Source organism: Pelodiscus sinensis, chromosome 5, assembly GCF_052426305.1.
Source record: "Pelodiscus sinensis isolate ZL-2025 chromosome 5, ASM5242630v1, whole genome shotgun sequence".
Taxonomy (NCBI): Eukaryota; Metazoa; Chordata; order Testudines; family Trionychidae; genus Pelodiscus; species Pelodiscus sinensis.
In genome coordinates this window covers 47288951-47361039 of record NC_143056.1, presented here as the reverse complement: position 1 = coordinate 47361039, position 72089 = coordinate 47288951, and the positions used below count along the sequence as shown (strand labels likewise).

At 40.2% G+C, this 72089-nt stretch overlaps 1 protein-coding gene and 1 long non-coding RNA gene across 3 annotated transcripts; both read right to left on the bottom strand.

Annotated features, from left to right (window-relative positions):
* Positions 1-11667: 11667 nt before the first annotated feature.
* Positions 11668-36353, bottom strand: LOC142828974 (uncharacterized). Its single transcript, XR_012903164.2, has 3 exons — positions 36265-36353; positions 17397-17460; positions 11668-11995 (listed from the first exon to the last, which is right to left on the bottom strand). It is a non-coding gene; the product is annotated as an uncharacterized LOC142828974 (long non-coding RNA).
* A 9838-nt stretch (positions 36354-46191) lies between these two features.
* On the bottom strand, positions 46192-64369 carry MBIP (MAP3K12 binding inhibitory protein 1). 2 transcript variants are annotated; one of them, XM_075926923.2, is made up of 10 exons: positions 63988-64369; positions 58810-58926; positions 56913-57134; positions 56722-56818; positions 55200-55265; positions 52063-52215; positions 49594-49691; positions 47568-47623; positions 47263-47301; positions 46192-46730 (listed from the first exon to the last, which is right to left on the bottom strand). In XM_075926923.2, exons 1-10 carry the CDS (start codon positions 64111-64113, stop codon positions 46673-46675), a joined length of 1032 nt encoding a protein of 343 aa, XP_075783038.2. In that variant the 5' UTR covers positions 64114-64369; the 3' UTR covers positions 46192-46672. The 2 variants fall into 2 exon arrangements, with proteins under 2 accessions (XP_075783038.2, XP_075783039.2); XM_075926924.2 differs by lacking the exon at positions 47568-47623 and having other exon boundaries at positions 63988-64365.
* Between the last annotated feature and the right edge of the window lie 7720 nt (positions 64370-72089).

Sequence of the window (72089 nt, the reverse complement as noted above, 5' to 3'; positions counted from 1 at the left end):
CTGAATGTTCCTCTTCGTTTGACTGTTGGGATGCTCAACACAGTGCTGAAGCTGATATGTTTCTGTCTACTTGACTTGCTGATATTTAAGACTTGTGCTGACAATGCAAACTATTTCAGGAAGTTGGAGAAAAATGACTGACACACACATGTTTTATATACACTCAATCTGAACTTCTGCTGTTTAAAAAGGATCTACTAATTTTGGAGTTCAAATATTTCTTTAGAAAGGTTTCTAATATTTCTCCTATTAGGATGCTCTTTATATGGTCTTAAATATATAGGACCATCCAGGGACTTAAGTGTCCCCTAAAATGCTCAGCCCTTTTAACTAAAATGTTCTCTTCTATGGATTGAACTTTAGAAATGTCATCTCTTTCAAATGGGAAGATTGCAAAGCTTTATATCCGTCATTGTTCAGGATTCACAGGCTTTACTGTACAAGTAGCTTATTTGAAAAACATTCTTGTGCCTTGCCAGAGATGAGATCTCAGAAGGAGACTTGTCAATACAGTGAACAAGTGCATTGCTCTTTTAAAGCAAGGACGTGATATCCAGTCATTGCATAGGAAGTTGAAAATAGAGACAGAAAAGCCGTCAGCTAGCACTGCCTGTCTCTTTCTTGCAGTGGCAGTTTCAGAACGAACACTTGGAGTGTGAGGTGGTCTTGCTGTTCCTTGCTCCCTAACAAAAAGCTGTTTAGGCAGTTCCCTGATGATCCCTCACCCTTTCATTCTTCTTGCACTTCCCTTCCCCCCTTCATTTCCTAATTCCTACAGGCCTTTCTTCTAAAATCACGTCTGCTCTGCAAATGAAGTTATGAGTATAGCATGGGTAGTTATACCCAGCTAACTAGCACAGACAACAATAATGATGTAGATGTAGCAGCCTGGGCTTCTGCACAGGCTAGCAACCAGAGTACACTCTTGTCACAGCCAGCGTGTATAGTTAGCTAGAGCTACCCAGTGCTGAAGCCCATGCCACCACATACATACTGTTGTTACCTGTACCAGGTCTATGTCAGCTCCAGTTGCACCTTCACTTGTGCCGTCAATGTAGCTGAAGTGGCTGTATGCAGCGTACTCCTCTCTGGAAAGGGGAAAAGTGAGTGGCTATCTCTGAAATGAAAGCCAGTGCTTCCATGTAGACGGTCAGGCAGAAGCATCGTGCAGGCAATAGCAGTTGCCTTTCCTTTCCTCTCTCCCCAGAATTCCATCACCTCTATGCTTCTGAGTTTCCTTGGGACTAGAAGCAAGAGGCACATGATTGTCCCTGAATCCAACAGCCAATAGGTTTTTTTGGATTCCCCAATTAGGTATATTAACAATTAACTTTGATATTGGAAGGACTGCTACTCAGAATCAAAAAGGGGGGTCAAAATTAGAATGGTTTTTAAATACAGACAAGTTGAGAACATTGGATCTGATTTTAGGGATCTGAAGTCCGTGTGTATTATTTCTATAATCAATCTCTCTGCAAGTGCGGGTTATTATTAAGTTTGCACAATTCAGCTCTCAAAAGTCCGGAAATGCCTAAGTTGAGTTTGCGCACACAACGTTAACTCTGACCTTTTCTGGCTTCCAGGTTGATAGTTTTGCTATGTGATCACATACTATTTCTCAGATAACACAAGGTAATTCTACATAATAGTGTTCTATAGCTTTTCAATATAAATGTGCCCCATCTTGCAATAGTGTGTACTACTATGGACATACCAGAAACAGGCCATAGATTCATGTACAATGAATGAGGCAGGGATTCTTCTTGATAGTAATGAAGAGTAATATCCATTTGTATTTCATAAACAATATTAAGCATGCTCATTGATATAGTCCTTAAGGGCCAACCAAGAATGGGACCCATTGTGCAAGGCACTGTAGAAATGGAGAGCAAGGGTCTTTGCTCAGAAGAGCTTACAGTGTAAATAGACAAGACACCCACAGGGTGGGAGAAGGGGTCTAACACAAGCTGAATGAAAAATGCAATGGCAGCAATCATCATGTTAGTTTATAATTTTGGCGCGGTTACTTAGGACTAGGAGGAGGCTAAATGGAAAGGGAAGAGAAAGGGAGGGAGGAAAAAGAGGTAAGGGGGCTTCTGGGACCCCACACTTCCATCCCTATGCACCAGCCCAGAGTCTCCTACCTACACCCAAAATGCCTCATCCTCAGCTTCATCCCAGAACCCTCATTTGTAGCCCCACCTGGATCCTCAGCTAGAGCTCTCATGCCTCCTGCAGTCCAATGCTCTGCTCCAGTTGGGTGAAAGTGAGAGAGGGTGGAAGAGCGTGAAGGAGGGTGGGGGGATGAAGCAAGCACAGGCAGCATCTCTGAGAGGGGGTGTTGGGTTCTGGGTTTTGTATGATTTAGAAAGCTGGCAACTATACATTGGGTGTGGGGGAGGGAAGAGAGACCTATTTAAAACCTGTGTTGTATACAGAGGAGTCAGAATTAAATTTGGACATGTGAACTTAATTTCACCATTTCCACACTTTTAATTACTGAACATTGTATCTCAACACTTCAACACTTTTGTTTATGGGTCTGTCCTGACTTTTTAAAAGAAATAATTATACATAAAAGGCTAGATGCTACAAAAACTTACTGTCCCCTACACAGAGGCAGTTCTAGTCTATTGTAGGCCTGCCTTAAGGAGGAATACTTTAGGACCCTCTCTTAATTCAATCACCCCCTAAAAATACTAATTGCATTTTTTCCACAACCCCAAAAATATACCAACACATACTAGCTACTATATTTGTGGGAAAAAATCCCCAAAATACCATTTCTCCTCTTTAATGTGTACAATACAAAATCAGAGCCTCTGCTGGTTGGGGCTCTAAGTAATTGCTTAGTCTTCTTATGCCTAGTGTCTCCACAGCCACTATGTAGAGTCCCTAAAAAAAGAATCCCTTTCATGCAAAAATTAAATCATGCATAGCTTTTATTTTAGAAGTGTTGCATGTTGAATAGGGTGAGGAATCTTGTGGCACCCGGCCTTATTGACGGTACACCTTACAATGTAATGTATGCATTGAAAAAGGGAGAGCTTCACAGAAAAAAATTCTGTGTGGTACATTAATATACCGTATTTTCCGGTGTATAAGACGACTTTTTATACTAAAAAACATCCCCCAAAAATCGGGGGTCGTCTTATACGCTGGGTATAAACATACTGTAGCTTCGGCTACATACAGAACGTCCCTATTATTACCTTTTAGCCCGCTGGATGTGCCCTAATACAGTACTGTAGCTTCGGCTACATACAGAACGTCCCTGTGCTGATACTGTATGTACCGCGCTGAGCCAATCACGGCAAGCAGTGTCATCTATTAATGCATACAAAGCCTGCTCGGATTGGCTGAGTCAGAGAGGCGGGCTATTACAACCTTTGCCAATCCGAGCAGGCTTTGTATGAACATGATGAGGATTTTGAAGGATTTTAAGTACCGGTAAGTCAAAACCACTTTAATTAAAATTATTTAAATCAAATCTGATGTTATTAAATGGTGTTGCCTCGGAAGGGGGGGTAGTCTTATATGGCGAGTATAGGTCAAAACCTATGTTTTAACTGGAAAATTAGGGTGTCGTCTTATACGCCCAGTCGCCTTATACGCCGGAAAATACGGTATGCATATTGCAGTAGGCTCTGGAGCCCTTCCTCTTTCAATGCACAATTTACAGAGTATCCATTGAGCCATGCCTTGGGCTGACATGCATACTTTGTGAATAATGCATAGCCCAATGCTCAGCAAATGAGGTAGGACTCCTGCTCAATACAACATGTCTTCATGAGAAGAGTTGCCAAAAATGCTTTAAAATAAGTATGGATCTTTACAAGCACAGAGACAAAGTACAATTTTAAAGGCCCCTAATTCAGTCAAATCACAATGAGTTTTCATCACAGCATTCAAAGGAATTTCTGCTCACTGAGTATTTTCCTGCTCTGATTCCACCTTTTGAACACCAGCTGCTTTGGTGCTAGGGCTTTTAGAGTATTCTTGTGATTTTATTTTTTTTAAACATGGGAAAGGATTTGTTTTAATGCTGCTTAAAAGGAAAAACAAACGCATCTTGCTCATACTGCACTATAACAATCTTTAAGTGGAGACTAGACCTAGAAAACTTAGCTCCCAGAACGGAAATTGTAGAAAGCTATCAGGGGCTTAAGATGGAAGTCAAGTGGGATGGAAGCAACCTTATATGCAGGACCTTGTTCTATACAAGCACGCTGATGGGGAGGGTCAAAGAGTACGGTTGCCCCCCTGGGACCAGCAATTCAGCGATGACAGCCACAGCCCCAGTCCCTTAAAATCACCGCTGGTGTGCCACGCACCATGCTTCAGATGGTGCTGAGGTTGGGAGGAAAGGTGGCCCTGGCCCCACCTCTTCTGGGAACATGAAGCTGAGGAGCTCCCCACCTTGCCTAGGGGCCTGGTGAGTCTATTGGTTCACCTTACTGCTCAGATATCCCAAAATGACTTACAGTGAATTAGGTCTGGTTGTGGCAAGAGATACTGCAGCAGCCATTTTTGTCCCACAATAGTTTATATAGATATTATATTTTGTCAGTGTGTACTAGAAAACTGGCATAATTGGGATATAACACTTAAGGGTAAATTTTCAGCCTGGAGATCTAGTTGAAACAGCACGTGGTAGATCTGGAAGGCGCACAGATATGGTGATGAGTGTCATAGAAAAACCTGAAACTGAATAATGACTAAATGCCATAATATTGTGTTTAAAATGTGCTCCTGAAATTGGGTGCCATACTTGTAACCTCTCTGTCCTCATGCAAATCACAGAAGAAAAATGTCTGAGGCTGTAATGTATTGATTTTGCATGAAGATAGCTATAAGTTTCAGCAAAGAAGTGAGATGACACGGATAGGTCTACAACTATGCTTGGAAGGATAAGGTTTTTAGAAGTAAATTTTGATGTCACTATATGCACACAAATTGATGAAAAAATATTTTCATTGATAACAATAGAAATTTCAAGATGGCCCAAGTAAGAAAAATGCCGCTTGAGAACTCTACAGTTTAAAGATATCTTTTTTGTATATTTTGGCAATATATTAACAATTTGTTTTCTAATTGTTATAAAGCTTTTAACTTTGAATCTCAACATCTGCTGTCCTTAAGTAAGTGTGACACCTCACCCCATAATTTCCCACAATTGTGAAAATGTAAGTAGGTAAAAATTGGGAAAAGAACTTTAGAATAAACTTCCATATTACCTGTTTAAATCTGTAGAAAGAGAAATTTCCCAAGCCTACTTTAGACTGGATATTTTGAATTATATTTCTAGGTTTCTATACTGTACCCATTATTGTGACATGTGAGAACCTCTCTCAGTAATCTGGTTTTATTTCCTCTATTCAAATGTGTGTATGTGAGCTTTATGTGCATGTCTCAGTCCCATTCCTATTGGTTAACTGTAAAAATCTGTGTTTTTTCCCCCTTAAGTTCAAAGCCAGGTGCTGAGTTATACAACTCATCGATTTGCTTTGGCTGGTCTTTCTGTTCTCTGTAGAATGACTCATTTCCTGTATTTGAATAAGAGTCAAAATTTGATTATAAAATATTCTTTTTAATTGTAATTAGGATAGCTCTCAAAGCAGATATTTATAGACAGTAATACTGAACAGTCAAACTGCCTGCTAACATCTGAGTGGATGGTTCTATGAGCTAGAGTCTGATCTCCATTACAGCAGTATAAAGCCAGAGTAACTTCACAGCAGTCAATAGACTTTTTCCAGATTTATACCAGTATGCTTGAGATCAGAGTCTTTTATTTCCTGCTACAGTTGATGACATCACAAATAGAGATGAATCACTTCAGGCAAAATTTAAAAGGGCTCATTCCCTAAACTGAGCCTAAACCTCTTTGGATCAATTCTTTAAAAAAACTACATTCCCCAACTGTTGCCTTTTTTAAATCACCTAGGTTCTGTTTATCCCTTGATTTGGTCTCTAGTTTAATTTTGGTTGCATATCTGGGATGCTCCAAGATTACAGAAGAATTCAAAATAGGGGTACAAATAAAATATAGTAAATGTATATTTTGGGTTTTTTATTAGTTAAGTTAATATGATTTTCAATGACCACAGGAAGATAGGTCTCCTGAATAAGAGGTTCTATTCTGAAAAGTGACCACTGTCAGATGGTATCAAGGCCTTTCAAAAGTGCTTTGTAAAGCAGTGTGAAGGATTTGATTCCTATTATGTCACTGAGATTTGAGTCTGACTCCCGGTGTGCATCTTTGAAATGTATACCTTAATGTCATTAATTCAAATAGAAAATGTTAAACTGAATTAAATTCACAGAAGAAAGACATTATTAAAAGCTGCAGCACATTTAGAATTTCATTACCCTATTTTATTATTTCTTTCTTTTCTTTTTTTTTACTTGTGCTTCTTTCAGGACCTCTTTAAACATCATAAAGAAGCAAGAAAAGACACACAAAACCATTCTGTGCTTGGAGACTGATCCAGTACAGTATTAATAGCAAATGGTAAAATCCTTATTAGTTCTTGGAACAGCTAGTTCCAGATCCGACAGTGGCTGAGGCAATTCATGGTTTAGTCCTAATGAGCCCAGGATCTAATCCAAGAGGTGAATATAGCTGAACTGCTTGGTAACAGTGACCATAATTATATTAAATTTAACATCCCTCTAGTAGGCAGAAAAATGCCCAAAAAACCCCACCACAGTAGCATTTAGCTTCAAATGAGAGACTCGGCTGAAAATGAGAAATGGAAACAACCAAGAGTGAAATGCCTGCAAGCTGCATGGAAACCACTTAAAACCACAACAGAGTAGGGGTGTCTACTAAAAGGGACATGGGGGGCATCTGTCATGTGAGCAGCCCCTCCATGGAATCATCCCTAGATCAGGGGTGGGCCAGGACAACCCCCTCCTCTGACGTAGGGTTGCCAGATGGTATAACCAAAAATACTGAATACCCCTTCCCCCCAAAAAAACCACCAGGGGAAAAAATTCTGTTGAGAAAAAAAAGGGGGGGAGACCAAAGTTGTTGAGCAAAATAAATAAATAAATAAATAAATAAAAACCCAGTATAGCCCCTTTAAGAAATGCTTTTGAGGCTTTTTAGTCCTAACAGGCTGTCGGCGGCCATCTGCCATCTTGTCTTCCTGCTCTGGGAAGGCAGAACCACGTAAGCTAGATTATCAGATGACTTAAAAAAAAATACCAGACACACTTGATCTCAGATCGGGGGGAGGGGAGGTGGACCGGCCAGGAGGGGAGTGGGTTTGGCTGGGAGGAGGTCAGGGGGAGCGGGGCTGGCTGGGGAAGATGGAGGGAAGAGAACCAGCTGGTGGGAAGCAGGGCTGTCCGGGACGGGGTCGTGGGGAGCGGGGCTGGCCAGAGGAGGAGCAGGGGGAGAGAATCGGCTGGTGGGGAGCAGGGATGGCCCGGGCACACGCAGATCCCGGGGTGCTGCCTATCCTGCGCATGGTCCCGGTGGGGTACACAGGCAAATCCGGCTCCAGAGATTTCCATCCCATCCCCATCCCGTCCCCTTCCTCTGTACTGCGTAGTTGCATACTGCCTGGCTGGTAGTCACGCTCACGCAGTGCGAGTGTGTCTACCAACCAGGCAGTATGTAACTACATACTGATACGCATGATAATAAAACATATTTAATTAGAAAATACTGGACCTTTATGTGTCCAGTATTTTCTCAATTTGTTTCCTAGACCGATAGCTCAAATACCGGACTGTCCAGTTCAAAACCGGACACTGGCAACCCTACAGTAAACACCCTGGATTTTTGCCTTCTGGTTGGGAAAAAAAATCAGAAAATACCAGACATTTTAGGCCTGGGAGACTAGTCTGGGTCCCGCACCAACAGCGGGTGTTGGACCCCACCCCTGTGCTCACTGGCAGAGTGAATGGTTGGTGAAAGTAAATAGGAAAGTATTGTTTAGTCCTTCACATAACAGAAGGGTCCCCCAATTAAATTAATAAGCAGGTTAAAAACTAACATAAGGAAGTACTTTCTCATACAGTGCAGAGTCAACCTCTGTAACGCATTGCCTAGGGATGTTGTGAAGGCAAAATGTGTACCTGGGTTTAAAAAGGAATTAGATAAACTCATGGGGCTGTGTCTAGACTGGCCAGTTTTTCCGTAAAATCAGCCGCTTTTCTGGAAAAACTTGCCAGCTGTCTACACTGGCCGCTTGAATTTCCGCAAAAGCACTGACTTCCTACTGTAAGAAATCAGTGCTTCTTGCGGAAATACTATTCTGCTCCCGTTCAGGCAAAAGTCCCTTTTGCGCAAAGCTTTCGCGCAAAAGGGCCAGTGTAGACAGCTCAGATTTGTTTTCCGCAAAAAAGCCCTGATCGCGAAAATGGCGATCGGGGCTTTTTTGTGGAAAAGCGCATCTAGATTGGCACGGACGCTTTTCCGCAAAAAATGCTTTTGCGGAAAAGCGTACGTGCCCGTCTAGACGCTCTGTTCCGAAAATGCTTTTAACGGAATACTTTTCCATTAAAAGCATTTCTGGAAAATCATGCCAATCTAGACACAGCCATGGAGGATAGTTCCATGAATGGATCTTAGCCCCGCTGATCAGGATACAGTTCTGTGCTGTGTGTGGCCCTAAACATTTGACCTCCAGAAGTTTGGTCTGGACAACAGGCTGAATCACCTTCCCTGTTCTGTTCAATCCTTCTGAAGCATTTGGCCCTGGCCAATGTCCGAAGACAGGATCTAGATGGCCCATTGATGTAATCCACTCTAGCTATTTCTGATGATCTCTACAGGCAACATGGAACAAGTAAAATGCACATTTGCGGTGACTTTATAGCTCAGTGAAGTGTACTTTTTATCTCTACATCACTTGCCTGAAGCCATCTAGGTTGGAAATAAGTTAAAATCGTGAGCATTTGATTTATGTTCATTGGGCTGCAGTCAGTGTGTGAAGAACATAGATGGTCTATTTCCTAAGGTGCATGCTTCCATCTCTCAACAGCTTCCTTCCTGAATTACACCATTTAGCCGCATGGCAGCATCAGAGAAGCTGAGGACTGAATTAACCATAAAACTTGATTTCCCCTCAGTCTCTTATGCCTTAATGTCAGGACTGAAAAAAAAAAGACTGTTTGGTCCTTTCAAAGGCGAGAGCTAGGACTGATCCAAGGGAAGTAGTACTGATCTGTTGCCACGCTTGCAGAGGTACACGTTTGCTTTCTACACAGCCCACTTAGAGCTCAGATTGTATCTGGCTGCTCAAATGATTTCCAGAACAGTGATTTAGTGGCAAACTAAGTTTCCTGATTGCGCAGTGGGCTGAACACAGCAAGAGGTTGGATCTGAGACATGTTTAAAAGTTAGCTGCTCTGTCAAGATTTTCAGAAGCTCCCAGAGGGGCCTGCTTGTGCTCACCCTGGTTTACTGCCTAAAGCAAGTCATTAACTAGCAGAGGCAGATTGGACAACTGAGGCACGAGGCCCCAGATACTCAGTTGTAGTTCTATACACCACTGACCAGATGATCCTATTTATCTCACTCCTTTAAAAAGTCCCCCGCCACACAGGAGCAGGATATGAGAGAGAGAGGGCTGTGAAGAGGAGGGAGAGTATGTATGTTCTAATGAGCTTGAGGACTAGGCACAGTCTGGAAAAGGATCACAGATTAGCTACAACAGCATAGGAGGTAGTCTTGGAAGACTGTGGAAATGCTAGAAAATTAGGGAAAAGCTAATGTACCCATATTTTAAGAGTAAATGGAATGACCTGGGGCAATCACATATCTCTCTGACACCAGTCCCAGGCAAGACAATAGAGTAGCTCATATGGGACTTGATTAATGAAGAATTATGGGAGAATAATAATGCCAATCACTTGGAATTATGGACAATGGATCCTCTCACAGTAACTTGATATTTTTTTTAAATTAGCTCATCGGGTTAATTGATAAAGGTAATAACGTTGTAATATATTTTGAATTCTGTAAGGTCTTGGTACCACATGACACTGATTAAAAACAAGAAATATACACAATTAATATAGCACACGTTTAATGGATTAATGGATTAACTAATAGATAGGTCTCAAAATGTAATTGCAAATGGAGAATCATCATTGATGTGTGTGTTTTTTCCAGTGGGATTCCTTAGGGATTGGTTCTTAGTCTCATGGCTATTTAACATACTTATTAATGACCTAGAAGAAAATATAAAATCATCACTGAAAGTTTGCAGATAAGGCACAAATTGAGCTGGAAAATAATGAAGATAGGTTACTAATATAGAGCAATCTGGATTATTAAAGTGGGTGGAAGCAAACAAAATGCCTTTTAATATGACTAAACATAAATGTACACTTCTATACAGAGCTGTGCCATCCATAGGACAGTTTGGGGTGGCTACTTCATGACTCACGCATTGGAGGGTCATGTGGAGGCTGCCTTAAACGTTCTGTGGATGGAGTCCAGGGGTTTATCTGGGGGCCTGGAGTGGGGTTGTAGCAGGAGTTTCCCTACACCCACACTCACTGCAGTGGCGGGAACTGGCACAACCCCGCAGCCTGCTTCACCCTGCCCGGCTGCCCTCTCATAGCCTGTGGCACTCTGCTTCACGGCAGCAACAGGAAGCAGAGCTCTCTGGCCCCCGAGCCTTCCACTTCCTACTGCTGTGGTGAAGCGGAGTGCAGTGAGCTGGAAGAGGACAGGCTGGAGCGCAGGAGTGAGGCTTGGGAGAAGGGATGGCGCAGGGGCAGGGTGGGATTTTTCCACACCCGTGGCCCTGGGGGAGGGAACTAGTATCTCTGAAAAAGGTGGGGGATAACTAGCTGAACCTGGTCTTCCAGTGTGAGTGCGACACTCCCCAGGTACCTAGGTTTGTGAGGCACCTTACCACCACCAGCAATTAATGTGATGCAGCCTTGTTAGTGCATGCAGTGGATCAGCTCCCTTAATCACCAGTCTGAGGAAACTAACACTGCCTTCCAGACCTCTGCAGGCCTTACCCTCTCTGTACAGACTAGTGATAGGCACACACTACCCTCTGAATCATCGGTGCGTTCCTTCCAGCGGCCAGCCCTTTTTTCACTGAACACTCTCAGAGTTATCAGTGCCACTGTCCCCAGAGCAGTTCACAGCTTGTGAGAGGCAGCTCCCAGGACCACCCCTTTGTTTAATACAGGTTGAGCTTTCCTGGTCTGGCACCCTCAGGACCCGACTGGTTCCAAACCAGGGAATTTGCTTGACAAGAGGAGGTCAAAGCCAGCTCCTCCATTCCCAGCCAACAGGGCTCTGCTCCCCTGGCCCCCCTTGGGGCTCCGCTGTCAGCCCCCTGCCACTGGCCCCTGTGGCTCTGGGACTCTGCTACATCATTGGTCCACCAGAGTGCTAGCTAGCGGGGATGCTGCCCCCCCACCCCGCCCTCACCCCCGCTAGCCCACTGGGTGCCAGGGCTCCCTTCCCAGTGCCTGCCAAAGCAGTCCACTCTTCCCTAATTCTCCTAGCCCCAGCCCACTGATTTTCCCTTGTGAGTGTTCCACCCCCAGAGCACCCATGGGGTGACCAGTGATGCCAGACCACACAAGTCCTGATTACAGAGTTTCAACCTGTACCACATCACACGGACAAAGATGTAGTAAAAAGAAAGATATGTTTAACGTCAAAGATTTGAGATTCAAGTAACAGTAACTCCAATATTATCAGACACATATAAATCAAAATAACAACATGCTTTCTAAATTTTAACTAATGGGTCAGTATGCTGACGAAGTTTTGTCACCCACAGTTCTCCCCAGTGTTTTCAGCCCACCTTTGCTGAGACCCCTTTTGCATAAAACCACTCTCCTTTTCATTCCTCAGTGAAGGGTGCTTGGGTACTGTCTCTGTCCTCTGAAAGTGGTCAAACAAACTTTTCAGATGCACCTCCAGCAAAACTCTGCTTTTTTTTCTCTCTTTCAGTTCCTCTCTCGGAAATTCTTAGAACTTGTCATTTACATTCCGTTCAGGCTAGGGATAAGAAATCAGATACGAATAAGATATTATTCAGTTTCATGTGAAAAGATGTTGAATAAACATCTCGGCTGTGTCTAGACTGGCAAGTTTTTCTGGAAAATCATCTGCTTTTCCGGAAAAACTTGCCAGCTGTCTACACTGGCTGCCTGAATTTCCGGAAAAGCACTGAAGATCTCATGTAAAATCATCAGTGCTTTTCTGGAAAAACTATGCTGCTCCCATTTGGGCAAAAGTCTTTTTCTGAAAGACTTTTGCGCAAAAGGGCCAGTGTAGACAGCATAGCACTGTTTTTCCACAAAAAAGCCCCGATCGTCAAAAAGGCGATCGGGGCTTTTTTGCGGAAAACCACGTCTAGATTGGCCACGGACACTTTTCTGCAAAAAGTGCTTTTGCGGAAAAGCATCCTGCCAATCTAGACGCGCTCTTCCGAAAATGCTTTTAACGGAAAACTTTTCCGTTAAAAGCATTTTCGGAAATTCATGCCAGTGTAGACATAGCCCTCTTGTCTGAAAGAAACCCTGTTTTCACCTTTGCTGGTGACCAGTAAACACAGACTTTAAGAACATATATTCAGTTCTTATGCATAACTCCTTGCATAGTATTTTTACATGCATTTCCCAATAATTGTCATTATCAGAGTCAAACAGGCATTTATTCAAGGCCTCACATGATAGTCTTGGGAGAAGTAGAATGTATGAACCAAACCCATGAAACGTCAGTAAACCCTCTGCACCCTTTTGCCAGTTGACATTCAGACATTCTTGGGTTCCAGTGAAGCTGCGAGCAAAAGTGCTAATGTAACCCCCATAACTCCAGGATGTGGTGTGCTGTCCCATCTAGTGGCAGCAACCACTCATGGAGAGAATAATGAGTCAGTTCTACAAGGTGGAACAGAGAGGTTGTTTCTCCTCTGTATTTGGCGCTGTTCTTGGAATACAGTGTCCTGTTTTTGTGATCACAATTCAAGAAGGATGTTGTTCAGTTGCAGAGAGCTCAGAGAAGAGCTACAAGAATGGATAAGAAAAAAGGATTCGAAAAATGTCTTACAGTGATAGTTTCAAGGAACTCAATTTATTTAGCTTAAAAAATACAAGGTTTTAGAGTGAATTGATTACAGTCTATAAGAAGCTACATTAGGAACAATTTTTTTTATAATGGACCTATCAGTTTAATAGAGAAAGGTATTACATGATCCAATGGCTGGACATTGAAGCTAGACAGTTCAGACTGGCACTAAGGTGTACAATTTTAACAGTGAGTTTAATTAACAGTGATGGAGAATCCACCATGCCCCTTGGTAAATTATTCCAATGGTTACATTTTAAATCAATATCAGATGTTTTTCTAAACTATCTGCTCTATGAATAATTTAGGAAAGTTCTATGGTCTGCATTACACAGTAAATCAGGCTAGATTATAACAGTGGTCTTCTGTTCTATAAACTAGGTTAGAGAACTGTATTCTGGAAAACAGCGCTTCAGAAAAGGACTAGGAATTATGGGGTTTAAACTATTTAGAGGAGTTCCAGTGTGATGTGCTGTCTAAGAAAGGAAATCGAATCTTTGGCTAAATGAACCAAGGAATGTTGTGTAGAAGTAGGGTGTTAATGCCACTGTATTTATTAGGCTCATGCACTAGGGTGATCATTACTGGAATACAGCATCCAGTTCTAGTGCCCTCACATCTTAAAAAAGATGTTAAAAAATTTGAAAAAGATTTGCAAAAGAGCTGTAAGAATGATTGGAGGCCTGGAAAACCTGTTTTACAGCAAGTAACTAAAGAAGCTCAATCTATTCAGTTTATTCAATGAAAGGTTAAGAGGTGACTTGATCAGTCCACAAGTGCCTACATGGGGTGTCGTTTTCTGATAGTAGAGGGCTCCTTAATTTAGCAGACATCAGCATAACAAGGTCTAATAGCTGGAAGCTGAAGCTAGATAAATTCAAACTAGAAACAAGGCATACATTTTTACAGTGAGAGTAATTAACAATTGAAACAACTGGTGTAGTCTCCATCAGTTGAAGTTTATAAATCAGTATCTTTCTAAAAGATATTCTGGAGCTCATCCACAAGAGAAGGGAAAGATGTAGGAATTTTTGGGTGAAACGCTCTCTCCTGTTATTCAAGAAGCCAAACTATATGATCATAATGATCCCTTTTGGGTTTAAAATTTATGACTGTAATCTTAAATGAGGTTGACAAACAATGTGGACAGAACAGGAAAAGTACTATGGAATGAACATCGTCACATTTTAAATTGCTTTTCTATAAAATATAAACACAACAAAAATGAAACATAGAAATAATGCATAAAGAACAAAATTCAGCATTATTTACAAAAAACTGGGGAAGAACAAACAAAAAAACAACACCTGAATCCATAGTCTTCATGTAGGGGCTCAATTATTACAGTAACTAACTAGGTTATATTTTCACTTATTTGCCAGTATCAGGGATTAAACTGTGAAAGTATTTTCTTAAATAAATTATTTTACAAGTAGTAATAATTGATTTTCTTGTGGGCACTCCCCTTAGAAAAATCTTGAGGAGCAACATAAACAAGGGGATGACAATTGCTTAGGAAAACTGCTTAAGGGTCAATATAGTAGAAAACATGGAGAAGTTTTAATGTTAAGAATTATTAAGAATATGCACCCAAAATGAATATGCTTGTTGTTTTTTTAAATCTACAGATTTAGAAGGTAATGAATTCATCTTGAAGTATAGGAACAGGCTTTGAAACTGGACAGGCTCCTAATGCAAGTGAAAAGCACATATTGATTACTTAAAGAAAGTTAAAATAAAAAGCATTTTTTCTCCCCATTTCTACACATTGCATCTTTTGGCCTATCCACTCATAGCTAAAAAAGCATTCTTTCCTGATAATCAAGCTTCAGCTGTCTGAATTTCAGGCCGAGCCTCTCATCTTGAGCTCTTCTGAAGAGCTTCTTTAATTAATACCATTATACCACAGATGTTATTGATTTCTCCCTCCCCCCCCTCAAAATCTGGTTGATACATCATTGTGCTGGATCATTGCCAAGACTAAGGCCTGAATTTTTTGTGCACTGCTTTTACTCCTCCTGCATACCTTATTATCTCCATGTCTGTTAAGTGCAATCCTTAGTATTAACTCAGAAAATACAGAATTGATTTTTAGCCTTGCAGCCGTGAGCTAAGGTCTCCTAATTTGGAATCTGGAAGCCTGAGTTGTTCATGAAGCTCTGTTACTGGGCACTTCTTACAAGTAAGACCTTTCACTCTCTTCACAATTTTGTTGCATTTTTTATGTGGTTTGAAGTTAATGGAACCATTTCCTTGTGAAAAGAATAGGCCAAAATGTTCAAACTTGGGCACCCAAAGTTAGGTGCCTATATAAAGGTGGCCTGATTTTACAATTGTAAAGTCCTTATAACTCCTGTTGATTTTAGTGACATTTGTGGGTGCTCTACATTTCTGAAAACCAGCTGCATTATTTAAATACCTTAATATGGAGTTAGGAGCATGACTTTGAACTCCCATGGTCCAACTCTGAATACTTTGGTCATATTGTTTAAAACTGCCTGGCATTATTTCCTCTTAGCATGTTGAAGAGCTAAGGGTTCAAATCTGTATTCATTTGCAGTGTTTTTTTTTACTGTGAGAAAAGTCTGACAGCATCCAAACTTTCAGAGAATCTTAGTCATTTTAACAGCAGCCTTCTGCATTCCATTTGAAACATGTCTTTCTGTGACGGTGAATTTTGAGGACTCAAAACAATCACAGTAGGTTCTTAAATTCCAATAAGACTTCTGTGAGTTTAGCGATACATTATTTAAACATAATTTGAAGCTTTTAAAATACTGTGATGGCACCTCTTGACCTTTTAAAAAATCACAGGGAGCAAGAGGTGGTGAAAAATGTTTATTTACTCTGCATTAGAAGCTAAACCCCTGTTCCTTCTTAGAACCGGTAGTTCTTTTCTGTTGGGGAACTCATGCATGTCACTTCCATTCTTCAAACAAGAGCCAGACAGGACTACTTGAACTGAAGAAACAATGACCTGCAGTCTATCCTATGCCTGAGTGATAAACAACAATGCAGACCTCTTGACAAACTCTGGCATCAAGAGTGGAATCTTGCAGCTCAACATGTCTGCTGAACAGAAGTTAGAAAAAGAAAAGATCATCTTGTAAACAATTAATTAATGTTTGTCATGAATTATCATTTTTACTTCCTTCTCAAGAGGCTCAAAGGGAATAAAAAGGCATTTTTGCAGGTGGTGGCATTCAAACGAAGGGCAATCAAATGTTTGAGAGCAGTGGCACAGCACTTTGAGTCTCTAAGGGTGAATGGTGCTAGGATTAGAGCACAGCAGGGGGTTGAGGGCTTCAGGTGTGAAGCTTAATGTTTGTGATCAGCAAAAAAAAGTCTTGAATTTATCTAAACTGCTCTTCTGCTAACAGTACTTCTAGCACATAAATGTTCTGAAAGTGACAAGTGTTCTCATTGCTCTTCCAGTGCAAACATGATCTGCATTTGAAAGATGCATCCCTTTTGCCTAATTTAGAATGTGCATTACAAAGAGCATTAGATGGTGACCCAACAACAGATAGCACACACATACACTTCAGACAAACAGGCATACACACAAATGTAAACGTTTACTTTTTCTACATAGCTTCCAGAAGTCAATGTTCTCTGTCCATACCAAAGATAAGATGTGTTAAATTGAAGCAGTGTTAAGTGTCCTTATGATGCTGTGCATTAATGGATGCATTTTATTTTGGCCGCACAATTTCTAGGATCTTTATTCTATTCTAACTTAATATTTATACCCACCCCTTCCACCCTTCCCTTGCGTATAAGTTATAGTGAGGAAATGTATTCCTTTAAACAATTATCTGGAATATTTGCTGCTATTGAGAGGGAAAGCCATGGGTCTAGTACATTTAATTATAAGAATTGTAAATGGATACTGTAGAATCATCTTTATTTTCTACTGCAATCATTCCTGTCTCTTTTGAAAAATACTTATTCTCGATCTATCATTGCACTAAGACCTAGTCAACATACAGAATAGGAAGAAAAACATGGAGCACCCTACTGAATATTATCGACCTGCCATTATACAGGTAGTAACTAAAAGCAACCAGAAAACAAACTGAGGTGTAATAACAAACATAGGAAATGATATATGAAGCTCCTTAAATATTGTTTTAATTTATCATAATGAACATTTGCTATTACAACATACCATAGGACGTGTTAAGTTTCATGCTCTCTGAAATGTGAGAACCAATGGGGAAACAAAACTGGTTGGTAACATAAGATAATAAAATATGCTTCCAGCTACTGTTTCAATGCTGAAAAAGAAGGGGTGAGGGATAATAGTTAGATGAGGAGCAGGACTTACGTTTAATTTCTGTCTTAATGACTTTTGAGGTGAGTTGGGTAATTCTCTGTTCCTCAGTTTACCCCTTTATAAAATAGATATAAGTAAAATAATTAGTATGTCAGTTCAGGGTGCTGGGACAATTAAATTTGTAAAGCACTTTGAAAAATCATATAAAAATACTTCTCTCATTGCTACAAGTGGAATGAATAAAATATATAGCTAGTCCACATTTCTCACAGACTGTCTTCACATACTAAAGGAACAGATACTTATTTACCCTAAGATTCCTTTAAACAACTCTGGCAATTAGTATAAACTCCCCACAAAATAGTGTCTTAGGAGAAGGTAAATTACTTTGCAACACCTTTACCCTGCCAAAATGATGCAAAGAGGCATCAGTGCAAGTGAGAATCTGGCTCAGTGTTTACATTTGATTTTCTATTGCCAATTATGTATTTTTAAAAAGAGCAAATTGAAAACTATGCAATATTTTGGAATGTGTTTGTTTGCATTTCCCCGCTCTGCTCCCAGCCTGATTTTGGAGTCATCAATGTACATTTTTGGTATAATTAACAATCCAGTCTCATAGACACACCATGATTTTAGAGGAATTGAACTGGAACCTTTTTTCCCCTTGGTCAGCTCCCCCAGTGGAAAAACACTCACTCTGAGGAAATAAGCTGCAGTGAACCCTGAGACTTGCAGGACCAGTCAGCTGCTGTTTGAACTAAGCCCTGACCGCAAAATCAAAAGTGGGTCCAAAGAAAGCTGTAAACAGTGTGCAATGAGCCTTTTGAAGGCAGCTGATGCCTCATTTGGGGTGACATGTTGTTGCTGATGAGTGTGGATGATGTGGGGTTTTCGATAAGTGCCTCATCAGTATCCTCATCATGATCGTGTTGCTCAGCCACGGCGTGTGCCCTGACTTGATTGTAATTGCTTGAATCTGCTCCTGCTGCTCAGGAGCGCACGGTAATATGCAATAAAACAGCAAGAAGTGAATGTTAACCATCTGAGTTCTGACATGGCTGTTTGCAGTTCAAGTTCTCCATTAAGGACAAAAAAATTATATATACATAATGAGTGTGTGTATCTCTATATATACTGTTATAATATATACACACGTGTACTTTCTCTCTATAAAAACTGAAGACTGAATGGAACAAGAACATCAGAATCTCTCTTAGGGTTTGTCTTTGTGAACTTAAGTGAGATCCTGAGGTTAAACGTATGTTTAGTTTTTCTTAATCTTAACAGTAAACGTGTATACAGAATGGAAGGCTTTTTAAAATACCCAGTTAATCTGTGTTTATCTGTCCGTATGTGTGTTTATGTATACAATCTTTATAGCATTTGTACAATTAGATTAGCTCTTTAGAAAGTATGAACAGATTTTTAGTATGTTTAATCTTAAAAAAAAATTACAACATCAACTTTCTGAAAAAAGTTTTAAGAATCTCGTTTGTATTTTAGAATGCTGAAACAAATCATAAAGTGTCTATATTGTACATCAATTGTAAACTCATCAGGGCAGAGTCTGTCTTTTTGCCCCTCACTTGCATGTGTGTATTTGTGTTTGTGTGTGTGTGTGGTAATGCAGTAGTACCCTGATCCATGATTAGGGCCACTGGATAACTAACACAATGCACACAAATAATAAAACGTCTGGTTTTGCAGCTAGCCAGAGGTATAAACATTGCTTAATCAATGAGTATGGGCTTTGCTGACTATGAATCCACAGACAATAAATAGAAAGCAGCGTGGATTATTTTCCATTCTAATGTTACTGTATCTGTTCTATGAAAATATTATCAGCTTTACTTTTAAAGGTAGGCAATAAAATGCATACTTAATTTATGCAGTCAGCCAAGTTTTCAAAGGGGGCTGTATCACTCATTTTCTGTAATAGCAGACTCTGACCTCAAAGGGCCTGATCCTGCAGTGCCCCTACTGAAGGCACTGGGAGCTTGGCTCATGCCTGTGCAACTTTTTTTTGTACATACAAATGATAATATTTCCCCATGCAAAACCCATTTGCACTCAATTCATGCCAGATTGTATGAACACATGAGATTCATAATATAAATTCATTTGAGCATTCAGGTAATAATACACACAAATGTGGAAGTAAAGATGCACAGAGAGAGGCCACCTTTTGAAATGTTGACCTTTACTTTCATTTGCATCTGTTGCTGGCATTTATGTGGAGTTCTGAATGCCTGTCGCCTGGGTTATAGGGCATCCATGTAATGACGTTCACAATAGTTTTGCTATATTGGCAAAGAGAAAGGTAGTCTTAAAAGGGGGAGTAGAAGAGACAAATTACATTTTCAGACTGGATATCCATTGGCTTATCATAAAATATTCTTAAGATGTTCCCTTTCCCTAATTATTATTCAGGCAAATTTTGCCTAACTGCAGTGGGTTTAATATCTTTATCTTATAACTGAACAATATAGATTTAGAAGTCTTTATTTTGAGACCTAAGGACGTTATGAGAAAAACATTTAAAATTATGTCAATGTGTGTTTTAAAGTGTATCCTCTGTTGTAAGTTTACTATGTTCATCCCTACTCCTTTTTCCTATCAATCCTATGCAATGCTGATGAAAATATACCTGATTTCTATATTCAGTCTGGGCTTTTATTTGAGACACACACACATAAATAAACAGATTCCATTTAGGAATAGAGAGAAGAGCAGAAAAATGATTGAGGCTGAAGAGATTTGCTTATAAAGAAAGATTACAGGAATAAAATCTCTATCTTAGAAAAATAGGATGAGCTAATTTTAAAACTACTTCATTCATGTCACTTTTATAATTTCAGAATATGGAACTCATAGTTTATATTTCATCACCTTGTACTGTTAGCAAATCTAGTTTCTTTTGTTTGTTTTTTTAAATCTGGTTTTGTTCAGCATGGCCAAATGATAACTAAAGAGGGAATGGACTTCTTTAGCATAGAATAAGGATAGATAGTTTACAAAAAAGAAAACTTAGGCTGAACTTCAGTAAAAACTTTCTCCTGGACTCAGATGTAAATTGTGAACTATTTTTCTCCAAAGGGAATGCTGGAAGCTCTGTGCTGAGAAACATTGAAAACTAGACAGGAATAAGTACTGGAAAATAGTATGCATATGTTGAACTTGAACTTAAATACTATCAACTTAGGCTTGAATAAAGATCTTAGCTGGTTAACGCACTACAAAGGCAACTTCTCCACTTTTGTTATTGACAATCTCCACATCAAATACTGTGAATGAGACACATCCACTAATTAGCTTCATTAACACTGGTCCTACAATTCACAGATAACTTCTTTTGCTGTTATATATGCCCCAAATTTTGTCATTTCCACTCCATCTCATCTGATGAAGTGGGTTTTACTCACAAAAGCTCATGCCCTAATAATTTTGTTCGTCTCTAAGGTGCCACAGGACTATTTGTTGTTTGTACAATTGCAGACTAGCACAGCTACCCTTCTGAAACATCTTTGAATTTAGTTCCAGGTTCTTACCTATTTTTCCACATCCAGTTTTAATGTGGAGAATACAAGCTACATGTACAACATGTCTGCATCTCAATTCTTCCCACACAATCAGAGCTCATTTAGGGCACCAACATGGCTCTTATATGCTCAACTACCCAGGGCCCCCTCCTTGCACATGTTCTCCACATTAAGTAGCCCCTGTTAACATTTCCCTCAAAGGAGATTGATGGTGGGATTCTTTTGTTCAGCTGGCCCTCTTCTGTGTTCTTCCAACTGCCCAATGGCATGCTTGTTATTGCACACACTCTGGCTTCATTCTTAACACAGACCAAATATATCCATCCTGTTTTCTGGATAGAGAAAAAGTTATTGAGCTCTGAGGAATCCAATATTTACAGTAAATAACTGCCAAATATTTGTGATTCAAAATCTTTATTCGAATGTTAGAAGCAGCAATAGATCCTGCAGTATTATCATAGTCCATGACCTACTTTGCTAATCCAAGAGCATGATTAATGTCACTAAAATATAATTTTAAAAGTGCACTCATTTCACTTCAAAAATGTAATAGACTGCTGGAGTAAGGTCTCAGAAAACAGGGTCCATTTATTAGTGTGCTGAGCAGTACAATACAGAATTCAAATGAAACTTCTTGTTCAAAGTAAATAAAGAACCTTTTGAGATGAAGTATCCCTTTAAAAAAAAAGCAAAATTATTGGGAACATCAAGTTCAAGTCAATGGCTCTCCAACAAACACTGCATGTTATCAAGGATTCTACAGTTTATATTAGAAATCTCTACCCTGTTCATCCCAACTATCATATTTTTTTCCAAAGGGGCAAAAGGGCCATCCTGCATATTTTGGGGAAGATCCTTTGCCCTTACTGTTCCCTCTGCATCCCTTGGGTGGCACGAAAGGAACAGAAACAATCCACATGTTCCTTATTAGTGATGCCCTTGGCACACTATGTCAGCCATCTCCCATGGCAAAGGTGATGTGTCACAAATCAGGGGCAGGGGAGTGGCTGGAGTAACCAAGCTCTAGATATCCAGAATTGGTCTGTGATTTATTGGACCAATTAAAATTCAGGAAACTGTAACTGGTGGTTGATTTTTCTCTTTTCCTCCCCTCCTAGATGGTAGTGTGAGGCGTAAGGAGCCTCCACTTACTAACTCCCCTATTAGGCTCAAACAAAGCCAAGTTTTTTAATCTTATTGGCCACATATATTGGCAATACTCTTGCCTCCCTGCTACGTGATACAGCAGGTGGCCAGCAGGGGAGATGCTGAGCAACTATGGTAGACAATTGGCAACAGTTGTTGTGAGTTCTCCTGTTTGTACTGGAGCTGCTCCTAGTAAGCTGGCTGAAGGCAGGAGCGGCTCAAGGAGGGCTACTGGCAACTGGTGCCCTAGGTGGAACTCGCGATCGGCGCCCCCGCCTCCATAGGCTGCAACGGCGTGACATGATTGGGCGCCGCATTCAACGCGGCGCCCTAGGCCACTGCTGAGGTTGCCTGTATCCATGGGCCACCCCTGGCTGAAGTCAGTTGAGCAGCATCCATAAATATGGTCTCATTCAGACGGTCCATTGTAAAAATCTCATTTTCAGTTCATGAGCGGATTTTTTTTTTTTTTTTAAATTTCACACAGTTGCTCTTAATGGCCAAAAGTGACCTCTCGGGCACAGATGGGACAGCACAGGCCTATGTGCTCACAAAAGTGCCTATAAATCAGGAGTGGGCAATAAGACAGTGGCAGTTTGGCAGGGTTAGCCCAGGCAAACCATTGCTGCTATATTTACCTGTGTCTCTGCAGGTATGGGCGATTGCAGCTCCCAATGGTCACAGATCACTGTTCCTGGCCAATGGGAGCCACAGGAAGTGGTGCAGACTGGAGCACTGCTTCTGGCAGCTCCCATTGTCTGTGAATGGTAATTCGTGGCCAGCAGGAGCTGCAATCACCTGTACCTGCGGAGGTGCAGGTGAATACAGTGGTGGCCAGCCGCCCGCCAGGGGCTAAACCTGGTGAACCATATCCAGCCCACTGGCTGGTATTTTCCCACTGCTGTTGTAGATGAAAGAGGAGAAAAAAAGGGGGGAAATGTCGTTTAAAAAAATTGGTACAACATGATACTCTTACAAGTTAAGTTAATGATAAAAGCAAATAACTTGATTTCTACAGTGCACAAATCCAGTATTAAGCAATTTCTTTGGTCAGTAATGATGTTTATGAAAGTCCGTGATCAGCTTCTGTGTTAGTGAATTTTGGATGTGAGGACCGTAAATCCGATATAAGTGGCTGGGTGTGAAAGATCTGCAGAATCAACAGCTTATTTTATAAGGAATCCTGGAAACCCTTCAGTAACATTTCAGGATGTTGCTATGGGCACCAAAGGGAAGCTTAATACAGGGGAAGCGATGTTAAATCATGGGGGATGGTGATAAACATAACAAATCTGATATGGTAACTGAAATGTTCCTGATACTAAAAGTATCTGACCATTTTCATGTTTCATTATAAAGAAATTCTATTGAATGTAATTTTAGAGTAATTTGAGAAATAACTAATGGGCAAACAGATAATGCTTTTCTGAGTTAGACTTAATTATAGGTTAATTAGTAATGCAGTTTTTTAAGAAATAACCTAGTTTGAGATATGGATGCTCCTGAAATGATTTCTCAGCACATCAGGTATTTTTTTAAATAAAAAATAAAAGGGGGGAGGGGAAGGATGTGGAGGTAATAGGATAATAACAGTTTCCCAAAATGTTCATGAATAAAAATTTGTTCTATCTTCAAGTGCAGCTCCAAAGTTTAGGCAAAAATCAGAATGGGAGAAGGCCTGCTTTTATTCATGACTGTGTTGCCTCCATTCTAACTGTTCCTCCATCAATAAAGGCTACTTAAATGGGAGGAAAAGGGGGGGGGAGCAATGTAGAGTAACTGGAAGTGTATCTCAAGACAGACAAAGGGAATGTAAAATTAAATTCTTGATGTGAAAAGGATGGGACAATGAATCCTTCTCCACAAGATACCTTTAGAGAGGAATTCAATTTCAGTGCTTTCTTTTGCTCTTGCTTGCTTTATTTTTTCATAGACATACCATGGAGAAAGCCTGAAAGCCTTTTATTATTTCTTATTTTCTTTCTCTTTTTAGTATGTGATATAAGTTCTTTTTTTTATTTTCCTCCCAGTGTTAAAGCAGTTCCCATTTTTCTAGTTTGTTTCTGACACCTAGCTGTGACCAACAAAGCCTCCCATTGAATCACTTCTTTCATCTATTCAGCGTCTTTTATTTCCTTCATCTCATCTCCCCCTTCACAAGCTTACCTCTCATTAACCCTCAGGGTTCCAAACATATTGTATCTCTTAAAGATACATATTTTTATTCAGTCATAAGCCATTTCTGCTTGCTAGACTCAGTTTCCATAAGTCCATAATACAATACTTAAGTGCACAGTACATACTCTTTACATTACAGTGAACAATAAACCCAGACATTAATTTATACTGGTGCATTGTACACTGTTCTATTTTGCCCTGCTTTTCTTTGCTAGGCCAATATTCATAAGAAAACACATTCTTCTCCAGCATAAAATATATTTCAATCCACATGTAGGAAATCTGCTTACCATGCAAATATGTTTGACATACAAAACCCATTATATTTTAAGTCACCTTGTTTTAAAATGGTTTGTGTAAAGATGAAACAACCCGCATTTTCATTTTGAAATTCCAAGATAATAAATGTTACATTAAACTGGATATCTATCAACAAAACAAGCACTGTTATTTAGGAGATGAAGTAAATTTTATCCTGTGTATGACAGCAGTAAATTTCTGTTCTCATTTACAGATGTGCAACCACTTTGACATTTCTGATACGGCATAGATGTAAGAGGGCAAAATTGATCCAAAGTTTTAAATGTAACCTTTATGTTTGTGTATTAAAAGATATAAATATATTTCAAATTGCTCTTATATGTTTCCCACTTCATTAACCATTGAAAGCTGATTATCTGTCTGGTCCCAATCCTGCAGTCCTCAGGTGAAATCCACACTATTTCCTTGGAGTTTTGCCTAAGGTCAAGGATGGCCAGATCAAGTTCTTTGTGAATAGGAGCTTTGTGTTAATTCATCCAGCTCCTTGTCTTTTTTCACTTGTTACTGTTTATAAGTTATAATTCTCTGTGGCTTTGTAGGTTGTTTACTAAATAGTGATATTTTTTTTTAAATGTAAAAAACAACCTACCCGCCTCCCTCCCCCCAACTAAAAGATTTATTGTCATATAATATACAAAGTGAAAAGGTGAAACCTTTTAAAGAGGCCACATCAGGTTGCTATCAATGGTGAAAACTAAAAAGGAAAACAAAAAGGAAAACAAAATAAAAACCGGAAAGACTTAACCACATGAGTATTCCTTTAAAACATTCTTGGCAGCAAACCAAAAGTAAAGAAATCCACTGAAATGTGCCACCTTAAATGTATAGCTTGATCCTGCAAACAGAGTCAGTCTGGTGTATTACCTATTTCTATTATCACTACTAAACTGTAAGTACTTTGACCTGGGACAGTCTTTTACTATGGAGCAATATCTTCAGTTGGTATATACTGGTATAGCCCCATTGATGTCAATGGAGTTTTTACACCATTTATACTAGCTGAGACGCTAACACTATATGTATGTTTACAGTTACTGGGGCATGTAATGTACAGACTCTGAATGATCAGCTAGCTTGGGTATAAACAGCAGTGCAGAACAGTATTCCCTTTAATTTTTTCGATAATGAGCAGAATACATTTTGTTATATGCATGGAGGCACGTATGGATGTGCACCACTATTAGAAACACATGCTGTGGTCACTTTGCTAATCAGCTGGGTAGCATATGAAGTTTTTCTGGGTGGCCGCCCAAGTGGTCAGCTTACAGGGAACATGGTCTAGACATTAGGACATTGTAAAGCCATACCAGAACCCCAGGGTATACATCCTACCCAATGCTCTTCATACCCCAGCAGTGCCTCCCATGTCTATATTACTCTTTTTTAAGCAGCGTAGTGTCCTCCTAGTCTCTCAGCTGCTGGAGATGACTTCTGCTGCTGTGAAAGGTTGCAGCAGCAGGAAAGGGCTCTGGTGGGGGTGAGGAAGCTGAAAGAGAGCATTGGGAATCTGGGGAGCTTAACCTTTCCCCACTGCCTCCTCCTGCCACAATCTTTCACTGCTATGTATAGTTACATTCCAAAGTGTGGTTGCAATCCGCTCTACACTATGGCATGTAAAGCACACATGCCTTACATACTATGGCCAGTGTAGACACGTATTTGTACAGCACCTAGCTTGGGGGGGGAGGGAGCTTTTGATTGGGCTCACCAGGCAATAAATAATTTTTTTTTTTTTTTTTTTTTAAAAACTCAGTACCATGAGTAGGCCCATGACTCATTGCAATAAGAAACACACTGTTAGTAGCCATTTGCAGAATTTGGTCATTAATTCTTTGTGATGCAAAAATTAAAATTCCACATTTAAACCTTTAAATTAAGAACATTTGAGGAACATATAAGAATGGCAGTGTGAATAACTCATGAATTCATCAGGCACGCAAGTGAAAGAAAATAATGTTTTTGAAGTTTTCTAACTGTTGATTGGACATTATTAACTGACAAATGCTCTGAATTAGGAAAATGTAACATGGATGGAAAGTGTTTGCTTCATTACTTCACATGTATACTGAATAAGATGCTGTTTTTATGTAGAATTCTAAGAGATGTTACACTGATTAAATGGACTCTCATCCTCACATATTTAGTAATTAAGAACTAATTGTGGGCAAATTAATGTTTAGAAAACATTTTGTTAAATTTAATTATTCATGATCAAGACATTGTTATTAATATCTTATATTTGTTTTGTTTTACCATTCATGTTAACTTTTCTTCCTCTAATAAAATACCAATAATTAATAATAATACTTTGAATGTATATAGCCCTTTTTACCAGAGCACTTTACAATCAATAAAAAAGCTTTTTTCTTCTTTCACATTACTTTACCAGAGATTTCAGATAGTTGAAATATTTTTATTTATTATAAACTTCTCATATTAAATTATTCTCAAACAAAATGCTCATATAAGATTCTAGCCCATACATCATGCATTTTATTTGCATAAACACATTAAAATATTTATTTAAATTAAATATAAAAATAGTTTGTCCCTAAAAATATTAAGTTCACGCAATTAAGATATGAGATTACTGAAACTATACTTCAATATATAATCTTCATTAGTCTAATTATCACAAGTTATATCACTTTTATATCATTTATAAAATGTTGGCTTTATACTATATGAACCCTAATTGTCACATTAAAGGCTTACTTGAACTCATTTTAAAAATATGGTTGTGAGTATAAAATCATGCATCTGCAATAAGTGTGCATTTATAGAAAACTTACAGCTTTGAATTTCACTTAGGAAAAAGCCTGATACTTTTTTCTGCAGGTCTTGAATGCAGATTTACTATAAAATAAGTGAATAATAATACTAGGTTATTTTGGAAAGTGTTCTTTTATGCAATCACTGCATTTAATAGACTCACAAAATGGCAGCCCAACAGGTGGTCTTTTCATAGTGTTAAGCCACAACAATCAGAACAAAAAGGACACCCGAATCTAATGTTCTTCAGAATTTAAAAAGCTGTTCACTTTCTTTTGTTAATTTTTAGATTTAGCCATGTTCATTATTGTTGAGTCACAAATGAAGGACATTCTTTTTTGACATTGTGCCATAAATAGACACTGACTGAGGCTGACTAGCCAGCTAGCTGTTTTGTCACATGCAAGCGGAAACTAATTATTAACAATGAGTATGCATTCTTGATATATAAATGGCTGAGGAAAGTACTGGTTTTGACATGTTGCAAATCTGGCAAAGTCTTGGTTAACAAAAGTATAGTTGACAAAGGATGAAGTTTCTTTTCCTATATTTTCCCCAAAAGTAAGTATTTAATTCTGGCCTAATGAATTTGCTTGGAGGATTTTGTGTCACATTGACAAGCTATTGAATGTCTGAAAATATACTTTTGTATTGTGAACTACCATTCACCAAGCCTTCTCTGTCAGTAGCTATTATTTAACCAGTAGTTATTAACTTTAGGGGAGAGAAATAGGATAAAATATTTGTTATTCGGTATTTTAAAAATGGAAAAAGCTGTTAGAGTGATCTCAGACTTGACATACATGACAGTCCATTGAATTCTTAATGATGCAAGTTGTCTCTTGTAGAAGCAATGTAATGGTGTTCAATGGGACTGCTCATGCAGGTACGGAATAGGTGTGTCTCTAAGGGATCACAGGATTGGGTCCATGTTTTCCAACAGACCGTGAATACATAAGATATAAAGTCTGCATAAAAAGCAGATGTAAAGTAAAGCCTAACTTATTTTTATAAGTCTATTATTTTAATGTGAACTTCTTAAGTTTAAAAGTACTCGAGTGAGATTCTCCTCCTCTTTGTGCCACTTTGCAGGTGTAAAGCAGGCCTGTAACCATTCTAGCTGGTTCCACAGAGGATGTCTTGTGTGCAAGGCAAATGCCAGTGACTCATATAAACCCTCTTTTCATGGGCGGCGGGTAATGTAGGCAAGGGAAGACATGCCTTCCCAAAACTGTCTATGCTGTCCTGCCACCCACGAGGGCTGGGCCTGCGTCACAGCAATCCTGGCCTACTAGGTGACCAAGATGGATCAGACCTTAGGACTGAGGTCAGGAGGGACTTTGCTGGAGGGTGGTTCTTGAAAGGGCATGGTCTCAGGGGAAGGGTGTGGCTTTGGATGGAAGGAGTGGGACATGAGCTTGCCTTCTCCAGCTGAGCTTTCACCCACCACCCATTCTCCTTTTCCTGCAGCTGGGAAACAGTGTGTGACCTGAGCATCCATGTGTCTGGTTGACCTCTGGTTGCCAAAAACAGATCCTTAGTGTTGTCGGTAATTGGCACAAATTATAAAGGCATTTCCATTGTTCTTACGGGACTCTGGCCCTAAATAAAACAGCCCTATAACCAGCAGACACACAGTAAGCTCACATCCTTGATCCTTCCTCCACAGCTGTGCCTAGTGCTTGAAAGCTGCAACTGAAGATCTGATGATGATCTGATGACGTGCAATGAGTGTACGGAATCCTTACTCTAAATATTTATTCCTACGTATAGCATATGATTCCTTGGTTTACTAGACTTTCCCCTGTCAAACGGTCTGATCCACCTACTACAGTAGTCTTCCGATAATCCGGAACCTATGGGAGCTAGGTGGTGCCGGATTATCAGATATGCCAGAGTATCAGGAGGTACTATAAGCTGGTTATATATATATATACACTGTATACAGTATATATTGTATATAAAGTGTTCTTAACCCTTTTTATTGTACATACTGTATACAGTATACTGTAATGTTTTAGTTTTTTTAACCCTTTTTGCTCAGTTCAGCTGCTGCCGCTGTTACCTTGGGACTCTCTTTTTGCCGAAGCTCACTCACAAGGCTCTTGCCATTTTGATGCCTGACTATCAGGAGTGCCAGACTATTGGATGCCGGTCTATTGGAGTTTTACTGTACTGAGAATAGCACTTACTTCTGTGTGCACTTCCATTTAAGTGAATAGGCTATGGGCCTCAACCAGAACACAGTGAAGTCATGGAAATCTGTAGTGGGATTTAGATGAGACTCCATGAGCTAAAGGAATCCCTAAGCTTGGTATGACAATTTGCAGTTTGATCCAAAGGCAGAACATAACGATATTAAAATCTTTGAAATCAGATACCAGTAGTAATGTGTTTTTGATAGAAAACATTGACTGCCCTGAAATGTCTTCTTAAAAGTATATGTTGTTAACTACAAATAAAAATGTAAGATTTTAATTTCAAAACATATGCTTGCAGACAAAAATTTAGTTTTGACAAAAAGATAGAACTTAACGATGGGAGGAAAGTATTTGATACTATTTCTATTCTAATTCTGTTTTAAATCAGCACAATATGTTATTGTCTTTAGGACAATGTATCTAACTTTAAAAAAAAAACTTTTGGATAGAGCTGTCACTCTATCAGTGCTCTGAAGATGTCAAAACACGAAGTAAAATCTGGCTTTTTTTCACAGCGGAAAAGTTCTCTTACAAATTACTTTTTTTTTTCCTAATCAGGCTCTAGGTTTCAAGATTTAAACCTCAGCTCCAGTTAGAGAAAAATAAAGTGAAGGCTTTCTATTAGGAATAGCCTTTGTGCAATCATCGAGCTAGATCTTGCCAAGCTACCGCAGTTTCAGCATATTTCCTGAACAGGTGACACCTACTTCAGTTTAAACCAAAGATAAAAATGATTCACAAGCCTTTGGTACTATGGTGTCCTTTCTTTCTTCTTTTAATGCTGGTGATTTTAAAAAGTAATTTCAGTTAAATAAACAAAGGTGTACAAATTATCCTGTTATTCCATTCATACTCAGTTATATTAAGTTGACTAATGCGTTGTGATTAGGTATATTTGCTGCTGTACCACTGGTGAAAACACCATTTCCTATACCTTAGTTAGTAAAGATGGTTTTTAATAGATTTAAAAATTAAAATTTTAGAAAATATTTTTTATTCATACCAGTCCTTGAGGGAAAAAAGGGCTATGTAGTTATTATTTGTACTGCAGTAGCACCCAAAGGTCCCGTTCAGGTTTAGGGTACCATTGGGGGTAGGTACAGTTCAAACACGGCTTCCACTTTGACAGGACATCCAGTCTTAGGCCTTGATCCTGTAGTCAAATCCACAAAGACTGAACTTAATTCCCATATGGAGTCCTGTTGATTTCAGAAGTTGTGAAGATCAACTGGAGGAAAAGGCCCTATATGATAACCTGCACTGGACTGGAAAATACATTGTAATTAGGGCCCTTTTTATTCTGACACACATGTACAACTACATTCTGAGAGGAAACACTCTGATTTCTATGCCAAACTGGATATCCTATAGCAGCATGAGACTGACCCAGCATGTGCCAGTTCAATGACATAGTACTAAGCTGTCTTTTCTCCCCCATATATAAAAATATTGTTTTATCCATTTGATGTTAATTAAATCCTTTGTTTTTAAGTGTTTTCTTCCACCTATTTCAAATTTCTGATACATTTCAGTTTGTCACAAATCCAGTGTGAATGCCAAAAAAAAAAAAAAAAAAAAAAAGGTGTATCGCTGCAGATTTTAGAGTATGCCACCCTCCAACTCATCTCTGCTGGGAGCAAATGGTAGTGAAGGGACTTTCCTTAACCTTCATCTGGCTTTTGGGAAGAGGCCTGCATCAAAAATTAAAAGCCATAGAAAATAAGGGCTGGTAGACTGGGGATAAAAAAAGTAGGAGGAGAATTTTGTTGTGTTTTTCAAATATTTCAGAGATCATCCGTGGTCTTTTTCCTCTTTACTGTCTGCATCATACAACACTGATAAATTGTAGCAGTGCCCTTAAAAACCAACAGATGCCTTCTTTTGGACAATTTCTCATTACTTTTTGTCATAATCTTCTCCTTAATGGACTCTGTGAATGAGGTTGCTTTACTGCAAATACTCAGTTGAGCATAAGATTTTCCAGCTGCACTCGTAAATGAAATATATTACACACAATAGAATCCTCGTAATTGTCACATGCTAATACAGGGTTTTTTCAAACTTTGGTTTGCAGCTTGTAGGAATAAGCCACTTGCTGTCTTCAAGATACTTTGTTTACCTCAATGTCCACAGGTATGGCGGCTTGCATCTCCCAGTGGCTATTGTTCACCATTCCTATGGGAACTGTAGGAAGTGTTGACCCAGCCTGCACTGCCTCCCAGAGATCCCGTTGGCTGGGAACAGTGTACAGTAGGCACTAGGAGCTGCAAGCAGCCATGCTTGCAGATGCTCAAGTAAACGAAGTGTTTTGCAGCCAGCTAGCTGTTTACCATTATAAACTGTGACCCAGCATTTGTAAAGCCCTTTCCTTGTAGGCTGTATATTCCACAGGATAAACTACAGTTGTAATAAAACAAAGAGTCCTTACGTAAACAAGCCTTGTACTGAATAAAAATATACAAAGACAATTATAACTACATTTAAACTTTGTTTGGAAATGTCCTGACGTACAAACTGGAGCTTAGAATTTTTACACTCCTTTAATACCTGCTTAAAATTACCTACCTGCTGGAATTGGTTAAATCATAGATTCACACAAAACGAAAGGCTGAAAGGGACCTTGAAGTCATTGAGTCCAGCCCCCTGTGCTAACACAGGACCAAGTAAATCTAAACCATGCCTGGCCAAACTGTCCTTAAAAACTTCCAGTGATGAGGATTCCACCAGCTTTCAATGCTAGCCTACTGTAATAGTCAGAAAGTTTCTCTTATGTAACCTAAATCTCACTTGCTGCAAATTAAGCTTGTCACTTCTTTGTCCTACCTAAGTGGACATGGAGAACAATTGATCACACTCCTCGTTATAACAGCCCTTAACGTATTTGAAGACTCTTATCAGGTCTCATCTCAGTCATTTTTTCTCAAGACTAAACATGCCCAGTGTTTTAGCCTTTCCTCATAGGTCAGGTTTTCTTAATATTTGATTATTTTTCTTGCTCTCCTTTAAACTTTCAAATTTGTTCACATTGTTCCTAATATGTCGCACTCAGAATTGGACACAGTATTCCAGGTGAGACCTCACCAGTGCTGAATAGTGTCCTGCATATGATACCATGTAAACACTCCCCAGATTGTTTTTAGCGCCTATCACATTTTTGGACATGTATTTAACTTGTGATCAACCAGAATCCCATCTTTTTTTCAAAAGCATCTCACCACTTATCCCCCATTTTGCAGTGGTGCATTTGATTTTTTTTTCCTTCCTAAGTGAAGTACTTTGCACTTATCTTTACTGAATTTCACCTTGCTGATTTCCGACCAATTCTCCAATTGTGGAGGTTGTTTTGAATTCAAACACTGTTTCAAAATGTTTGCAACACATCCCAGCTTGCATCTGCAAATTTTATAAAAATTCTCTCCACTCTAATATCCAAGTCACTAAGGAAAATATGGAATAGTACTTGACTCAGCACTGATAGCTGCGGCACTCCACTAGACATACCCTCTGAGCTTGATAGTGGAACATTGATAACTAATCTTTGAGTAACGGCTTTCAACCAATTACATACCCACCTTCCAGTGATTTCATCTAGACGTTTGCCCAGTTTGTTTATGCAAATGACATGTGGGACGGTTTCAAAAGCCTTATTAAAATGAAGTATATCATTTCTGTTATTTCCCCACTATCCACTGGGCCAGTAGCTGTGTCAAAGGAGGAAATTATGTTGTGTTGGCATGATTAATTGCTCACAAATCCACACTTGCTATTTTTTGTAACTACAGGAGGCTCTTGAGGTTTGGCCCCACCCCTTCCTCACACTACCCTGCCCTGCTTGCATCCATTACACCCATTCCTTGTCCTAGGAAGGATGCAGTCTTGGGGGGGGGGGGCTTGTTGCAGGGCAGCAGCAGCGGTCAGGGCCCTCCCACACACACTCACCATGGCTCCTGGCTGCCACAAGGAGCTCCCTGCAGTGGCTGGCCATTGCAGGAAGCTCCCCATGGCTCCCTGCTGCCACAGTGAGTGTGAGGACAGGGACCTTGAGCGTGGTTTCTGCAGGGGTGGGGGACCTCACCACAGGGGCTGGAAGCTGTCAGGAAACAGAGCACTCACTCTGCTTCACCCCACCCTCACTGTTAGCAGATTTTGCCATTTGGGATGGTGTCAGGAGTACATCCACCATAAATGGCCAGGGTTTACTGTTCTTGGATATTAGTGGGCATGTAAGTTGATTGTTTCATGATTTGTTCCAGGATCATTGCAGGTATTGAAGTGAGGCTGACTGGTCTATAATATACTGGGTCCTCTTTGTTCCCATTTTTAAAGATTTTGCCCTTTTCTAACCTCTGGGGCCTCCTCCATCTTCCATGAATTCTCAAAAATTACTAACAGTTCCGAGATTGCTTCAGTTAGTTCCTTAAATACTCTAAAGATGAATTCTATCAGGCCCTGATAACTTAGAGACACCCAACTTACCTAAATATTCGTTAACCTCTTCTTGCCCTGTTTTGGCTTGCATTCTAGCCATTTTGCTGCAGAATGATGAAAAGCAGGCATTAAGCTCACTTGATGCTATCAGCTTTTGTCATTTTTTTCTCTCTAAGTAAGGGCCTATGCTTTCCTTTGTCTTTCTCTTGCTCCTAATGTATTTTAAAAAAAATCTTATTGCTGTCTACATCGTTAGCTGTAACTCGTTTTATCCTTAACATTTCTGATTTTGTCCCTATTTGCATGTGCTATTTTTTCCCTCCTCAGCAATTTGTGCATGTTACTAGTTTTTGTAGGATTCCTTTTTTGATTTTTCAGGTCAATATTAAATTGCTCTTGACAGATCCTGGAGGCTTCTTCTCCATCTTTCCTTCACATTGGGACAGTTTGCAATTGCACCTTTAATATTGTCTCCTTTGAGAAACCACTAGCTATCCTGGACTACTTTTGCTCTTAGATTTTCTTCTCATGGGACCTTATTTGCCAGTTCTCAAAGTCTGCTGAAGTCTTTTTGAAGTCTATTATTCTTATGAGGACTTAAATTCAACTGGAGCTGTCTGAGGTATAGCTCCAGTATATATTTTTCAAACCCATCGGAGCCCTGGTGCATAACCCTCTCCCCCCCATCCCCATCTGCAGTGGGGCTAAAGCCTAAGCCCCTGCACCTCACAGCTAAAGCCCAGAAAGGGGAGAGGGGCTCTAGAAAATCATTTCTGAGAATTTAAGCCCTGGTTCTTATTCTGTTGCTCTCACTTCTTCCTTTCCTTAGAACCATGAGGTCTATTACTTCATGATCAGTTTCACCCAAATTGCCTTCCACCTTCATAATCACAACATATTTCTCTCTGTTGTTCAGAATCAAGTTTAATGGCTGTCTCTCTGCTTACTTCCTCTACTTTCTGAAACAGAAATTTACCCAATACGTTTCAAGAACTTAATGGACATTGTGTGTTTTGCCAATTACTTTTCCAACAGACGTCTGGTTAATTAAAGTCTCTTGTTACTACTGCATCTTGGGTTTTGGATATGTCTATTTGTTTATTCTAGAAATGCCTCATCCACCTCTTCTTCGTGATTTAGTAGTCTGTAGTAGATGCATACCATGACATCACTCCTTTTTTTGTGATTTGTAACAGTAAACATTGTCTTTCCACTAAAATTACAGTTGAACAGGTGACTCAATTCTAATTTTGTTAGCAAATATTTGTATGTATTTTTCCCATGAAAAACCAAGATAACTATTTAAACCTTTCACCCAGTACATTCCGGTGCAAAAAGTAGTACATTCCACTAATTTAAGTGGCAGGATTCTTTATGCAAAATTTGGTGCCTGCAGGTAACTGTGAAGTATGACTATATTTTGCACAGACAAATCCACAAACAAAAAAACCTCTTCAAAATAGATATATCAGAGATAGGTCACATCTGTTGCACCAGAGCTCCACTTGGCACAACAGAAGTGGGGGATACCCAGTAGCTAGCTGCAAGTCCCTGGATAATTCTGTGCTGCCTTGAGCCCTGAGAACTGCTTTAAACTCTACCATCTAGTAATTGTTTTTCTACCAGCTGTGTTAGCCAAAGTTCCGTGTGCTCTGGCTACACCTCCTGAGCTATAGGCTTCAGTAGATAGTGGCACAGCTGCTGGCAATATACTCACTGGGGACTTCTTCAGAGTAGCAGCAATCACAACAAAAGAGACCTGGTAAGTTTCCACTCTTTTTGCACTGGAGTAGGGGAGAGAATCTGGTCTGCTATATGAAGGGATATGTGTGTACATCACAATGTATTTATATATGCAATTACTATCATGGTGTCTGGAGTGACTCATGACCATGCATACCTACGTCAGGATAGGCTGTCAAAAACAGGGCAGACTTCCCAAACTGGAAGCATGGTCTATATATAATTATATTTTATCGACCCAGCAACCAATGTGAACTCCTGGATCACTGTAAAGTCTTACCATGGAGTCACAGACAGACTTAAACTAGAAAATCTATCTTGCCACCCAGGCAAGCTGGGCTTAATGATAAAAGGTCCCCTTACAGCAAAAATCACAAAATATTCAAGTTGATTCCAGTCCCAAGAGACCAGTCACTAACCCCAGATCAATTGGTACCCTAGTTCTTACACCAAAAACAACACCTGTACTTACTCCTGTAATAAACTATCTAAAGGATTATTAACTACAATAAAAAAAGTTATTTACAGGTTAAAACAAGCAAACATATACAAACATCAGTGATTCCTAAAGATAAATCTCCCTATCACCTGAGAGAGGCTTGCTGCTCTGTCCTCAGAAGGGAGCTGCTGTTGTAGCTCAGGGAGAAGTGTCTCTCCCCCACCCAGGTAGCTCTGTGCCCAGCAGTCCTAAGGTCCTGGGTGGGGCTCATTAAGTAGCAATGGGACCATGCTGCTATGCAGCTTAGAAGGAACCTTGTTTGCAAGTGAGATTAATGCATACAGCTACTTACAAGCATGCCATAGTGTCTATACACTAAATACATTTTTATAAGACTAATACTTACTTTGAACAAAACTGACATATAGGTAAGACAGCTTGGTTTCTGGCAACAAGTCTGTCAGTTCTTAACTAACACCAACAGCCTTGGCCAGAGCTGGCACATGGTTTACTAGTATCACAATTACATAAATAATGCTATCATGTATTCTGTGTAGAACAGGACTGAGCCAATAGAGTTGCAATTTTATACTCCTTATTTCACAAATACAAGAAGGGACATAATTCTAGTTTTCAGCAGAATTAGGTTGCAACAATGGCTCTAGACGGGGTGCCGGTAAAAAACACACACACTAAAATAACAAAACATATTGAAAAATGTATAAAATAGGCCATAAATCAGTAGAATAATTAAATATGTCTATATATGTATAAACAACTTACTTGTATTTATTGTGGACTCTCTTCATAAATCTATTTTGGTCACACAGCCGAATAGAATTCTCATGCCATTGTTATGTTAAGTTGTACATCACACCTCTTACATTCCCCTCTATTTGGCCTTGAATAAAAATCAGCACAACAGTAATATAAATGGTATGAAAGTAGTCATGAACAGTAGCCCATCTGCACTGGACAGAATTCTGCAAATCAATTAAGTGGTCATAAAAAGCTAAACAGATGTGGATGAATCAACTGCAGAAATGAAATGGATTGAACTCTTACATTTATTGTTCTCATATAACCCTTTTTAATAAACGAAGATGGGTAAATTACACTAATTAACCTTTAAAAATTAGATGATTTCTAAATAATAGGCTTTAAACAATACCTATTCTGTTCATTGTTGCTATAAGTGTTTTGTTCATGACTAGGCATAGTTCCATTTGAAGATCTACAGAGGTGATTGTTTAAATGTGATTTTTCTCTTTCCTTGCCAAATTATTTAATACAATGCATATTCCCTTCTCTCCGGCAGTGCAAATCAAGTAAGCTGGGGGGGGGGGGGGGGGGGAAGAGAGTAACATTCAAATATCTCATAAAGGAAGGCAGAATAATTTACCTACATGTAGAAGAAGAGGTCTGCTTCCCCCCCACTTGGTTTGGACTTTTTCCATTTTTAGGTAGGGGTAAATTGGCTGTTGTGGGGGCAGGAAGGCCATTCCTGATTGCCACCAGTGACCTTCATCTGCAAAATGCTTTGAACTGCATGAGACTAACCTGCTGCTCACAGCCCAGGCTCCAGTTTTCACCTGATTTGAGGGTTTACCCTGTGCTTGATCAGTCAGTGTAGTCTCTGGTCCAGCCTAGAGAGGTCACACTGCTGTTGCTGTAGATATTGGCAGATGAGGCTTTGCAAGAATTGCTGGACATCCCAACTGGCTCATTGGGAACCAGAAAGGTTGTAGATTCTATGCCAGCCCAAATCATCTGGCCATGTTCCATCCAAGTCCCTTCACTCCTTCAGGAGCCATTTCTTCACCTGTTCTCCAGAGGGCAAGTAGTAGGCAGCAATGACAGGATTACTGAGAGTATGCAAGACTACTTTTTCTGCAAGGGCTTTTCAACCCAACCACCATAGCATGATGGCTGCCTTTTTCTCTCATTAGAAAGTGAGGTGGTTTGACTCCTGTGCTAGAATATGCCTCCTGGAGTAAAGCACATCTGGCATTTGCCTATAGTATTTTCCACACTTCTAGTGCTTACATCCTGCCCACCAATTATAGCTGCCAGTTTGCCACACCAGCTGAGGCTCTGATGGGAATGCTAGTGCAAATAGTGTTCTAGTGGCTTCCAACTTCCGTACAGCTTCATCAATTAAATCTCTGCAGCAGGTTTTCCACAGATGACACACTTTACTCTCTTGATGGGGAAATGCTGGAGGATGGGAGAGGATCTTCATGGCAATTTTTCTTTTCCAAAGCCTGCGTTTTTGTACAGGAAAAGATGTTTTGGCTCCATGTAATTTGGCACGATGGGATCGAAAACTTTCGATTTATGCTCACAGATTCAAACAAACTTCTAGACTTCTTAATCATTTAAATGTGATTATGTTCAGTGTTCTCACCTATTAGCTTTTGTTCCAGATGATTTTGCTTGGTATTTTTAGGGTTAATGTTTCTCTGTGGTAGTGTAATTTTTTAATTAAAATTAAGCCAAGAGATCACTTATGATTTTTTTTTAAATCCAGTGCAGCTCAAAACAATAGATTGGCTAGAACAGAGAATGGTACAAGTTTCCTAAATCACTGATACTTCCTGCTGATGTGAGGACTGTTCAAAAGGGTACTTCACTTTTTGGTTTATTTATTAAAACCCTGCACTCAGCTATAAGAAATTAGCCTCCTAGAGATGAATCACTCCCTAGTCAGGGGAATTTTCAGCAAAGAGGCAGATCATACATACATTCCAGAGTAAGAAAATAAACTAAGATCAGATGTTTTTTATATATATTCCCTCCATTCAATATCTAAAATATGGATGTTAGATGTCTAAAAATGATGTGGACTCTAGTGGTTTAAAGAGCGATACTGTTAGCACCCATTGTACTAAGGAAATGGATTCCTTTGGTGATCTTTTAACATGAAGCTCTTTAATAACTGAAAAATTATACTGCTGTAAAGAACAGTAATTGTTCCTGTGTTATTCTGAAGGCTGGTACTCTGACTGGACTTGGAGAAATAGCGAGTGCTCTACTGAACCCTGCTTTCAGATAGGCTAAAATGGTCTGCTGCATGACAAGAGCGAGAATCCTCTTCAATTATCTATGAAATGCTATGTGCTGTGGGTGGGATATGGTTTTTCTTGGCCTCTTGTGATATACAATGCTCAGGCTTTGAATGTCAGTTTTGAGGCTTCTCAGTCAAAGCATACATCTTGGTAAAGTAAACATTAGACGAGAGAAGGTACAGCTCCTTTCAGTATTGCTAGCTGAAGTACAGTACTTTGGAATCCCAGCTCCAAGGAGAGCATAGACTCATAGGACTATAGGTTAGAAAGGTCTGCATGGGTCACCTAGTAATTCCCTTCCAAGATGCAGAGCTTCCAGGCATGCTGAAGAAAAGAGAACAATTAAGGCCAGGTCTACCTTAGAAGAGGTTTGTTAGTATACTTATGCCAGCAGAGTTTTATTGGCAAACCTATTGTAGAAAGAGTGTGTACTAAGCAAAGAAGTGCTTTATCTTATACTGGTTCATTGAGTAAAATAAGCCATTCTAGCAAAAGCACTAGAGTCTACACTAAGTCTTTTGTCAGTATAGAAATATCATGAAGAAATGGCCATGCTCCTAAATGAGAGTACTATGATAAAAATTTCTAGAGTAGAACTGGCCCAAGAGATTTATTAAAGCTTTAGTCCTGAAAATTGGTCTAAACAGAACATCACTGTCTACCTGTATGGAGCAAGAGATGTCTTAATTATAGACTGGGGCCTAAGTTTGATTCATGTTATGGTATGCATATGGGTATGCTGACTAATAATAGTTTATATTAATGAATTACAGTTTTAGTTTACTTACCTTGTTTTATAGGAATCCTTGGATGTATGACTGGAAATCAAGCATTTAAATAAGCAATATTATTTCTAATTAAATAAATGTTTTTTTCATTTCAAAGAGGCTGGACATGAGCATGTGGAAATGTTTGAAAAGCTTTCAGCTAAATCCGTACATATGGTATTGTGATGGGGTGAAGATGTGCTGAATGTGTGGAAAGTCCCACTCACAAGAAAATAGTGGGCACAAAGTTACTGCAGTACAACCCAGACTTGGATACCTTTGGCTAGTGCTCAGTTACGGGTCCCCAGTGCCCCTGAGGAGGAGTGGTTCTATACTACTCAAATAACAGGGTTGGTCCTGCTTTGGGCAGGGGGTTGGACTCGATGATCTCCTAAGGTCTCTTCCAACCCTATGATTTTATGATTCTATGAGCGTACCTCAAATCCACATGTGAAAAACTGGCTCCATTGGTGTGAATGAAAGATTTTTCATTAACATAATCAGCAGGGGTGGGGTTTCTCCACAGATGTCTAAATACTAAAGGCCAGGCAAATTGGGCTTTAACAAACTACACCAGCTTTCCTAAGAACCCTCATTCTTAAAGATAAAATCACCTTTTGGTTGAGCTTGTTTACCAATATTAGGCACTTCTCCTTTCTTTTCCAGTCTCTGCAAAATTGGGAGGGCTGATAGCAGTAATACAGTAGATCTTCTCCCAAGACTGGTATTCCTAGTCCTACATTAATGATGATGTTGCCAACAGTCCTGATATGTTCTTTTGGGTTTTGTGGAGAGGGAGAAGCACCATTAACTTATGTGGGTTCCTCTTTACAGTGACTATTGCAGAGAGAGCCATGAGGAAATGCAGCCAATGACAGCAAGGTTGCTGTTGGAATTATGTTTCTGGGGAAGGAAGTCAGCAAGGCTGCATAGAGTGGGGCATCTCTCCAGGTGGCTGCCCATCTAGTCCTATTTGAAGATCCCCAGTCAAATTGGAAAGCCACACTCCCTGCCCATTCCATGGCTAACGAGGGCTATCTGATTTGAGTGGATGATTTTCTGGCAGTTCAATAATGTATGTCATGGAATTCCTTGGCCCTTCTGTCCCCCATTTGTGGGCTTTTCCATAAATAGGATGCTCTAGCCTTTAGTGGTAATTCTCTCCCTACCCCGTTTTATGAAAACTTAATTGACAAATAAGTTCTAGGGTCCTGCTGTGCTTACACTGACCACAAAAGCTGTAAACAGAAGGGGGAAGCACAGACTGGAAATCTGGTGGTGCTTTTGCCAGGAATAGTCTTACTGGCAGTGAAGGAGTTTTATGGGGGATGTTGCTTGTAAAGCTGCTAGCTACAGTGTACAGAAACTCATGATTTTTTTTTCCATTGTTAAAATATTAATCTGGTTTTGGTAGCTATCTGGATCTGTGCCAGTATGGGGCCTCTTTACAATAGTGATATATCTTTACTATAGTAAAGCAGCACTATTATCTAGTCATGGAATAAATGTTTGCCTTAAAAATATGATAGAAGAGGCCTTGCAGTGTGTATAAACATAGATGGAAGCAAATGGCTACTGCCCTCTCACATTGGTTCTCTTCCTCATGAAATAGCAGACAACATGTAATCATATCAAAAGGCATCGCTACTGGTACTGAAAATTGGGGGGAAGGGGGGGAATGACACGTAAATTTCACTGAGAAAGTAGTGCTGGAAACTATGGTGGGCTTATAGACGGCTATAAAAACAATTCTTTAGTTATAAAAGGTTGTTAGGGTTTGGGGACTGTAGAAAGGCTCTACATCATCTTCACTTTAAGGTTTGAAAACCAGGTCTGTGATGATGTTAAATGTAAAGAGAGGGTGCTGTAAGGGGGAACTCAGATACAGGTACCAATCCTCTAGCTATATTATGGTTTCAGTTGACTTTTGAGTGTTTAACATTGAAGTGTTGCTTAAGATTTATTTTATTGTCTGATTTTGTTTTGACTAATTTTTGTGCACTTGGTAAATCACAAACTCTTAATAGTAAAAAAAAAAAAAAAAAAAAAAGCCACTCAAACTTTTGAAGTGATTTTAATAACAAAATTATGTAGTATAATTAATTTTAAGTTTATTGTAACTGGTAACTAATTCAAATTTGTTACCTAGTACAATATAATTAGAATTTACTATGGATTATTAAATTTAAAAAAAATTCTAATGGAAAAAATAGGTAGATAAAAAGAACTTGGATTGGTTTTCTGTGACCAAGGTTTTTGTTGCTCAGAACCACATTTAATTTTTCCTGTGAGAAGAAAAAAAATGTTTTTTCTGCCTTCCTCTGGAGTGGTACTGAAGTAATGTTGATGATGTCAAGTGGGCAAAGCATGAATGGGTGTAGGAAAGAACACTTTTTCTTGGTTTCAGAATTTCGTTGCATCTTCTCTAGATGAGCTACAACCAGTTTAATCTTGTAAAAGGAATGTACTTATTGTGCAACAATATTTTCTATGCTTTAATTGCTGCTATTGTTTTGAAGAGTTGCGGGGATGAATCGCATAAGAATGCTAAATTCATAAGCCTAACATTAGCTGAAGGGTGCCAAACCCATCAGAATCCATTGGGTTGTGAAACAGGTGTGTTTGCATAGACTAACTGGGAGAGCAGCTCAACACCATACTCCTTTTCTCTCCTGATGGGATAGGGACTCCTATCCTAACATGTTAATGATGCTCCAAGCAACATTAATCTCCAGTACTCCCCCAATTGCATTTCTTTTCAAGGGGAGAGATTGTAAAGGGCACCAGTAAGAATACCAACAGAAGGATGAATCTAGAATGAGACTTGCTGCCAGAAACTGGGAAAGAGATAACCCTTTCAGGTGTTATTGCTTTCTTTATCCCAGAGATCCTAGATAATAAATGGGGTTTTGAAGTCTGTGACACTGCCGTTGTATCCAGACACCTCCCCTTTCTGGAAAGCTAGCAAAAGAAACTATGGGCAAATCTCAGGCTGACAGTTGGCATAGCTCCATTGACTCCAGTGAAATTATACTGATTTACATCAAATGCAGAAGTGGTGCTATGCTTGGATGGGATTCATAAGGGAGATTTAGGCAATTACCTGCCACTGTAAGCACCTAAATCCCAAATTTAGAACCTCAAAACTTCTGTTCAGATGCTGCCTAGACTCCACCAATTACCTAACTTCTGCAGGTGGGCATACACACAGCAGCCTCTCTCCTGATGCTACCACCCACCTCTGTGCCCAATTCATGCCTATGCCCCAGTGGGATTCACAGACCAGACATTTCCTGCCAGTCTTGATCCAACATGTTCAGGGGCCACCTGAGTGCACTTTTACTGAATCAAGCCCCAAAGAAAAATCAGCCTCTTATATGCTCAGTAGCCTAATGGTCAGAACACTCAGGCTATGTATACACTGGCGGCTTGTGCAAGAAGTCTTGCGCAAGAAAACGTCCACACTGCCATGTGCGCGCTGTGCTTTTGCGCAAGAGCTCCCATGGCAGTGTGGATGCTCTTTTGTGTAAGAAAGCTCTGATGGCCATTTTAGCCATAGGGCTTTCTTGCACAAGAAATCCCTGCCGAGCGTCCACACTGCCCTCTTGCGCAAGAGCTCCTGCGCAAAAGGGCTTACACCTGATAAAAAAAAGAGCATAACTCTTGTGCAAGGAGCCCTCTCTTACCATGTCGTACTGTAAATTTCCTTGCGCAGGAGCAGGCGGGCAGTGTGGACGCTCTGCAGATTCTTGCGCAAGAACGGCCGTACTTGCTCAAGAAGCTGTGAGTGTAGACATAGCCTCAGGGTGTTGGAAATCTGGGCTCAAATCCCATTCTGGCTGCTACATAGTGGTCTTTCCTCCTAGGTGAGTGTCTTAACTGCTGAGCTAGAAGGTATTCTTGTGGGAGGTTTCTCGCCTGTTAAAGCTATTGTGTGTAAAATACTTTGTGGGGCAAGGACTTGAACTTGAGGCACCTACATCCTAGGAGGCTACCCTAACTACCTGGCTATTGATTCAATCTCTCTGGTGCAATACATGTTTTTTTAAACTGTCAAGCAGCACAGAAAAAAATGCCAATCACTGTGATCCTGACAGTCATCAATATGAACAAGTTGCACCACTTATATTAGCATGCACACAGGGTCAGAAGACAGTGACAGCTGATTAGTTTTGCAAGATGTTTTCCTGGAGTGCCACTTGTGGGCTCAGGTAATGGCCCTAACTCGTGAAAAAGGATAGCAATGCAGAACTGGGGTGATCTGGGAGGAAGTTTAATCTCAATGAAACTGCTCACCAATTTGTCACAATAAAACAAAGCGGTTCGATGCCCTGACAAGGTAAGTGAACATTTTCCACGCCTTCTTGTGTGTCACTTGAAGAAATTTCAGATTAGCATCTGAGAAGGCCTCTGTTAGTCATAGCATTTGAAGAGTTTGCAGAAGAGAAAAAGCACAAGTAGCTATTGGCATGAAAACCATTATTGAAACACTGACAAAGTTGCTACACCACCACCATCATCAATTTTGGAATGCCATTGCCATCTTCTTTCCCCTAGCTGGGGTGTGCGTATTGATGGTGAAGTGAACCTTACCTTCCCCTTGCTGTTGGGTCCCTGTACTAATGCCAGGGGAGAGACTGGTAGTGAGTGGTTTAGTAACTGCTTGTGCATATATGCAGAATATCTTTGTTAGAGAAAATCATGCTATGATGTGTCTTTGAGAAGCAGAGGAGTCTTGATTAAAAGGAAATGGGCGAACCTGGAAGACATGCAGCACTGTTGTGTGTCAAGAGGGTGCTGCCCCTAGCTGATACAGGAGCAGAAGTGAAACCCTTCTAGCAGGTCCAAGAAAACCGCATTGCCTTGAAATACGTGCCAAATTAGAGCATTCCCTTTCATAGATCCACTTAGATATTTCTCTATAGCCTAGTTCTGGCCATTTACCTTCTAAAAGTAAGGGTAGATAAAAGTCTAGCACACCAATCAGACTGTGAGCAAAAGTAGTTTTGTTCTATGTTTGCTATTACAATGTTTGACTTCTGACACTCACTCCCACAATGCTATATCTTTAGGAGAAAGGGATTGACAACATAAGGGAGATTCATCAGGGACAGGAAGGGGTAGCACTTTAGCCCACGAGTGTGGGATTTGATATTTTAGGGAAATAAACCCTTTTGAGTTGTGTGACCAAATGGCATCCACACCAACATAAATGCCCACATGGAGCAAAGTTGTTTAAAAATCAGACCTCTGTAACATAGCACATGATACTGACTAATGGTGTTCTTCCAAAGCAGTTTCAGGCTGACTTAGCCCCTAGAAAGCCAAATGCAGTTTCTGTCTTGGAATTGAGACTTTTGTCCTAGTCGAGTTGATAAGCACTTGACAGCCCTCCCCTGCTTTTTCTGCTAGAAGTGGGAACAGGCCCCAGCTCTCCTGATGCTCACTCCTCTGCTCTAACCAGTAGACATGCTGTTCTGTAAGTCCATGGATGGGGCAGGGTTGCTATGAATATGTGGCTCTGCCTGTGTGAAATTGCTATGAGTCTGAAGCACAAAAGTGTGCACCCAGCTGTTTGTAACCACGTTTAATAGAAGAAGTAACAGTCTAGTTGACCTCAAAACAGTAGAGGGCACACTTGTGCAGCAATGCAGTATGGGATACTTCAACAAAAGAGTTAATCCAAAATACCCTTGCATCTACACAAATCTACTGTGGGGGAAAAACCTCATGTGGGAATAGTTATTTCACTTTGAAATCAGATTTAATTGATGTGGGATAAGACTCAGGAAATAACTCAGGAATGCAAAGCAATTTATTCTAAAAAATAACTATTCTGTGAAGACAAGGCCCCACGTTTATCTACTTGCACTGACTTCAGATATGTAGTCAGTTTATTGAGTGAGCGGCCTGGTCTAGATTAGGGAAAGTTTTAAAATGTTAGTGCTTTAAAAAATAGCTAATGGGTTAACACCTCATAGAAAATATTTTAAAAGGTTCAATATTGTTTAGCTAACTGTGGTCAAACTTTATAGGACTATTGAAAAATGGGTGCAGTCTGCCTCTGTACACCTATGTATTATCTATCGGTAATCAAATCTTATGGTTCCATGTATTTTTGAAGCCTGGGAGATAATGAAAATGACAAACATTTACTAACAATTTGCTCTTCCTGTGTATTCTCTAGATTTTTGTAATACTTGCTTTATTTTTTCTACTAAAACAAAAATTCACTCAAACATAAGTAGGTATTTTGTTTTATTTCATCAAATTATGTTACTTACATGAACACTGACATTTTAGTTAAGGTAGACCTTTTGAATATCATTATTCAAAAGATTTTTTTCCTGTTCCAGAAACACACAGATGAAATATAGATTTTGCACATTTAAATTAGCAGTTTTCACAGCTGAATAATAACGTACATCCTCCTTTACAACAGAAGGGAATAGACTTTTAGAATGCTACTTCCAATGCATTCATCATTTTAAAGAAACAGAGTCTAGGGAACTTAATGTACATTTTGGGCTGACCCTTGTTACGAAGTTAAAAAGCAAGTTTCTAAAAACATTGAAATGAGTTTGTGTATGCTTCATTTTCATTACCAAAGTAATCTCAGGTGAAGAGTACTCAAGTCTGTAAGAGTTAAGACAATAAGGACATTTGAAGATTTCATCAAAGAAGCTCATCAAACTCCTTGGACTTTGCTTCATTTGTTTTTCTCAATAATACTTGTTTAAGAGCATTGATCTTCTCATCAAGTTCAGCCAATGAATATTTCTATTTAAAAAAATACAATAGTTTACACATTGGAATTACTACATTGTTCAAGCACAACATCGCATTTTACTACAGGAGAGTCATTCCATTCCACTGATATTTCAGTGTTAAGATGAAAATAAATTCAGAAATTTATTTGAAAGCTGAAGAGTTGCTTATAGCAATCTTGTAACTACCTCAATTTAGAAGGAACAAAAAAACTGAATATTTGACTTCTCAGCAACAGAACAAAGAATGGTTAGCTGTCTAGTTTTCAATCAATTGTTAAACTAATGTAGGGTTAAGTATCCGACTTCTCAAAAATATCTGCATTTTCTACTACATGATTCTCAATTCGTGCACTATTCACGTGTACACTCAGCTGAACTACTGGTATTTGAAGGGAACCCAGTAACCTAGCATGTAGTTAAGTACAACTATAAAGCAAGTACTCTTGTGGTGCATTTTGACAATGCTATGCTAAAAATTTGAAGATACGCTGTAGTTATAAGCATTTCATAAACTAAGATTAACTTTTGATTATGACACTTACATGGGGTGGTTGGACCTTCCTCCTTTTGCCAGAATAATTCTAGAGGGAATAAAGATTAACCAGACTTAATATTGAGAAGCAAATTATAGTTTTTTGGGCCCTGGAACTTTCCCCACTCTTTCCACCTGCATCCCGTGCCCTGATCCTGCCCCCTGGCAGGAGTGTCTGTTGGGGTGTGGGGACATCCATTTGTCCAATGCGCCCAGGCACAAACCCTACTGGTCCAGTTGCTAATCCACCATTAATACAGTATTTACAGAGGATTCCTTAAAGTATAGACACTACAAAGCCTATTTATCACTTACCCATGGAACCCTGAACGGATACAAATCTCTTTCCATGGATGCAGATATCTGCTGAACTGCAATGGCCAAAGGAGAACATGGTATTACTGTTCCCACGTACTACTGTCTCTTTTGTCGGATGTCATAAAACCCCACTGAAGGTTGTACAACTGCACAACCAGGAGAGGCCACTGGCATGGGGCACTGGCACCTGGGAGCCAGCAACACCATGTACTTCTTAAAATTTGTGTCCATGCAGAGCTCTGATATAGGAATATCCCTTCAGGGCTCTGAAGGGAACATGGACCTTTATTCCACTGGTACCAAAATATCCTCTTTAAGTGAATTTTAAGGGTTGAAGAAATCCCAGAAAAAAAAAAATCAAATAACCTACTGTTTTTTCCTGAGCATAGCTAGAAGCTGCTCAAACTTCTTTACACTGAACAGCCCATTTACCCCAATCATATCCTAAATGAAGGCTATCTTCCAGGGGTAATCGGGTAGTTAGATATTTAGTGCTGAAACCTTGTCTATACCAGTTCTCCTCTAAGGTTTCTTACCATGCTGGTATCAATGGTGCAAATATTCATGCAGACAGTAACAATACACTGCTGCCATTTTAGGCACTGACCTATACTAGCTGTATTACTCCTACTGTGAATGCCATTCAAATACCTGTTGGTACCCAGAGAATATCCCAAAGCACTTTCTGTGGGAAACTCAACATGTTAGACAAGAAGCTCAGTTCTTCTCTACCTTTAATTTCCAAACAGCCTCAAGCCCATGTACAGCACATATAACAAGCCAAGTAAAAACTAAGGGTTGCATTTAAAATTTCAAGTATTGCTGTTTTACTCTACCAGAAGCTCCCTTTTTCTGCATGCACACTGCTGGGTTTAGGAGAAGAGAGGTATTCAGTCAGGAAATGGCAATCCAGGGGAGAGGGCCTGTCCATTTTAGTGACCAGTGAGGGAGAGCAGGACAACTGAAGAAAACCTTTCCCCATGGTAATTAACAGGTAGTAACAGCTGAGACAGAGTTCCTTCCTTTGCCCACTCAGCTCTTATAAGGACCCCTACCATTAGTCACCCTGCTTCAGTTCAACTCTCCACCTTAGTCTAGCTTCTGCTCCTTCTGGGGTGCTTCAAACCCTTTCCCAGACTAGAAGAAGCTGCAGCCGGGTTTCCACTCCCCTGCATGATCCCGCACTCAGTGCTACAGAAGGGGGCGGGGGAGTGTGGTGGAACAGAGATATCATCCTGTCCATCTCTCTCATAAGGGGAGGGAATGGAACTGCCTTGAGCTGACAGGCTCTTCCTCCTTCCTTTCCTGTGGTAAGACTCTGCCTGCTTCTGGTGCACCTTAACTTTGCAAGAGTGCAGGAGCTTCTTACGTCATTGAGGGTACATCTACACTGCAGGGGTTTTCGGGATACTGGATGTATCCTGGAAAAACTCCACCATGTCTAAGGAACATATTTGCTCTTCCGGTTTTTTGTTTTTTTTGCAGAAGAGGAAACGCGCTCTTTCAGGGAGCCCTGTATTCCTTGTTCTCTGAGGGATAAGAGCTCTGCCAAAAGAGGGGGCTTTTCCACCATTTGGTCCCATCTAGACAGGAGCACAATTTGCATAGCTTTTTCAGAAAAAAAACAAAAACAAAAAAACCCCCTAGAGTATAGATCTAGCCTGAGAGGAGTTCAAGCATCTCACTTGAAAGAAAACTTGAGTTGGCAAAAGCTCTTTTCCTCACACCAATTCTTGACATTAATTCTGTATAGTTATTAAAATGTAATCATATTGTGTATAAAAGTAAAAAATTCCAGGGTTACTCCAGCTGTCACCTATATGAAGGCCATACTTTTGCTCAAGTTAAGTTTATTTGTAGTTGAGAGATTTTTCATATTTCTATGGCAAAAGTGTTCATACAACTATAAAAATGATATCTACCACCTAACTTCATAGGATCCATTTCCAACAACAGATTTAAGAAAATTTTGCCCCAAACACAGGTATGTGCTGAATAATGGAAATCAGAGAGAGTTACTTACCACAGATTGAAAATACTCAGGGGACAATCCTTCCAACTCAAGAATTTTATCTTCAAGCTTTTTAATTCTCTGATAAATGTCCCGAGGTACTGGACCACCTAGATGTAACAGTCCAAATCAGGAATGTTAAAATACGGTTAATTGACTAGTTGACAGAATTTCCATCAACAAGTCGACAGGCACTTCCACATTCCTCCTTTGAAATGGACAAGAGCCCCCAGCGGAGGAATGTGGAACTCCATGTACAGCCCGGGGCCAGCAGGAAGTCTCACTGACTCCAGGCTGCACACAGGTGTCTGCTTTGAAATGTGCAAGAATCCCCAGCTCTTGTGCATTTCAAAGGCATGGAGCCTGGGGGACGCAGAGTCCCTCACTGACCCTAGGCTCCATGCTACACTGCATGCCACGCAGAACCCAGGATCAGCTGGGGACTTCCCAGCTGATCCTGGGTTCCTTTGAAATGCCTCACAGAGCTGGGGTCAACCTCTGGCATTTCAAAGGGGCAACCCCGTGAAGCCCAGGGTCAGCGGGGGACTCCCAGCTGATCCTGGGCTGCGTGCGACACCGAAACCCTGGGTTCTGGGGAAATTCTGTGCAGAACCCGGGATCAGCTGGGGACTCCCCAGCTGACCCTGGGCTCCATGGCTGCCCCTTTGAAACGTCACCTTGGGGTTTCAAAGCTGCAGCGCCGCACAGCTATGTAGCGCTACCACTTTGAAATAACCCTTCGCTATATCATAGAGGCAGCCACAGGGGAGCAGGGAAATCAATTAGTCAGACTATCCGATAAGCAAATGCTTCCCGGATAGTAAACTAGTCTTTAACATCCCTAGTCCAAATAGGAAGAGTAAGAAAACCATCTGAACAACATTATTATAAGCTTAAACTTCATAGCATGGGTTTGTGAAGAACAAGTCATGCCAAACTAATCTGATAGCTTTCTTTGATAAGATAACGAGCCTTGTGGATAGGGAGAAGCGGTGGATGTCATATACCTAGACTTTAGTAAGGCATTTGATACGGTCTCGCATTCTTATTGATAAACTAGGCAAATATAACTTAGATAGGGCCACGATAGGTGGGTGCATAATTGGCTGGATAACCGTAGTCAGAGAGTTGTTGTTAACGGTTCTAAATCCTGCTGGAAAGGGATAACAAGTGGAGTTCCTCAAGGGTCTGTTTTGGGACCCGTACTATTCAATATCTTCATCAATGATGTAGATATTGGGATAGAGAGTACTCTTATTAAGTTTGCAGATGATACCAAACTGGGTGGGGTTGCAACTTCTTTGGAGGATAGGGACATAATTCAAAATGACCTTAGCAAGTTAGAGAAATGGTCAGAGGTAAACAGGATGAGGTTTAATAAGGAGAAATGCAGAGTGCTCCACTTAGGAAGGAACAATCAGTTCCATACATACAAGATGGGAAGCGACTGTCTAGGAAGGAGCATGGCGGAAAGGGATCTAGGGGTCATAGTGGACCACAAGTTGAATATGAGTCAACAGTGTGATGCTGTTGCAAAAAAAGCAAATATGATTCTAGGTTGTATCAACAGGTGTGTTGTAAGCAAAACTCGTGAAGTCATTCTGCCGCTCTATTCTGCACTAGTTAGGCCTCAGCTGGAGTACTGTGTCCAGTTCTGGGCGCCACATTTCAAGAAAGATGTGGAGAAATTGGAAAGGGTACAGAGAAGAGCGACAAGAATGATTAAAGGTTTAGAGAACATGACCTATGAAGCCAAGCTTCATGAACTGGGCTTGTTTAGTTTGGAAAAAAGAAGATTAAGGGGGGACATGATAGCGGTTTTCAAATATCTAAAAGGGTGTCACAAGGAGGAAGGCGAAAATTTGTTCCTCTTGGTTTCTGAGGACAGGACAAGGAGTAATGGGCTTAAAGTGCAGCAGGGGAGGTTTAGATTGGACATTAGGAAAAAATTCCTAACTGTCAGGGTGGTCAAATATTGGAATAAATTGCCAAGGGAGGTGGTGGAATCTCCCTCTCTGGAGATATTTAAGAACAGGTTAGATAGACATCTGTCAGGGATGGTGTAGACGGAGCTTGGTCCTGCCTTGAGGGCGGGGGGCTGGACTCGATGACCTCTCGAGGTCCCTTCCAGTCCTATTATTCTATGATTCTATGATTCTATGATAGTAGGGCTTGAGGAATTCACTTACTAGCCAGGAGATGAGATGAGAAAGATGGGAGAGCAAGTAAGAGGAAGGGTAACTAATATAGCCTGCCGAGAAGCCAAACCCTAGTTAGTTGCCAGGAGAGGGAATGTTGCTGGAATTTCTACTATGATGCTGTCCCTAGGCCCTGCATGGAAGCTCGTTTCCAATGAGATGTGATGAAAAGCATTCTATCCATAGACATCAATTGAATTTAAAACCTTGCTTAACTGTACTATATTAGTGATAATTATAGTACAAATACATTAATCGCACAGCTAAAAAACGTTGTACACACCTGTTTGTAACCGTAAATGAGCTTCAATGTTTTGCAGTCTTTCCTCTACTGCTTGGTTCCCACAATCACGAAGGAGAATATTTGCTTTATGAGTGGATCCATGTGTTCCTTCAGATTTGGTCTGAGGACCATACGTATTTACAACTCTAGAAACTAGATTAAAAGAGGTTATAAGATTACTACATAGTCAGTCCTTCTCTTATCAAGAATATTCTGCAATGAAAATATTTTCATCCATAACAGTAAAATTATACTAAAAAAACCTTTCACTGTGATAAACTAATTTTACTACAACTTTCAACATAATGAAAATCTCAAACATCTAAAACTAGAGGTTCAATAAAATGTATTTCTTAAAAGTATGTTGCCTAACCAAAAAACAGGTATGGATAAAAACTCAGAGCTTTAATTTCTTTTTATTGGTGACAAAGGACAATTTATATTCACCTTTCTATGTGGCAAACATACAAGAATGTGTTGAATTAAGTTTTATTTGTCTTTTATCTGCTAATCTCAATAGCAGCAAGAGTTAGATTAGCAACTGAAAAACAAATATAACGTCCAATCTAAATCAGTGATTGTCTAGAGCTAACATGGGTGGGAAGAGAAAAAAAAAAAGCCATGACCTAACAATATGGGAAGCATTACAACTACCATTAAGTTAATATGGAGAATATAGGGGGAGGAAAACAAGAAGAATTAGCAGAAATATTAGCAGGGAAATTCTCCATGTTTTGTTATTTTGGTTTGCAACCTGGGGCTCTGGTTGGCTCCTTTGCTGCTTCAGGGCCAAGCATGCTTCCCCTTCTCCCCACCCCCAACAACAGGTCAGAATTTTTTAACCCAACTTTGTGGCAAGATCCAGAACAACATTGTGCATTCCTCTGGGTGGTCTTACTGAACTATGCTATACTAGGAGTGTTAAAAAATTCTTATCAGTTACTCAACTATTCTACAGTCCCTGGGAGTGGGGACAGCAGCCAGTGCACTCCAGCCCCACTCCCGAGGAGTCCCCCGCTACTCTGCACTGCTGCTTCTGTATCAGTAGCAGCAGTGTGGGGTGCCAGGTGGGAGTTGCTCTGCGAGGGCAGCCACTTTAAAAACCAGATCCCCTCGAAGACTAGCTGCCTGTCACCCCATGCTGCTGCCTCTGATACAGAGGCAGCAGCGCAGGATGGCAGCAGCCCCTGTTTGGGTGAGGGCTGAGCTCCCTCACCCGGTGAGAGCTGGAACTGAGTTGGGCTGCCTGCCCGCCTGACTCCTAATACACTTTAAATGCAGAGCTGCAGTGGGGGAGGTCTTAGGACCCGGCGCAAGACAAACCTGAGATGGGCTTCTGGCCAGCCCGCTAAAAAATGTACAGGCAGGGGGGAAGGTTAGGGTTATCAGTTAATCAACTACACTATTACATCCCCATGCTATACCTACCCTATACCTGAACACCATTCAGGATCCCAGAAAGTGCAGCATACTGTTGTAGGATTACTAAGTATTTCATGCAGGGAACATGTTACAGGTGTGCTCCACAGTCTGTTCTGGCTTTGTTTCTAATTCTTTTTCAGATGCAAATATATGTGCTGATTTTGACCTATCAAAAAGGTCTGAACAGTATAGGTTTGGGCAACTTATATAGTTTAATGGCCTCTTCGGGGCTATTTAAGATAAGCTAGAACACCTCAACTAACAGCCTTAGGTTTACAAAAGAAAGGACCTTAACTCTGAGCCTCACTTCTCCCATCTCCCTCCTGGCACAACAGAGTCTGAAATGGTTAAGCTTTGCAACTTGCTATGGAGCTAATTTAATGTGTTATCCTAGACTTTTCCTGAAAAGGTGATTGAGTGAGTAGCATAGGTAGAATTTCAATTTTCGGGGGTTGGGGACTTATCTGAAATGCAACAAAAAAAGTTTGTGTGCCTAGAGAGTACTGATCAAGCACACTTAATTTCAGCACTTGGGAGATCTTGGTTCAATTCCCTGCTGTTTCAGACTTCTTGTGTGACTTTTGACAATCACTTAGCCTCTTTTTGCCTGGACAGTAGTACTTCTCTACCAACTAAGGTTTGGGGAGAGTTAATATGACTGTGAGGAGTTCCGATACTATGGTGATGCTTTCTATTCAGGCAATTATAAGGAATTTTATACACTGTTGTTTTTTAGAGGTTTTTTTTTTTTTTTGGAAGGGTGGAGAGGGAATCTTGTTCCCTGTGTTGTCCCCTCCCATGGAGTGCTGCTGTACCTTCTCTATTATTTGAGTGATAATGAGAGGAAATGATGACTTTCCACAACACTGGCCAAGCAACCTGAGTGGGAATGTAGAGGAGATTGACACCTTTCCCTCAGATGGCTACAGCAGTCTCTTCTTGCTCATCTGGCAATACCCACTTAGTAGCAAGAGAAGGAGCATTTAAAAGCTGAGCAATTCCTGTGATAATGAAGAAAATATAAAGCCTTCCAGTACAATAATTCTATCATTATAACTTATGAGGGACAAGGATAATTTTAAAAAAATCCAGTTTCTTAGCTAGGTTGCTAATATCAATTTAGATTGTTCAATACAAATAATTCTTACATTTTGAACCTACACTGTGGGGTTTTCTGTTCCTTCTTTTAAATCTCAGACAATGAAGTTTATTTTTGCTTCTGGTAAAATACACCATTAGGTTCTATAATAATTAATGGAGATTGCCTATCTCCTAGAACTGGAAGGGACCTTGAAAGGTCATCGAGTCCAGTCCCCTGCCTTCACAGCAGGACCAAGTACCATCCCTGACAAATTTTTGCTCCAAATGGCCTTGGCATTGAACTCACAACCCTGGGTATAGCTGGCCAATGCTCAAACCACTGAGCTCTCTCTCTCCCCCCTAGTTACTAGCACTGTGCTGCTGGTTTGGGATGGAAGCTTTGCATGGGGAATGACTCAAATTTGTTTAATAGGCTTAAAATCAATACAAACATTCCTATGATATTTTATAATATACAAAATAGACACTATATGTACAAAATGTATAAATCCATGCAAAAATGTAGATTAAATATTGCTCAACTAAAAGGTCTGGCATTTTCCCCAACTGAACAGTGTTCATTATGGCTAATATATTTTAAAGGAAAAGGTACATAGATATTAATTACCACTTACCCTTTACATGACTTTTAAATCCAGGATAAGGTGTGAAAACTGCATCTGTTCTGGCACAGCTGTTCTCTAAGAATTTTTTTTTAAAAGAGAGAGAGAGACCTTAAATTAAAATTGACCACTAGCTTCTTGGCTTTTACCACATCAAATTTTAATGCCCCCTCCTACAAGGTATGAAAGGCCTAGGCACCAGTTCTGTGACCACTTACAGCCACCCCCCAAGTTCAATAAGACTACTCACCAGTGTAAAATCATTTATGCGTATCAATGTTTGCAAGATTATAACCATACTCTGTTACAAATGTATTTGTGTTCCATCTGTCCTCAGCTCCTTGGTCCATGTGTTTCTCCATATCTTTCACTTATTGCTTCCATCTCTTTAACCCCTACTTCAGATTTAGTTGTGTGTCTTTCTGCCTATAACCCTTCTCCTTGTTCAAGTCCCTCCTTAAAGCTAGTTTCTTCTATGACTCCTTCCTATTAGGCTCCACATCTGTAATCTTGTTACACTTTTGATGTCCTGTGGCTTGCCACTATTATTAACAGTAGTACTGTAGCTTGTAAAATTGTAACCCCCCTGCCTGAACAGAGACCATCTCTCATTCCCTCTCATCATATTCTATCATTTGTATTTTATTCTTGTCCATGTACTTAGAGCTATACTAAGTTTTGTTTTATAATAAAATGAGCATAAATACATGCAGCCCTTCTGCATGTAAGTTTACTTAACAGAACTTTTAAAAATTGGCATTTTACCATCTACCATCTCTTACAGTCTATTAACCTTGCATGTAAGTTGGAACAATCAGAAACATTGAAGTCATAAAACAGTGATCTTTGAGATCTAAAAGATAGCAGGCCAACAATTACTTATGTAATATCTGGGATAACAGATGCTGAAGATACTAGAGGACATACTGCAGTTTTCCTACTTTACTCCTTATTAATAAATAAGTCTCTTCAAAACACTTCTACAATTGTTTTGCTCTCGATATAATCACTGAATGTTTAAGTAGGATGCATTTAAAAAAAGACAAAAACTTGATTTAAGACCCTTCACATTTTTCTTATAACTTATTGCACTAGTAATTCAAATAAGTTACAATGAATATATTCTCTTGTAATCAAACTTGGTGGTATACTTCTCTGTTTGACTTTCAATATACAATTGGTAAAACTTTTTTTGCCTACAATTCTTCTGCATTAATTTAGGTGTTCTTTTTAAAGTCAACAATTACAATAATTTCATAAAGTAAGTATCTTCACATTAATGAGGGCATCTGATCAGACTCTGCAAAAAATATAGTAACAGCTCCTCTCTCTCAGTATGGACTTTATGATCAACACACTAATACTGGGAGAGTAATCTCTGTGTTTTGTCTGTTCAATAATTTCCACATCACACATACGAATCATCTTAAACTTTATTTTAAAAATGAAGGTTTTTTTAAAATATTAAAATCATTTTGAAACAAAAGAACATGTTTACATTGCTAGGAAGATTAAACTCTGGTTGGATAATTACCTTGATTACAATCAATAACATTGCAAAATTCCCTGACATTATTTTCATTGATCTCAGCTTGTTTCCTCTCAATGAAGGCTGATATCCTCCTGTCAATCTGCAAGTAACAGACATGGTGACATAACTATTTCATTGCTGTAATTCAAAAATAAAAAGACTATTTCTAAAAACTATGCAAGAAGGTCACTTACTTCTGCTTTTCCAGCTTTTATCTGGACCACTTCTGGGTCAAAATTAATATGAACCTCTTTCAGATCTCCTGAATCATAACTTGTATATTTTTCTTCTATTTGTGAGGTACTATCAGGTAACTTTGTATTTGTATCCAACTTCTTGCCTTCTGTTTTATCTGCATCTTCAACTGGGACTATATTTTCCCTTGTAATCAATAATTGGAGTTTTTCTAAAAGAGGCTGAACAAGAAAGGATATACAGTAGGGTTCAAAATGACCATATACTTCTCATTACAATTTTTAAAATAGGCTGGTTAAAATAATTTGCAACACTATACAATCCAATAAAAAAATTAAAAATATACTACTTCCAAATTTTATGACCACATCCTGTTATAGGTTTGTATATGAGAAATTGGGAAAACCAAAATGTGTGAGCAAATCTGTCTATTGCTCATCTGTTATGAACCAAATCAAAGCTTCAGCCTTTGCCACCAGTGACACTTAATTAACATGTCATTCAGATGCCTACTCAGAACACTAGGCTTAGTATTTTTCCTCCTTAACACGAGAGCCAATGCTCTCACTCTGTAAAGCCCTTACTTTATTACTACATCACTAAAGATTCTCCACTTGAAACTGCAGTTGTCCAAAGTGTATGAGATAACAGATGTGAAATATAAAGGTGTTATGCTGAATAATCATGGTTTTCTTGATATGGCTGATCATCTACTCATTAACAAAATTAAATGAGGGAAAGCACTGGTATCTGTAGCAGCAAAATAAATGCTTTTCATTCCACTGGATGTATTCATGCAAGATCTAAAAAATGAAATCCTGGCACATAAGTAAGGCATCCATCCCCCCTTCCCCAACAAATTTAAGTCACTACTGAATTTTGTATCTTCTGTCTTCTCTACAAAACTAGGATTAACTATTACTTATAACACTACAATTTCTACCAGTGTAGGTTCCTGAAGAAGAATGAAAATAGTATGTTTGAATGTAAAGACTAAGTTTTACATTTTTTTAAAAAAATCTTGCATTATGCCTTTTTCTCTGTCATATTAAAGACTTAATGTGTAAACATAAAGGCCCTTTTTATCCTATAGAAGTTACTCTAATTTTACCCCATCACCCAAATACAATGCACTTGGAATAATTCACTCAACAGATAAATTGAAAAACTGAAATGTATTCAAATCACCACCTTCTTCAGATGTCAGACCATGAAGCGGCAAGGGCTCAAAACTGTTCAGCTATTGACTGGCCAAACCCAAAATCAAAAACAAAACAAAACAAAACACAACAAAATTTTTGTATAGTTACTACTTTTGATAGGGCCAAAAACTTCCAAATAGTTAACAAAAATTTAGTGACTGGCTACTTGGCAAAATGAGACATGAATGTCAAAGAAATTACTTTCTTGTTAAAACCTATGCTGAAAATATGTTTAATTGCAGTAAGATACTCCAGGATGTATCATGCTGGGATAATGCCACTTCTTGAACCACTGAAAGCACTCCATGAGCCTCAAAAACTCACCCAAGGCATAGAATCATTATCATAGCATGACACACACCTGCCGTGTCTTATTGCTTAATTACAACCCACCATAGATAGGAATGTATTGAATTTACAATGCAAGTCTAGAAATCAATGGGGCTGGATTTGTTCAGTCTTCTTACCCATAGTGGCCTGGTAGGCTATTCCTGTTCTGACAAATCTGGAAGAGAGCAGGTTTGAGTACCTATGAAGTGTAGTGGAATCCCAAATGTACAATATATTTGCATCCTTCTCAAGTTAATACTTCAATGCTAAATCAAAACAATTGAAATTATGCATTTTATATAATCTAGCTACATTTAAATGCTAATCTCTTGGGCAAGTTTAAAGTGTCCAATAAAATATTTACCTGCAAATATAAAATATGTTGCTGAAGTGCACTAAAAAGCAATGTAGGCTGGAGTGTTGAAGTACTTTGAAGCTTGCTCCAATCGATTACAATTTTCACATCATCTCCAAGGTTAAGCTTCAAAAGGGCAAACAAGCATCATCACAAAAATTACACCATTATTCTGTATTACAGAATGTCACAGAAGTATACAGGACTTCTATAGCTCAGTAAAAATTCTCAGCCTGTTGACCACATTTTTATATTAGAGCAGAAGAATGGTTCAAAAATGTTAGTTTTGCATTGAAACATCAGTTGTAACTGTCATTCCCCAAATAAATTACTGGGTATACTTGCATGAAGTCTGATTTTTTTTTTAAAATACTCAGTTAACCAGTGCCATTTTTATTGCATTAATATAGCCTCAACCTCTGTTAATGGTAGCTGATAGACTGACTAAACAGTTAACTGTTATTCTAAAATATTTTTGTCTCTTCTTATTTGCTTTTATTTTAGCTGCCTAGACAGCATAGCTAACGAGAAGCCCAAGCCACCACTATGCTTGTTTCATAGAGATTACTGCTTTGCAAACAGTGGAATATTAAAAAGGTAAAATGGGTTTAATTACCAGTATATAAAAATAAACTATGGCCTTGATTCTAAAACACACTGAGTAACTTTTAGTCTAAAAACAATCTAAAGTTACATTTTCTTTTGCAAGAAGTCTCCATAAATAATCTTTACTAAACCGTACGTTAAGCAAAATGTAGTCTATGTAGCAGAACTTTATCCACTCCATTAAACCTATTTAAAAATCAAAGCTTAAACTTTCTATGCAATTGAACCATTGCAAAACCAAATTACATACCATGAGATTATATTCCTTGGCGAAAAAATGATGCATAATTTACAAATATGCAGGTATTGAAGTTAGCTTTTACAAACTGTGTTGATCATGCAGCCTATTAAACCTCTAAATAATATGCATGTTTGTAAAAATAATTTTACAGTACACTTTAATAAACACTAATGAAATAAATGCATACTCTTCATTTCAACCTCTATTTTTATTTCAGTGAAACTTGTTCTCACAGGCATGATCCTAAGAAATAGGAAGCACTTGGTAACTCTCACCAAAACTAAAGAGGTTGTTTTCCAATCAAATAAGGCATTAGAGATTCTCCAAAAGTGAATGAAGAGCTCTGTACTCTGGCATAATTCTTATTTAAATTAACAGAGGTTGTATGACATAGCCACACTCAGAATCAGGTCCAAAATTCCTAATTCATTGACATACTTGTAAGACTAGGTCAATATGATGCTCGCAAATGGTGCAAGCTTCCAGTTTAAAAAAAGAAAACTAGACCACAGGTAGATAGATAATTGTGTTTACATGCCAAAAGCCAGAATACCTTTAACATATACCCTCCACAAAGTGTGGGTCTCCTAATGGCATCAAATATGGGCAAGAAAACAGAATATATATATTTAGTTCTTGAGGGGCTTTTTTTTTTTTTTTAAAGGGCTGATAATTGAAGATTGAAATGAGCAAAAATACATCGAATTCAGAGCATACATAGCGAGAATCAAATGTGAATAAAGTAAACAGAGTGCAAGCAATACATTGGGAGACAAAGAAGTTAAATATTAAACTACTTTGCATACTTGCTGTAAAAACAAGAACCACAGTAAGTGGTATACTTAAAATATGACCCTGATCCTTCCGCTTTAAGTAGGGAACATTCCTATTCCTGTTCTACTTGAGTAAATGTGTGACCCTAAGCCAATATGAAGGACAGAAAGAAGGGGACTCACCAATTACTACAGAAGCAGAAAAACTAGTGAAATAATAAGTCTGTATTTTTCTTCTTAGTCAGCATCAAAATTCTAAAAACTAACAGTCACAACAAGTTCAAGCTTTCCATTTCTTGTTTCAGTTAGATGTAATATATCAAGTATTATTAGTTAGAATAAAATACTTCTGTTTTAAATGTTTTTTTGGTATTTAATCTGTGTGTATTACATCAGGAAAATTCGTGTTTTCGGAAACATGCTCATTCCGAACATTTTATTTACATAGTTTCACTTTCTTGGGTACATTTTATTTAGTTCATGAGATTGTTTATCTGTATCTATGGTGCCACCCGGGTGTACATGCATACCCAGTTTGTGCTACATGTTTCCATTAAAAATATACAGTACACATTATTTTTTATATTGTTAAGTACAGTTTCTATTACCCATGGGAGAATTTATACCATGTATTATAGATTAAAATGCATACTCTTCAATCTTCCCTTAGCAATCCATCTTTTCAAATAGTCACAGATACAGTCATATGCTTTACTTGATTTTTGAGGGCTCCTATTTAGGTAGCTCAAAGTGTGGAAACCTTGCCAGATTTCTGAATGGGAATAACTTTAGGATAAAGAGTTAAAAATGTAAGTGAAAAGGTTGGGGGGTTATTTGTAGTCATGCTTTAGTCACGAGTAAAGGATAACCCCTATCACCATATAATGTACACTTTTTGTATGTATTAATTTGCTGTTCAGTACAAATTAATCTGTCACATAAATGTATCTGCTTGCCTTCAAAGCACTTGTAAGGACTGTGATAAACAGAATGTAATTTTGTAGTTTCTGCACCTACTATACTCTCACTGGCTGACAGTCTATTTTGTGGTAACTTAAAGTCACGCCATCACAAAAGATAACCCTACGGCTCGAAACAATAACAGACTAGCAATTTTTAGATAAGATGTCCCTGTTGTGGAGGAAAACCACTGTAATTAAATTCTACTAAATCAGAATGTGGACCTTGATACACGTGTGCCACTAGGCCCAGAATTTAAAAGCTAAATTTCAGGTAACCAGTGAAGTACTGAATAAGGGACAGAGCTTAACCATTAAAAAAAAAAAAAAACTACACATTAACTGCAAGGATTTAAACTGTTACATAGGACGTATCATCGCTAGCATCATATACCTACTTTTCTTTAAGTATATAAGGAGCTGGTATATATATATTAATTATACATACATACATACACGTGGTTCTGTAGTGCTGATAAGCACAAAGAACAACACTCTTTTAGAGTAACATGCATATAGCAGTGGTTACAGAATGTAAGTTTTTTCTTCATCCACTCAATTGCTGTGATGAGCGATGACTTGTGGAAAATGTTGTCCACAATAAAAGGAATACTATTATGTAATGATAGTGTGATACACCTAATACTTAGCACTTTACTGCCTCTTAGCACTGTATGAACATTAACCAATCCATACAGTGTTTCTTCTAGAGAGACAGAGTGCAGTTATCCATCTTAAAGATAGGAAAAATAAAAAGGCTAATGCCCGAGTTTTCAATCCCTTTATTTTGGGTATTTCAATATTGAGTGCTTAGATAGCTATGATGCAATTGCTATGCACCTCTGATAATTGTAGCACCCACTTGAAATGGCAATAAAGACAAGACTTGTTTTTGCCAATATCAAAAAATGTCACTGTTTAGTGGTAGACTGAAGAATAGTTGGGGAAAGTAGATATCTAGATTAAGAAAATATTTCAAGTTGTATACATTTCTTTGTCACTCACTGATCAGATGCAGCTTCACACACTGGGCTCCACACACTTGTGCATGGTTTAATTTGAGGGAAAAAACTTGATTTTAATGGGCTCATGAGCTGTCAGATTGGGATTTTCAGGATTGTAAACCATTTAGGACAAGGACTGTGTCTGGGTTTAGACCCTGATCTTCATAAGGACCTCTGAGTACTATGCTAATATCACTACTAAATGACAGTGGACTCTCCTCAGCTCTAAAAATAGGCCTTTACTTTTTAAAATCTTTAAAAAACCCTGAAACTGAAGCCAATTTTAAAAATCTGGCCCAACAAAATTTTCTTATATTCCACAGCAGCAAAGTCATGGGCTGTCCCGAGCCAAAAATTTCAGTAGCTCTAACTTTAGGTGCCTTTTTTTTCAAAGTTATAATAGACTATGAAACTTATAATGGTTTGTGGACACCACTCATAATCAGTAACCTCTTTTGTGTGATACAATCTCCACACTTTGTCACAGGAAAAATATTTCCTTTGTAAGTGAGTTCACAGGTAACAGTCACCTTTTTAAAGCCATAGTTAAAAGCAACACATTTGCTTTGCTATTAGGGTGTGTCTAGACTACCTAGTTTTGTCGACAAAAGTGGACTTTTGTTGACAAAACTATACCAGCATCTACACTACCGCTGAGTTCTATCGACATAACGTCGACAGAACTCAGCAGTTTTGTCGACGCTGGTATACCTCATTTTACGAGGCATAACACCTTCTGTCGACAGAACTCTGTCGACAGAAGGTGTTATTGCCTGTAACATTGCGTCCAGACTATGGAGTTCTGTCGACAAAGCAGCTTGCTTTGTCAACAGAACTCAATGTGTCTGGACGCTCTTTGTCTACAGAAGTTTTGTCGACAGTATCTGTCGACAAAACTTCCGTCGACAAAACGCGGTAGTCTAGACGTACCCTTAGTATGAAATGGCAAGACGAGTGTGCATGCCATCCATCACTCATGCAGCAGCAAGACATTTGAGCTTTGAAAAACTTACAAATAGTCTAGTAGCATCTTAAAATCTAACAAAACATGTAGATGGTATCATGATCTTTTGTGGGAACAACACACTTCTTCAGATGACTGAAGTGGGCTATGCCCACAAAAGCTCATGATACCATCTACATGTTTTGTTAGTCTTTAACTTGCTACTTGACTATTTTTTTTTTTAAGTTTTTTCTGTTACAGACTAACTTGGCTAACCCTCCGAAGCATTTGATCTTTGGTAACTGCAGGTACCAAACATGATGAAAACAATCCCAGATGAAAAGATCTCTCCCAAATAAGGGAGCTTTTGCTGGATTATGAATTTCAAATCGATTTCTAACCAAACAAATCCAAATTTCCTAGTCCCCGCCCTTGCTGCCTTCAGCTACTTCTTTCATCCCCTCTCCCTGGACAGCCGCTGGTCCCCCAAAAGGAGTCTCTCTCCCCACCGCCACGCCCCTACCTATAACTCTGCTGCTCCCGCCCCCAAACAGGGCCCACCTCCTGTGCCCCCACCAGCAGAGCTTCGCACTCCCCCCGCCAATGCGGAGCTACTGCTACTGCCACCTGCCCCGGGCAGGGACTTCCCGCCCTCACTGACCTGCCCCGCCAGCCTGGGCAGGGAGCGCAGGACGCCGCTCAGCACTTCCCTGGCGGCGGGGGCGGCGAGAGTCTCTGTCGTGTGGGCCTCGGGCTGGCGCGGGCTGGGCTCCCCCACGGCGGCCATGACACCCGGCCAGGCCGCTGGCTGCGGGGACCATGCCTCCGCCTCCCGCCGCCGTCGCTCTGGGATGACGAGCAGCCCAGCCTCGGAGGAGGCCTCAGCGCGGCGGAGAGCCGGGTCTGTCCCCGCCCACAGGACTGACTGACGTGAAGAGCGGCCAATCCTCGGCCCCGCTCTTGGGCCAGCTCTGCAGCGACGGGCAGCGGGCCTGGGCTGCGCTGCGGAGAAGAGAACGGTGCGCTGGCAAAGCCCGTCCCGCCTGGGGGCCGTGCCGGGCCTGAAGCTGCGAGTGCTTGGCCTGGCTCCTAAATGTGACTGCCCTGGAGTGCGGGGGCGGGACCCCCGGGGCTTCAAACCCCTGGGACAGGCCCTCCGAGACTGGCTGTAAAGTTGTGAGCTTTCAGCGCCAGCCCGCGGGGTTCTTTGCTTCCCGAGTGGAAGCACTGTAGGGGCGCACTGCCAGGCGCCTCTCTGCAGCCATGCAGACTGGAAACGTACCTGGTTTTAAATGAAAGATGAGCTCCCCAGTAATAACCTCGGGGCTTTAGAGAAACACCGAAGTACATAGTCCTGGTTTTTGTTTCAGCTACACCAGACTAACACGGCTCCATTTCTATCCCCGAAGTACTGAGAGACTTGTGACAAAATAGACAATGTTGCTTTGGGATCTTTTGGGTTCCACGTTTGCGGGTGCAGTAGGCATGGCTGAATTGGCTCTCTACTTTGACAGTGCAATTTGGGGTTGGTAAATCTAGCTTGACTTTTTAGTTTGGATCAGCTGCCTGGTCTTAGAATCATAGAACCATAGAGCTGGAAGAGACCTCAGAAGGTCATCAAGTCCAGCCCCCTGCTCTAGGTAGGACCAATCCCAATTAAATCAACCCAGCCAGGGCTTTGTCAAGCTGAGACTTAAACACCTCTATGGATGGAGACTCCACTACTTCCCTAGGTAAAATCTATCTCAACCACATTTCTTTCCTGTATAGACCAATGTCACACCTTGCTTCCTTCACCTGCTTCTTTCATAGCAGTTTCAGAGATACAATACTTTGGATTCACCTTCATTATTTTGAGAGCATGGTGGGGAGTGGTGGCTTGTCACAGGCCAGCTGTAGAGTAGGGATGTTAAAGACTAGTCGACTATCTGATAAGCATTTGATATTCCACACCCTTGCTTCCTCTACAGGCATTTGATATCTCTTCCCCCCCCCCCCCTTGCTGCCTCTATAGAGGGGGGGGGGGGGGCAGGGAGAAGGGGGATGGGTACTTCAAAGTGGCAGCTGCTTTGAAACCCCAAGGTGGTGTGGCAGAGGGGCAGTCGCTGCACAGCTGATCTGTCAGCTCTGCATTTCAAAGGGGTAGCCATGGAGCTCAGGATCAGCTGAGGACTTTCCAGCTGACCCCAGGTTTTGCACAGCACTTCCCCAGAACTTAGTGGCATGCAGCATAGCATGGAGCCCGGGCTCTGTGGGGGATTGAGTCCCCTACTGACCCAGGGCTCCATGGCTTTGAAATACACAAGAGTCCCTGATGGACTCTTGTGCATTTCAAAGCAGGCACTCCCTGTGCAACCCAGAGTCAGCGGGACTTCTCACTGGCCCAGGCTGTAGCAAAGTTCTGCATTCCTTCTTTGAAATGTACAAGATCCCCAGCCGGTACTAGAAATTCCATTGACTAGTCAACTACCGTATTTTCCAGCGTATAAGACGACTTTTTATGCTAAAAAACATCCCCCAAAAATCGGGGGTCGTCTTATACGCCGGGTATACAGGCAGTCCCCGACTTGCAGGTATGAACAGGGCTTTTCTCGCCCCGGAGGACACAGACTGCGGGACCTAGCGGTCCCGCCGCCCGTGTACTCGGGCGAGAAAAGCTGTTCCACATCTCCCTGGTCTGCAGACCAGGAAGACGCGGAGCAAAGCTGCGGAGGGGCTCCGGCAGCGGGGCCTGGGCTGCCCCGCTGCCCAAGCCTCTCCGCGGCTTTGCAAAGCCTCGGGGGAAGCCGGCAGTGGGGCAGCCCAGACGCGCCGCTGCTGTCCCACTGCCGGCATCCTCAGAGGCTTTGCTCCCGGTGTCCCTGGGCTGCTGGAGACGGTCCCCAGCAGACCGGAGGCACCGGGAGCAAAGCCGGGGAGGCAGAGGGGCGCTGGGGTGCTGCCGGTTGGTCTCTTAAGGGGGGGTAGTCTTATACGGCGAGTATAAGACGAAAACCTATCTTTTAACTAGAAAATTAGGGGGTCGTCTTATACGCCTAGTCGCCTTATACACCGGAAAATACGGTAGTCATTTAACCGCATTTTAACATCCTTAGTGCAGAGGTTAGTTTCATGTACTGTTGAGTTTCAATGTAAATAAACCCAAGCCTCACCATCCTCTCCACGAGCATGATTCACTCAGCATAGCTTCATCCTCATTCCCTCAAAGCTTTGCCTAGTTGTTGTCCTGCTCCACCACAGCCTTTCCCACCTGCACTTGCTTTGCTTCTCTTTCTCCCAGCCTTTCACTCTGTGGCACTGACAGCTTCAATCTTCCAGTGCTGCAGTTTCATCCATCCATATAACATACTGCCATCACTATGCCATTGCACTCAAGTGCCTTGCAAGCATGCATATACACTTCATTATAGCATAATCTAGCATACCCAGAGCTTTTATTTATATTACAGTAATGTCTAGAGGCTACAGTTAAGAATGGGCCTTTTGCTAAGCCCAATTGAAACTCTGGTAAGAGCTGATTTATGTTCCAGCGAGCTGAATAGAAAAGCCAGATGTAAGGTGAAAGAAGGGCTATACAAGAAGATTAAACAAAATGATACTTGTAAACAACATGTTAATTACACATTTCGTTAGCTGTTGCTTGGTTAAGGTTTTTTTATTGTTTTTGTTGGTTTATAGGATGAGAGTAGGTAAGGCGGGAAAGCAGGAAAGAACTAAAAGGAAAGGATAGGGGTACTGAGGCTATGTCTAGACTGCAGAGTTTTTCTGGGATATCCAGAAAAACTCTGCCGCATCCAGGGAATGTGTCCACTTTCTTTGAAGTTTCCAAAAAAGTAGGCGCATTCTTTTGGCATCTCTGTATTCCTCATTTTATAAGGAATAAGTGATGTGCTGAAAGAGGAGGTTTTTCTGACATTTGACCTCATGTAGATGTGCCAAATGTTGGAAAAGCCTCTTCTGAAAAAACATAAAAAGGTACGCAAATTGTGTTTTGCAATTTGCGTATCTTTTTCCGAACCTCCCTCCCTCCCCAGTGTAAAGATAGTCTCTGAGGTGACAAAAAGACAGAAAGAAACTGCAGTATGAATGAATCTGAAATTAAAAGTGAGAGAGGAAAATAACAAGTAGTTAATCAGCAAAGGATATTGGATATCTGGAGCAGGAGCGGGCAATAATTTTTGATGGGTGGCCATTCCAAGTTTTTGAAAAATGATCAAGAGCTGCACTTTTCTATGTGTGGGTTTGAGATGGAGGTGGGGTGCAGAAAGGAGCTTGGTGTAAGGGGTTTGGATGCAGGAGGTGTGGAATCACTGGAGATATTTAAGAGCAGGTTAGACAGACGCCTGTCAGGGATGATTTAGACAGTGCTTGGTCCTGCCGTGAGGGCAGGGGCCTAGACTTGATGACCTCTTGAGGTCCCTTTCAATTCTAATGTTCTATGAATCTGGGAGGGAATTTGGGTGCAGTGGATTCTAAGGATGTGAATGGTTAACCAGTGAGCTTCGCCCTTAACAGATGAATCTTAGTGGTTCCAGTTAACTGGTGGGGGCTGGAGCAGCTCCCCACTCGCCACTGGCAGGTGGCTGCTCAAGCCCCTCTGTGGGCAGGGGGCACTCCAGGCCAGAGCAGCCCCTATCTTCAGCGGGGGAGAAAGGAAGTTAGTGTTGTTCCAGCCAGGCTGGTACGTCTCTCCCCTCCCCCCACCTTACTTTTAATTGGTTAACTGGTTAAACGTTATCTTTAATCGGTTAACCAATTAAACAGGATTTTACATCCTTAATTGATTCTGATGTGGGGGAAAGGTGTAGGAGGGGATGCTGAGTCTGGGAGGGAGTTATGACCAGGGGCAAGGGTTTAGGTTGTGACCAGAGGCAGGAGTTTGGGTTGTCACATGGGACAGGAGGTTGGAATGCAGGAGTGAGTGGGGTGCCAGGTGTAGGTTCTGGCCAGGATGTGCTTATCCTAGGCAGCTCCCAGCCAGCAGCCCAGCAAGACTTTTGCGCAGGCTCCCTACCTGCTGCTTGCTGTTTAAAGCAGCCGGCTGTTGGGGCCATGTACATCTGTGCACCATGGAAGGGGGGTTCCACAAGCTACTTACACTCATAAGCATGGTCCAGGCAGCTTTCATTGGCCGGAAACCCACCAAAGCTTCTAATTTGGCCCACCACGATAATCTGGGCTGCCAATGTCATGTGTTTCTTAATTAAAGCCCAGATCATAGCAATTGTTCATGTTGATGGAAGCTTGTTTCCTTCATGGAAAAGTTTTCAGTTAAAAGCATTTTCGGAACAGAGCATCTAGATTGGCACAGACACTTTTCCGCAAAAGCACTTTTTGCGGAAAAGCGTCCGTGCCAATCTGGACGTGCTTTTCCGCAAAAAAGCCCCGATTACCATTTTCGCATTCAGGGCTTTTTTGCGGAAAACAAATCTGGGCTGTCTACACTGGCCCCTTTGCGCAAAAGTTTTGCGCAAAAGGACTTTTGCCCGAACGGGAGCAGCATAGTATTTCCGCAAGAACACTGACAATCTTACAGGAGATCGTCAGTGCTTTTGCGGAAATTCAAATGACCAGTGTAGACAGCTGGCAAGTTTTTCCGGAAAAGTGGCTGATTTTCCGGAAAAAACGGCCAGTCTAGACACAGCCAGGAAGTCTCCTTCGTTTTCATTATCCATTTTGGGTCTGGATCCATTTTGAAGTTTCATAAGGGGATCTTTCAATACATTCACAGTCTAAAATTCAAAGCAGATACTAGATAATGAGTTGTTCTGAACACGAATGAGTACAGAGTAGCCAAGAATAAAAGACATTAAGTATATATTTAAGATATAGAGGTGAAATATAAGAATATTGTAACTCTTCTGTAGATACTTAGCCACCTTAGCATGGCTAGTTAACCAAAAAATAATCCTGAAACAGGTTTAAAATTACAGTCAAAGATGTGTTAAATCCTGATATTCTGGAAGCCACACTGCATTAGACTGGAAAATATGCCACAGTGTAGTAGTTAATCCCACAAGATGCCCAATAGTAACATTTTTGGGGATTCTGTAATAACCCCAGGTTGCTATGGTAACTCTGAGACATAGACTGTGTCTACACTGCAGAGCTTTTCTGGGGTACCGGAGGTATTCCAGAAAAGCTATGCCGTGTCCAAGGGAATGCATCCACTTTTTCAGAACAGTTTCTGAAAAAGCAGACGTGTTCTTTTAGCATCCCTGTATTCCTCATTGTATGAGGAAGAAGAGATGTTCTGAAAGAGGAGATGGATTTTTCTGAAATTTGGCCCTGTGTAGATGGGCCAAATTTTGGAAAAGCCTCTTCAGAAAAAAAGCGGGACAAGGTATCGCAAATTGTGGTTCGCATTTTCCAACTGTACTGTCTATGACTATGTCTAGACTGCAGTGAGAATGAAGGGAACTAAAGGGATAGTCAGCGAGAGGTGGGGCACCCCTAAGTTAGTGGGATGTGTGGAAAGTAAGGACATAGACTCATAGACTTTAAGGTCAGAAGGGACCATTATGATCATCTAGTCCCGTGGTCACCAACCAGTAGATCGCGATCTACCGGTAGATCTCGGAGGCTCTAAGAGTAGCTCTTGAGCCCTTTCTGAACTGCGCACCTGCGCAGTACATTTACATTAGATTTCCTCATTTGAGGAGCAGCTACTCACCGAGCAACAGCACAGGTGAGTAGCTGTGAGGAATGGTGGGAATTTTTTTCATAAAGTAGCAGTATAAGGAGTGGGGATAGCAAGTGATGGAGAGGAGGAAAAGAGAGAGGGCGGGGCTTCAAGGAAGGGGCGGGGCAGTAGATCTTGGCTTGGTCTGTCATTTAAAAAGTGATCTTGGGTATAAAAAGGTTGGAGACCACTGATCTAGTCTGACCTGCACAATGCAGGCCATAGAATCTCACCCACCCTCTCCTAGAATAATCCTCTCACCTATATCTCAGATATTGAAGCCTTCAAATGGACATGGATTGAAACCTTATGCACCTTAGCGGGTGTAGGTATAACTTAAGAAAAAAAAAAGGAGTTGTCTGGCCTGTGTGTGGAGGAGACAGTATTAAGGAAAATGATTTGAAACATGCATATTCAATAGAAGAAAGGACCCTGAAAAGCTATAATGCCAAAAGACACTTACAAGTCTTAGTAGACAGTTAAGAAGACCTAAGTTTGCTATGTGATAGGGCAATAAAACCGGCCAATGCAATTCTGGGCTGCTTATAGAGCTGCATCATATAAAGCTGAGAGAGTTCATAGAAGAGTGACAAAAATAGATACCAGGGTGGATAGATTAGTATATAAAGACATTAAAATATTTAAATATGCATAATTTTAGCTAAGGTCCACCTTTGCAGGGTCCCAGTACCCAAGCTCTAGTCTACAGATGGGCAATAAATGACTCTTTGGCCAGATGCAGTTCACCAGGGTTTAAGCATCTGATGGCCTGCCAGCAGCTATTTACCTGAGCATCCACAGGTATGGCTGTGCGCAGCTCCTAGTGGCCATGGTTCACCATTCCCAGCCAATGGGAATTGCATGAGATGGGCCTCCACTTCCAACAGCTTCCATTGGCCAGGAACAGCAAATTGTGGCCAATGGGAGATGCGATTGTCCATACCTGCTGCGGATGTCAGGTAAATAAAGGGTTTAGCAGCCTGTCAGGGCTAACCCTGGTATACTGCATCTGTCCCGCAGGCTGTTTATTGCCCACTCCTGCTCCAGCCTCAAAAGTCTACACCACAATTAAACAGTTGCAGTCTGAGCCCCGCAATCCTGAGTCAGTTGACACAGGCCAACTGTGAGTGCTTAACTTCAGTGTGAACGTACCCTCAAATTTACTCACATGGGCTTTAAAGATTGGGACATGCTTAAGTATTTCACTGAATTGAGACCATACATTGCAAATCTGATTCTCATATGGGCTTTTGATTCTCAAATCTGATTCTCTGATGCTGACATAATTCTTGCCTGTCTTTTAGTTGCTTCCCAGTCTAACAAAATTAACTCAGTCATGTTCTGGTTGTGCTCCAGGCATCAGTTTGGCATGGGATTTGTATGAAAGATGCTCTAGTAACTAATGTTGTTCAGTATTTGCCCTTTTAAAATAGCCCAATATTACAATATTTTTTGCTTGTATTAATTTTATCTTTCTCTGTAAATCTGTAATTCTTTTTTGTACTATTGAAGGTTGTCATTGGGTTGACATTCCATGGAAGTGATCACCTATCTTCCTTAAACTCTGAAAATGTATGCCTTAGTTTATGCTTGAGATTTTGTTTATATTATTAAATATTATACTTCACTTGTCTTTATTAAATCCCCTTTTATTTCTTTTAGTTCATTTCTTCAATCTATTGAGAATCACACTGTATTTTAATTTTATCCTCCTATATGCCCTTTGCTTTTCTGCATCATCTGCAGATGTGATTAGCCTGTTTTTCCTCTATTTTCCAATTTATTAATGTAAATGTTGATTTGCATGGGACTCTTGACTGACTCCTGTAGGGTCCAACTCAATACATCTTGTCACTGGTCAGAGAACTGTTATTACTTATTATAATTGTTTGTTCAAATAATGTAGCCAATTGTGTAACTACCTTATAGGATTTGAATCTAACACATATTTTTCTTGTTTCCTTATGGGCATATCATGTGACAATTTATTAAATAATGTTCTAAAGTATATATGTGCACAGTACTTCTCCTGTCATTAAACTATTAGTAAACCAACATTGTTGGGAAATCAAGCATTTGAA

What these genes read in the sequence shown, in the direction of transcription:
- MBIP (XM_075926923.2), bottom strand. Translation starts at nt 64,113, where the DNA reads ATGGCCGCCGTGGGGGAGCCCAGCCCGCGCCAGCCCGAGGCCCACACG. An exon ending in TAAAAGCTGGAAAAGCAGAA is followed by an intron (nt 56,819 to 56,912) that starts GTAAGTGACCTT and finishes TGTTACTTGCAG; the next exon opens with ATTGACAGGAGGATATCAGC. An exon ending in GGAAGGTCCAACCACCCCAT is followed by an intron (nt 46,731 to 47,262) that starts GTAAGTGTCATA and finishes TTTTTTAAATAG; the next exon opens with AAATATTCATTGGCTGAACT.